This window comes from Hydra vulgaris, chromosome 02 (assembly GCF_038396675.1).
Source record: "Hydra vulgaris chromosome 02, alternate assembly HydraT2T_AEP".
NCBI classification, from domain to species: domain Eukaryota; kingdom Metazoa; phylum Cnidaria; class Hydrozoa; order Anthoathecata; family Hydridae; genus Hydra; species Hydra vulgaris.
Window position 1 is genome coordinate 32,976,721 of NC_088921.1, and position 72,089 is coordinate 33,048,809.

At 29.4% G+C, this 72,089-nt stretch overlaps 4 protein-coding genes across 4 annotated transcripts; 1 reads left to right on the top strand and 3 right to left on the bottom strand.

Moving 5' to 3' along the window:
• Nucleotides 1–11,535: 11,535 nt before the first annotated feature.
• On the top strand, nucleotides 11,536–12,624 carry LOC136076013 (zinc finger BED domain-containing protein 4-like). The gene has a single exon (XM_065789473.1). The coding sequence runs from the start codon at nucleotides 11,536–11,538 to the stop codon at nucleotides 12,622–12,624; it is 1,089 nt and encodes a 362-aa protein (XP_065645545.1).
• An 11,757-nt stretch (nucleotides 12,625–24,381) lies between these two features.
• Nucleotides 24,382–26,156, bottom strand: LOC136076014 (piggyBac transposable element-derived protein 3-like). The gene is made up of 2 exons (XM_065789474.1): nucleotides 25,963–26,156; nucleotides 24,382–25,593 (listed from the first exon to the last, which is right to left on the bottom strand). The coding sequence occupies exon 2, from the start codon at nucleotides 25,591–25,593 to the stop codon at nucleotides 24,382–24,384; it is 1,212 nt and encodes a 403-aa protein (XP_065645546.1). The 5' UTR covers nucleotides 25,963–26,156.
• Nucleotides 26,157–62,997: 36,841 nt separating this feature from the next.
• LOC136076015 (uncharacterized) lies at nucleotides 62,998–63,717 on the bottom strand. The gene has a single exon (XM_065789475.1). The coding sequence runs from the start codon at nucleotides 63,715–63,717 to the stop codon at nucleotides 62,998–63,000; it is 720 nt and encodes a 239-aa protein (XP_065645547.1).
• A 3,718-nt stretch (nucleotides 63,718–67,435) lies between these two features.
• LOC136076889 (uncharacterized) lies at nucleotides 67,436–70,416 on the bottom strand. The gene is made up of 6 exons (XM_065790647.1): nucleotides 70,130–70,416; nucleotides 69,796–69,876; nucleotides 68,989–69,680; nucleotides 68,780–68,895; nucleotides 68,352–68,516; nucleotides 67,436–68,105 (listed from the first exon to the last, which is right to left on the bottom strand). Exons 1-3 carry the CDS (start codon nucleotides 70,194–70,196, stop codon nucleotides 69,502–69,504), a joined length of 327 nt encoding a protein of 108 aa, XP_065646719.1. The 5' UTR covers nucleotides 70,197–70,416; the 3' UTR covers nucleotides 67,436–68,105; nucleotides 68,352–68,516; nucleotides 68,780–68,895; nucleotides 68,989–69,501.
• Nucleotides 70,417–72,089: the final 1,673 nt, after the last annotated feature.

A 72,089-nucleotide genomic window follows, 5' to 3' on the forward strand; every position in this document is an offset into this window, starting at 1 on the left:
TATATATATATATATATATATATATATATATATATATATATATATATATATATATATATATATGTTTATATATATATATCAGAGGCGATTCTAGACACTTTTCCACAGCGTTGAATGTGTTTGGGGAACATTGAGTTTTAAGGCCACCTAAGATTTTTGTTTGCTTTGCCATATTAAAACTCTAAAGCTTTATTGAAAACAACCAATAAAAAAAAAATAAAAAATAAAATAAAACAAAAAAAATAAATGAAGCTCATCATTGGGCCCTCGAGACTCATAAATGCAATAAAATGGTCAATCAATAGTCAAAATCAAAGTCACAGCTAGAAAAAACTTTTAAACATTGATTTCAAAAGATCCAACTTATCATGATTCGGATCATTTAAAAACAATTGTATTTATCAGTCAATACAACTCAGGACAGGCCATCTCACAGTAATTTTGAATAACTCTAGAACAAACCCGTGGACACAGTCAATGTTTTAAGGTAAAATAAGGCAAATAGAATCAACTATGAACTAGTCAAAAAAGACCAAACTGGTTGAGCCATAATTTTTAAAACAAAGATCTATTGCAAAAGAAAAGAAACTCTTTGAACTACAATAGAGAGTTGTTTATTGGAAAGGTTTGGAAGACCATGTTCATTCTTGGAAGAAAAATTTTTTTTTTCATCAAGCTTTGAATTAATTGAGCAGAAGTATTTTTTTAAACGAGTCTTGGTGTAATAATTTATATCATAATAACTTTATTATATTAAAAGAAATTAAAAGAAGTTGATGAAAAATCCAGCTAGTGACCAAAAACCTCAAAACTGCTGAAAATTCAACGGCCCAAAACACTAGAGGGTAATTCCACATCAAATCACCCAGTCCATTGAACCATGTGTCTTCTTTTTGAGTTATATTTTGACAAATTATTTCTAAGTACATAAAAGTATTGCATGCAAAACTTCAGCTAAAAATGTTGAGCAGTTGACAAGATACTGCAATTTTAATATTCCCAAAATGACCCAGTTTCCATAACATTCTGAAAAAAACATTTTTCTTAAAAAAACAGGAAATAAAAATGGCAAAATTATGAAAATAAACATATATAATGTTTTTTTGTCGCTGAATTCAATAAATGCACTTAAAATGCTGAAATATAAAAGGAACATGCTTAGAAGTTAATAAAACAACTAGTTTCATTAAACCAACTTTTAGGCCTGATATCTCAAAACACCCCCGTCAAACTTTTTTTTGTTGTTGCTGTTAATATTTTCAACTGCTTAGAATCTTACTTGGCACAAAAAATCTAACTGGAAAAACTACTGAAACAAATGAATGAGATGTGTTACATTTTCAAGAAATTCCCAAAAAATATTTGTAAATAAAATTAAAATAAGTTAATCGTAATTTAAAAAGTTACTTAAATATACAAGATTTTTAAAGGTATTAAAGATGTAAGTTATTTTGACTCTGTTTGTAATAGTTCACAATATTGTTCCCATTTTACTGGTACTTCTTCTATTTCAGCATTTTCAAACACATAGTTTCTACCGCAACTAGAGCAAACATGTGGAACAAATAGTTTTTTAAATATGTTTGGTGTTGAAATAAAACAGTAGTCGTCTCTTTCAGGTTAGTTAAAATAGATTGATCGACCTCTTGGGTGAAGAAACTTAAATTTAGCATCAACTTCTTCTAGGTTGGTTTCAGTTACAATGCCGATCCACCACGTATCATCATAGACTACAGCTACATAACCTCATAAAGTGACAGTAGCAATTTGAAATAAATCTTGTTTCTTTTTAAGATTGTGGAATATTGTATATTAGTGCCCGTACTACACCTCTTTGCCCCAACCCTGTTATCTCCAAGATGTATAAATTGATGAAAGCTACGATTACCAGGTAGAGTTGTTACACAAGTGTACCTTTCTTTTTGCTCTTCACGTTGCAATTGTAAGTCCAATCCCTTTATGTAAATGAAGTTAACAACCTTGATTTTCTTAATGCAAAATTCATACATAGCTTCTGATGTGAGAATTTGTTTTTAAACATTCTTGTGCTGTTTACCTTTTTACAGTACTGCCAATCCCATTGCATGGTGATTTTCCGTGGGATGTGGCAAAAAAGTTCCATTCAACTTTAAGGGCAAATTTGCTTTCTAGTTGGCATAGATTGTAAAAGCTTTTACAATTTTTGTACTGTCCTGCGCAACCATCAGTGATTAAATGTAATTTGGACAGATTAGAAAATTTTATTTTTAATATTGGTATGATTAGTTGGAATATTTTGTACACATAAATTACATCATGTGTAATGTTGTCTGATATAAGACAGTAAGAAATATGTTTCACTACACCTTTATCATCTTTATAGTATATCACTAATGTATGTAAAGAACATTGTTAGGTGTTCCAATGATAGCTTTGTATTTCATCTTGGACTACAAAAGCATAATTTTCAGCAAAGTCGCTAATAATGATAATGTTTGATTGATCCATATTTTGTTTTAGTTGGTTAAGGTACTGTGATTGAGAGAGAGCAATAAAAGAACGAGCTTGTAGCTTTTCAAAGCAAGATACTAATGAATCAACAAATGTTGGAACATTTGCTGTTAAACTCAATAGTGTTGCACGATCAGTAGTTTGCCATTGCTTGTAGTGTATTTCAAAATCATCTTCGTATTCTCCAAAAGTTTCATACAAATATTTGGTAAGGGGTTCTTTACCAGAACAATTATCACACTGTGAAAGCATGCATTCTTTGTTTTCTACTGAACAAACGGTTTTCGAAAGTAAATCCTTATACTTTAGTCCAATATTTAAGGCATCTACTAGCAATGTAGCATTTTGGTGATAATAACAAACACAAACAGAATGTGTACCGAGTGCACCTGGCAAAATGTACCACTTTGGTCTAAGTGAAGTAAATTTTGAGTAACTAATTTGTATTTCTGGATTTTTTTCTTTGTATAATACATATAGTTCCTTTAAACAACACAAAAGCAATTTTTTTTTGTTTATGGACGCTCTTTTGAATGCTAACATAATCTTTTTTTCCACACATAGTTCTACATAAATCACTCGAGTCATAAAAGACTTTACCTTTATACAACGGAGAGATAACAATCCTTTTAAATTAAAAATTTGTCTAGCCATTTTTGCTTGGTATTCTGTAACTGCAAAGTTATTTTGTACTTCTAATATTGACCAACTTGGGGGTGCCAGTGTTAAAAGTTGAACAATAGACCTTTGGTCAGAACAGAATTTTTTCTTTTATCAAGCTCATAATTTCATCAAAATTTTCAGCCTTCTCTTTCATGTTATTTGTTTCATACACAGTTTTGAGGGAACATTGAATTGACTTTCAGATTTTCTAGTAACGTTACTTACCATTTCATTGATGCGCGCAACTTTTCGCTTTCCTTCTGAGAGTATATGCTTTGATGACTTTGAATGAGATTTTAGAGGAGATATATTAAAATTTTCAAGTTCTTCATTGATCTCCTGACTTTTTGATTTGAATGATGATTTTAGAAAATCCTCATCTTGTTCACCCTGACTTTGCGTCTCTTTCTTAAGATCTACTTTTCTGGCAATCTTTTGCTTACAAGGTTTGCAAAGTATCTTCTCAGGAGCAATATTTAAACTACTTCTCATCATGATTTGTGATTCATTTATTGTAACTACTTTGAGATTTTCTACAAGTAATTGAATTGTATAAAGTTTAAATGCACAATTGTTTAAAACATTGTTTATGTTTGGGAAAACACAAATTAAAAAAGTATATATATTAAAATATTTAAATTCTACTTCTACTTACTTGTGATTTTCTTTGTATGTTTATGGAATGGATCACAGCATGTCTACTGTCATATAGAATAAATTTTCAAATATTTTGTAGTATGTCTTTCACATAACATTATTAAGTTTGATAGTTCAATGTTATTGATATAATTATATTTTCTTCATTGTTTTGATCTTCATTGTTTTGTTCACAAGTTTCAATAACATCTTGTTGACCTTTGCATGCATCTGATGTCATTAAGCCAATAGAACACATCTTATAATAAATTATATAATATGAATGTATTTCCTAAAAAAAAGAAAATTCTTCTTTCCTACTTAACTTTCAGTTCAAAAGAAAAAAATTTTAATATAGAAATAGTTCAAACCATTTCAGAATTCCTGTTGCATAATTTTTTATACTGATAGCTATTGTTAATTTTCTTTATATATATATTTATATATATACAATCTCTCTCTATATATGAAATTGTTAATTTGTAAAAATTTATTAAAATTTTACCAATAAATGCTGTTCTATAACCGAACCTTTTATAAACTAGTTATTATAAGCTTATACAAAATATAGTTGTCAAAATTTTTTTGAAACAAATGCACATCAACATCAAACTTAATCAGTTTTTATATAAAAACAATCGTTTTTAAATAAAGACTGATTAAAATGTTTTTTACAGTTGGTAAGATCAAATAAATAAGTTATCATATAATTAAAACTTCCTTAATTATAACAAAGATTTTTTTTTTTTTTTAGGAGTCTAAAAACCAAATTTAATGTTTTACAGAACTCTGTTTGCAAGTTTTTTAAAATAATTTATTGAAAATTTGATATATCTTTGAAATTAAAGTTCCATATATTTCAGTTGTTTTTCCAGTTAGATTTTTTGTGCCTAGTAAGATTATAAGCAGCTGAAAATATTAACAGCAAAAAAAAAAAAAAAATTTGACGAGGGTGTTTTGAGATATCGGGCCCCAAAGTTGGTTTATAGAAACTACCCTTTAATTAACTTTTAAGCTTGTTCCTTTATTATTTCAGCACTTTAAGTACTTTTATTAAATTCAGCGTCAAAAAAACATATATGTTTATTTTCATAATTTTGCAACTTTTATTTCCTGTTTTTTTAAGAAAAATAATTTTTCTGAATGTTATAAAAACTGTGTCATTTTAGGAAACCTGGTCAATATTAAAATTGCAGTATCTTGTGAACTGCTCGACATTTTTAGCTGAAATTTTATATGTCAACCCTAACCCTAACACTGAACCTCATGAATTAAAATATTCAGTTTATTTTCTAAATGCTAATTAACAATAAATGTATCCAATATTCAACTACAATAAAGATTACAAATAAGTATTTCTTGAATCAAGAGTATAAATAATGTTGTCAATAAGAATTAATATTTTTTGTTGTGAAAAACCATCTACAAGTTTGCGGACGACAAGCAAACACCCGTGATTATTATGTGGCATTATAATTGATGTATTATTATATGTAGTGTGAACGTGTATTTTTTAGGAATGTAGATAAAGGTACTACAGGAACGGTTTTAGCATTTGTAGTCTTGTAATAATCTTTTCGCTGTATATACATATAGGGCTAGCCTTATACATAACAGTATTATCTTTATTATCCAAGTAATACTCAGTACCTTTTATACCTAATGTCTTGTCCTGTTCCTGATCAGATTAGATGCGTAAGAAAAAAAATTCAAATTGTTTGAATACTATAATGTTATATATCATTAGAAAGAGGATTATTAAAGTATTTTAAAGGTGAAAAATTATCAAAATCAAACAATTGGGTTAAAAGTTATGACGGTTTAAGTAGCGATTTTTCTATATATGGATTTGTTGAAGAAACTGTGGTCAAAATAATGTTTTTCTTCACTTAAATTGTCATAACTTTGCCAATTCTTATCGAAATACAAATATTTTGGTGTCAAAAGATAGGTGTAAGAGTGGGTTACAACTTTATGTTAAACTCTTACCACCGGGTGTATCGGATGGACAGAAGGGGGAACCAAACCACCACCTCGCCCGTATAAAACTGAACACTTTTTTCAGAAATTTTTTTTTTAAAGACATAAGCAATATAAATACACAAAAAAATTGTTTTAAATTTATAGTAAACCACCAAAATACACAAGAGCTGAACGCTAGCAATAGAGATGGGTGTGGTGGCGATTGGTGTATCACACCCTAGGATCAAAAACGACTTGATTTTATAAATATTTAAATCTTTACTAAAGTGAGTAAAATTAGTACGCAACATAAAATTATGTTATGCAATCTTACGTATATAAGTGGTGTTTCTATTACGAAGGGGCGTATGTCCACCACCTGCTTACTACCCCCCCCCCCACCTCTCCACCCAACCTTAAAAAAAAAATTATTATTTTTAAAATTTGAACAATTAATTTAAAAAATAAATTCAAAAATTGGAAGAAAATTGGAAATAAATTAAAAAATAAATTCATATTAGACAACAACCAAATATGGGAGGTGAATGTAAAACTCACAGTAGATATGTTGATGATGTTTTAGTACTATAATATCAAAAAATGTTTCAATTCTTGAAATATCTGATTGAATATTTAAAGTACAACAACAAAGAAGTAAAAAACATATTCCACTAGATTAAAAGATACATTAGTGGTGCATCTATGGTCATAAGAGAGTGGAGTATAAGGGAGGGAGTATCCAAATATGTCATAAGAAAGGGGCATTCTAATGCCCCTTCCACTTCTTACCCAAAATTATTATTTAATTGGATATATATTACAAAAAAAATTATACAACTACTAGTGTGGGGCTATAAGTCAATTGACTGTAAAAAACATGTAATCTTTCTAACCAAGTATAGCAAAAACCTATAATAAAGTCTTTCATGTGATTATTACATTAACAGAAGTAAGGACCATACAGTATAGTTAACGAGCTAGCCATTTTGTTTGGTTAACAAACAAATTTCCTGTTTCAAAATAAGTATTAAATAAAATAATAAAAAATAACAATAATAATATTTATCTTTTTCAAAGATAATACAATATATTTTTGTCTTGGCTTTTAGTAAATGATTAAAATAATTAATTCCAAAAATGAAACTGTTTTAACCATTTTTAACGATAGACACCACGTGAAGGTAAACCAGAGCCGTCTATCAAAAAATTTAACAAGTCACAACACTTGCTGTATTATGTAGGCAAGTCGCAACACTTGCTATGTAACTTAGGTAAGTCACAACACTTGCTATATAACTTAGGTTAGTCACAACATTTGCTATATAACTTAGGCAAGTCACAACACTTGCTATATTATTTAGGCAAGTCACAACACTTGCTATATAACTTAGGCAAGTCACAACACTTACTATATAACTTAGGTTAGTCACAACATTTGCTATATAACTTAGGCAAGTCACAACACTTGCTATATTATTTAGGCAAGTCACAACACTTGCTATATAATTTATGCAAGTCACAACACTTGCTGTATTATTTAAGCAAGTCACAACACTTGCTATATAATTTATGCAAGTCACAACACTTGCTTTATTATTTATGCAAGTCTCATCATTTGCAATACATTTTTGGCGAGTCACAACACATGCAGTGTTATTAAATTAATTAACTTGTAACTCACCGGAAACAACATCAGCAGCAAGCTGGATCTTTTTCATGCAATAGTCAACAGCTTCATTATCAGTTTCATCATCTTTCCAATAAGAAATTGTGTAAATAAAGTCATTTTTTCTTTCATTAACTTTTTTTACTCTGTCGCGATATAAAACACTTTTGCATGTCTTTGGATCGTACCACTCATGTTCTAGTTTCTTCACAACAATTCTATCTGACATGACATCTTCTAAATCAAATAGTTGGTCATTGGATAAGTGCTTATAGGAATTAATAATCTTGTCAAAATTTAGTTTAGATAGGTCACGCTCTAACTTTCTTTTTTCTTTTTCATCCATTTTTTGCGCTTGATTTTTTGTCTTTTGCAAATCTCCTACTTTGCATCGATAGAGTCGATTTGTAAATCTGTTTTTACGTGCTCCATTAATTGACCATTTAACAATCTTTTCTCTTAAACTTAAATGTAGAGTTTCTAGATAGTCGACAGTCCTATTCTTTTTTGATCTAAGTTTGCAAGAGATACAAACCAGCTGGATTGGATTTGCATGTTTTAATTGTTTGTACAACATTTTTCACAACCTGCTCTGATGTAACAAAAAATTTTTTCATCCAGGGACTAGTAAGAAGCTTTCCAAATACTGTAAGTACACACATTTGTTTGATTGCGGTTGCACTACAAAATACTGTTCGAAGAGTTTCTTGTAAACTTTTACACTTTACTGTTTCAATTGTAAGATATTCTTTAAATTTACTGTGATGCTTCATTAAAATAAAGCAAGTATGGAAAGAATATGAAGTCTGTTTCCACAATACCTAGGAATGATACCTCGTGGTAAATCATTATTATCTAAAAAATTTACAAAACCTTGTGGATCGCATTTTACATCTTTAAATCTCATTTTATTTATAGCTAAAATAATCAAGGTTGCCATGCAGACATTTCCGAACAATTTGCATTTCTCATTTTTTAGAGACTTTAATGCTGTACGACATGAAATGGCAATTGTATCAAGAGGTTTTTTATTTAAATCTTAATGCAAAGATGATAAATATTGTCTTCCCAGTTTGAGTAGGCAGAGGTGGCACTAAAAACGAAAGCATAATACAAAAACAAAAATTGAAAATATTTTTTTATATAAACTCATGCGGCAAAGTTGATATATATATAGCCTTACAAATCGCAACAGATAAAGAAAAAAAAAGCATAATAATAATAATAATAAATACTTAAATCAGTTTTTCAAAAAGAGAAAATATGTCATTAACAACTGGAACAGATGAAATATGCACTAAAATAAAGAAATAGGCATAATAAACTAAAATCAAATCCGTGTAAAAATTTTCCAATTACAAGTTCACTTTAAACACCTTACCAATTCGTTCAGATGACGATGGCACTAAAAAATAAACATAAAATACAACATCGTCTTAAAATTAATTGGTTGTTAAAAAGGAATGATATGTAAACCTTACCAGTATTAACAGAAGCAGATAAAACTAAAAAAGAAAAATACGTAACATAATCTTGCAATCATAAATGTAAATTATTTGTCAATGCTTAAATTCTCATTGAATATAAATAAAATAAATTCTTATTGAAAGTATATTACCAACTGGAACAGATGCAAATGGCACTAAAATAAAAAATAAAATCTTGTATTTATTTTGTAATAACAATCATGTTGAAAGGTTTAGATTATACCTTACCAACTTGTTTCGATGATAATGGCGCTAAAAAATAAAAATATAAAATACTATAGCATAGACTTATATGATAAAAAAAAGTTATATGAAAAAGTTTATATGAAAAAATTAAATAATGTAGCACAACCTCAAAATAATTTAGAAATTAAAATCATATATGAAAACAAAAATATAAAAACCTTACCCATTATAACCAATGAAGTTGATAATAAAAAATAAAAAATGCAATACACAACATAACTGTGCAATTATTTAGTAATTGAAACCATACTTAAAATTATTTGCAATTAACATTAAATATATACATACATATATATATATATATATATATATATATATATATATATATATAAAACATATATATACATATATTTATATATATATATATATATATATATATATATACATATATATATATATATATATATATATATATATATATATATAAACTAGAGATGGAAAACGAACCGAACGAACCGAACTAACCGAACTAGAACCTTATCTACGACAGAACCGAACCGAACCCGATCTTTAGTTGTTACTAACCCGAACCGAACCCGAACTTTAAAACTGTTGTGAACGAACCGAATCAAACCAATTGTTCTTGCCCTAACCAAGCTAAATAGAGGCTTGAAAAAGTGAAAATTTTGTAATTCGCACATCACTACAATACATAACATGCTACATTACCTAATGTGTAACATACATAACATAATTCATTACCTAATGTATAACATACCACGAGTTTAGAATTATTTTGTTCTATCTTTCATATTAAGTGTTGGAAGAAAATGAGTTAGTAATTTTAGTAATTAATAATTACTTTTAAAATATATTTTAATTTTTAAATTTCTTCTAAATAATTTGTTTAAATCAAAATTATTTAAAGCATAAGTTATTATTTCTTTAAAAACTAGCTAAAATTTTAAGTAATTTTTACTTTTAGAAAAAAATGAAAAATTTTCTCCCAACGTTTAAAATGGGAAATAGAACAAAATAATTCTAACCTCGCGATAAGTCTACAATTCATAACATTACCAACCAAAATGGAAATGTTGTTTCTAAACATTTGCAATATTGAGGTGTTGTTAATGCTCTGAGTTTTTATTTATATCTTAGTAATTAATGATTGCAATAATTACATAATATTGTATTAATAATGAGTAACAGTAAATTAACTCGTAAATGGACTAAAAAGTGTTGAAGAATTTGATAACAGACGGAGCGGCTCGCTTAGTACCTGCATCATGGGCAAAGAGTGAATGTTGGACACGCTTCCGTTGCGTTGAAGTTGGGGATGAGGTTTGTAGCTATACTTACTGCATATAAAATTATTTAGTTTTATAAATATTTCAATAAATCAATAATCACCTGCATCTCTCAGGCATTGCATATTGCACACAATGCCAAACTGAGCAGCATTCAGGTTTGATAATTAATTGAATATCAAATGCTAAATAGAGTCAATTGACCTTAGTTATAATACACTTTATTTGATTTTTGTATAACCGTGAGTAATCATGTTATGATCAACAGGTTGTCAAGGAGTTTGCCGTTTGTAAGCAGTGTGGTTTATGGTTGTCAGTGCCAATTTGTCATACTACAACTTTACAAAGACATAATACATCACACATCAATAAGATCAGTTCAGAACCTGGACAATTAAAAATGACAAGCTTTTTACCTAAAAAGACAGAGGTTAATAAATATAGTTAGCGGATCTTGCTTTTCCCTATTTACTGTTTTAACTTTTCACTTGCTACCATTGATAGCAAAATATATTTGTTACAAGTTGTTAGCAAAATTTTAGAAATACAATGTTTTTTGTAGTACAAAAAAAAAAGGCCATTATGTATTGCTATGTGTTTAATGTCTATTGTTTATTGCTTTATACTTTACAGGTTCCTAAACACATTTGTGAATATGCTCAACGTGCAGCCCTTTACATGATTGCAAAAGACATTCAGCCATTCTCGTGTGTTCAGGATGATGGGTTCCGTCACTTTGCTCAAACAATGATTGATATTGGATCGAAGTATGGATCAGTGAAACTTGAGGATATTATGTGTGATCGAACAACGCTGTCTAAGACACTACTACCAAAGTTTTACAACGAATGTGTTCGAAAGCTGAAAGACGAACTTGCTGGGGTTACTCATATCGCAATAACAACTGATCACTGGACCGATGACATTCTAAAATACTCTTATCAAACTTTTACAGCACATTACATTAACAGCAGTTATTGCCTTATAAGTAAATGTGTTGGATTGTTTGAGTTTAGTGAGTCTGGCATTGAAGACTGGCATTGCCGTAAAAGCAAAGACAACTGAAATACTTAAAAAACTTTTCCCTCAGACTATAAAAAGTGACAATTTGGTATTTGTGACTGATAATGGGAGTAATATGAAGTCGGCTTATCGCAACGATGTTAGACTTAGTTGTGCAGGTCATAATCTTAATTTAGCTGTTGAAAAAGCTTTGAAATCCCCTGGTGCTAATTTAGTTCATGAAATGATCAAGACTTCAAAGGAAATGATGGGCTACTTTAAACATAGTGGGAAGAACCAGGAACTAAATCACACTCTCAAACAGGATGTTGCGACTCGTTGGAACAGTCAATTTTTTCTTTTGCAATCACTGTCATGCCAGTTAGATCATGTTAAGTCAATTCTTGCTGATTCAAAGCAGTTTGACAAACTTGAGCAACTGAACAACGTTAATGAAAAATTGTTGCATGACGTCGTAGAGTTTTTGCATCTCTTTCACAAGGCAACTGTACAATTGTCACATGTGCCGACGTCCCCTGATGTATGGCCAATGCTTTTTTATCTTCGATCAGTCTGTAAGATCAATGGTTCAGACAGCGACAGTATGCGTGATTTGAAGGCAGTTTTTCTGTCCAGTTTGAATAAAAAGTATGTTATTCATCCTTTGCACAAGCTATCAACACTTATTGTTCCTTCTTACAAATACTTGTCTTTTGTCAACACAGACGATCGCAATTTTGTTTATTCAGAAATGCGTAGTATGGTGGACAAAATTATTTCTTCTTCACCAAATCAGGTGATACGAAAGGACTCAGGCAATACAGATATAGACAGCATTAGTGAATGCACTCATTCAGATCAGCTGCCTCCTGCAAAGAAGAATAAAGCTGATCTTGAATCGTATGATTTGCTGGCAGACTTAAAAACAGTTGCCACTCCATTGTCTAACGCCGAAAGTAATGACACAAGACATGAACTTGACATATACTTGGCACTGCCCGTGACAGCGTGTGATGCATTGCAATTCTGGAAAGACAATGACCGTGAACATAAGCTTCCGACGATGGCATTGATTGGTAGAAAGTTGTTCGCTATTCCTGCTACAAGTACTGCCAGTGAAAGAGTGTTTTCAGTGTGTGGGGTGACGATGAGTAAGCGCAGGGGTCACCTAAACCCAGAAACATTGGAAATACTGATATTTCTCAAATACAACATGCAGCCCTGATTACTAGACTGACAGTAGGCTACTTAAGCTACCGTTATCTGTGTTCAGAAAGTTACTGCTTTAATGTTTTGTGCAATTTAACTGCAGCTATTAGCAACTTTATATATATATATATATATTTACATATATATATACATAATTATATAAATATTTATATATATATATATATATATATATATATATATATATATATATATATATATATATATATATATGTATATAAATTTATTCACCAATTATCGAAGTAAGGTTTGCTAAAGATAAAGAAAACAAATTTGTTGGAATGTGAATGGAAAATTTTTCAACTTTAAAATACATTTGTTTCGAGTTATAATATCTATATAATGATGTATTAACAAAGTATTCACTTTAAAATATTGAAACCTACAAAACTTACATATTTGTTTGCCATGTTCACCTAAATACCAATTCTAAATTAAAACATTTACTTGAAGTTTATATTTGTAATGATGTATCAATTAGTTATATGGTGAAAAATATAGTAGTCTATGAAACTTACGTATCTGCTGACCGTACTCACCTAAATACCAATTTTAAACCAAAATACTTATTCAAAGCTAACGAGGAATACTAACACAGCATACAAATACTTTTAAATGATATAGTAACTAAAACAATTTAACGAACCTAATCAGATGAAGTAAAACCTAAAAGTGGCAGTTTAAACATTATTTACTAAGTGAATTAAAATGTTCAGTTAATTTTCTAAATGCTGAAAAACAATATCTGTATCCAATATTCAAATACAATTAATTTTATTAATAGGTATTTCAACGATCAAGAATAAAAAAAAATTTTGTCAATTAAATATTGGATTTTTCAGTTGTGCCGTCAAAACCGACCACAATAATGTGGAAGACCAGGAAACATTGATGATTATTACATGGCATTATAAATGATATATTTTTACATATAGAGTAGACGTGTAATTTTTGAAAATGCAAAAAAAAGGTTTATATGACAATACACATTTTTAGTGTTTATGAATTTATTAACGATTTAACAATCGCACCTTGAGTGAGATCAGTAGAATGTTTAATTTCACTTTAAACGATCAATATAATGCAGAAATCTGGATTAAATGCATTTCAGCCTCTTCTCGAGGGTTTTTTTTGTCAGAAATTTGTTAATAATTACTACAGGAGCCGTTTTAGCTCTGAAAGTCTTGTAATTATACTTTTAATAAGTATATACAGGGTAAGCTTTATTGATAACAGCATTAGCTACTTTATACAAGTAACACTTAGTACCTTTTAAACCTAACGTCTATTTCTGTTCCTGATCATATAGGTTAAAATCTAAAAGAAGCAAGTGTAACATTATTCACTAAGTAAATTAAATGTTCAGGTTATTTTTTTAATGCTGAATATCAATATCTGTATAAATATTTAATTACAATGATTGTTACTATAATAGTGTTTCTACAATCAAGAATATAAACAATCGTTGTCAATTTAGAATTATATTTTTTTGTTGTGCCGTCAAACCCGACTACAAGTTTGCGGGCAACCAGCAAACATCGATGATTATTTTATAGAATTAAAATTGATATATATAGATATACAGAGAGTACGGGAAATTTATAGGAATAAAAAATAAAGATACATATGAATAATATGAATCTCTGGTGTTTAGGTATTATTTAACAATATAACATTGGCACTTTGAGTAGCATCAGTAGGATGTTCAAATTGACTTTAGACGATCCAGATAATGCTGAAGTCTGGATTAGATGCTTTTCATTCTCTTCTGGAGAGGTTTTTGTCAGAAATTAATTAATAAGTACTACAGGAACCGTTGTTGCACTAGCAGTGCTAAGCTTGTATTTATATTTTCGCTGTCTATATATAGATTATTTATGTATTATTTAACGATATAACATTAGCACTTTGAGTAGGATCAGTAGGATAATATCATTAACTTTAGTCAGAATAGATAATGCTGAAGACTAGATTAGATGCTTTTTAGCCTCTTGTCAAAAAATTTTTTGTCAGAATTTTATAATTAAGTACAACAGGAACCGTTTTAGTACTAGCAGTCTTGTAATCTTGTCGCTGCTTATATATAGGGTAAGCCTTATCGATAACAGTATTAGTTACAATATACAAGTTACACTTAGTATTGTTTATACCTAATGTCTTCTCTTGTTCCTGATCAGATGAATTAATATCTAAAAGTTGCAATTTTATTATTATGCACTAAGTGAAATAATATGTTCAGTTAGTTTTCTAAATGACGATTAATTATATCTGTATTTTTATTCAATTACAATGAATATTACTAATTAGTTTTTCTACATTCAAGAAGAAAAGCAATTGTTGTCAGTTATGAATTAAATTTTTCTGTTGAGCCGTCAAAACCGACTACAGTTTTACGGACGTTTAGCAAACATCGATGATTATTACGTGACATTATCATTAATATATTTTTATAAATAGTGTGAATGTGTTTTTTTTTGGAATGTAAAAATCTACAATAGGAACCGTTTAAGCACTAGCGGTCTTGTGATTAACTTTTCGCTTATTATATAGGGTAAGCCTTATGGATATTAGCAATAGCTTCATTATACAAGTAACACTCAGTACCTTTTTAACCTTATGTCCCCTCCTGTTCCCCATCAGATAAATTAAAATCTAAAAATGGCAATTTTAACCATATTAACGAAGTAAATTACAATGTTTAGTTAATTTTCTTAATGCTGATAAACAATACCTGTATCTAATAATTAATTACAATAAATAATACTAATAAGTATTTTTGCAATCAAGTATATAAACAACTGTTGTCAATTAAGAATTAGATTTTTCTGTTGTGCCGTCAAAACCGACTACAAATTTGCGGACGACCAGCAAAGAACCATGATTAGTATTTAGCATTATAATTGGTATATCTTTATATGTAGTGTGCACGTGTGTTTTATATTAATGCAAAGTAAAAGGTTTTGTGACTAAAATATATTCTTAGTTTTTGTGTTTCATTTAACGATATAAAAATAACGTTATGAATTTGATTAGTAGGATGCTAAAATTGATTTAAGACGATCCAGATAAAGCAGAAGCCGGTATTAGATGCTCTTCAGCCTCTGCTCGAGGGGTTTGTTTAAAAGAAATTTTTTACTAAGTACTATAGTAACCATTTTAGCACAAGCACTGTAGTAATTATCTTTTTGCTGTTTATATATAGCTTAAGCCTTATGGATTACATTATTAGCTACATTATACAAGTAACACTCATTATCTTTTATACCTAATGTCTTCTCCTGTTCCTCATCGGGTAAATCAATTTCTAAAAAACGGTATTTTAACATTATTCAGTGAATGAACTAAAATGTTTAGTAAATTTTCTTAAGCTTAATAACAATATCTGTACCAATATTCAATTGCAATAAATATAACCAATAAGTATTTCTACAATGAGAAAATAAACGGTAGTTGACAGTTAAAAATTAGATTTTTTTGTAGTGCCGCTAAAACCGACTACAAGTTTACGAACAAATAACAAACATCGATGATCATTATAAGGTAATATAATTGATATGTTTTTATATATAGTGTGTACGTGTTTTTTATTTAGAATGTATATGAAGGTACTACAGAAACTGTGTTAGCATTAGTAGTCTTGTAATTATCTTTTTGCTGTATATATATACTGGCAAGCCTTATAGATAACAGTATTATCTTAATTATCCAAGTAATACGCAGTACCTGTTATGCTTAATGTCTTCTCCTGTTCCTGATCAGATAAAGTAAAATCTAAAAGTGGCAGTTTTAACATTGTTTACTTAGTGAATTAAAATGTTCAATTAATTTTCTAAATGCTGAAAAACAATATCTGTATTCAATATTTAATTACAATGAATATTATTAATAAGTATTTCAACAGTTAAAAATGTAAACGATTGTTGTCAATTAAACATTAGATTTTTCTGTTGTGCCGTCAAAACCAACTACAAGGTTGTGGAAGACACATTGATGATTATTACCTGGCATTATAATTGATATACTTTTATATAGAGTGTGTACGTGTAATTTTTGAAAATGCAAAAAAAAGGTTTATATGACAATATATATTTTTAGTGTTTATGAGTTTATTAACAATTTAACAATGGCACCTTGAGTGAGATCAGTAGAATGTTTAATTTCACTCTAAACGATCAATATAATGCAGAAGTCTGGATTAGATGTATTTCAGCCTCTTCTCGAGGGTTTTTTTTGTCAGAAATTTGTTAATAATTACTACAGGAGCCGTTTTAGCTCTGAAAGTCTTGTAATTATATTTTTAATAAGTATATACAGGGTAAGCTTTATTGATAACAGCATTAGCTACATTATACAAGTAACACTTAGTACCTTTTAAACCTAACGTCTTTTTCTGTTCCTGATCATATAGGTTAAAATCTAAAAGAAGCAAGTGTAACATTATTCACTAAGTAAATTAAATGTTCAGGTTAATTGTTAAATGCTGATTATCGATATTTGTATGAATATTTAATTACAATGATTATTACTATAAAAGTATTTCCACATTCAAGAATATAAACAATCGTTTTCAATTGAGAATTATATTTTTTGGTTGTGCCGTCAAACCCGACTCAGAATTCCGGACCACCAGCATACATCGACTATTATTACGTATCATTATAATTGATATATTTACACATATAGAGTGTACGTGAAATTATTAGGAATATAAAAATAAAGTTATATTTGACCAATATGAAACTTTAGTGTATATGTAGTATTTAACAATATAACATTGGCACTTTGAGTAGCATCAGTAGGATGTTCAAATTGACTTTAGACGATCCAGATAATGCTGAAGCCTGGATTAGATGCTTTTCATTCTCTTCTCGAGAGTTTTTTTTTGTCAGAAATTAATTAATAAGTACTACAGAAACCGTTTTAGCACTAGCAGTGCTAGGCTTGTATTTATATTTTTGCTGTCTATATATAGATTATTTATGTATTATTTAATGATATAACATTGGCACTTTGAGTGGGATCAGTAGGATGTTCTCATTAACTTAAGTCAGAATAGACTAGATTACTAAGAAGACTAGATTAGATGAAGACTAGATTAGATGCTTTTCAGAGCCGAAGACTAGATTAGATGCTTTTCAGCCTCTATTTAAAAATTTTTTTTGGCAGTATTTTATAATTAAGTGCTACAGGAACCGTTTTAGCTCTAGCAGTCTTGTTATTATCTTTTCGCTGTTTATATATAGGGTAAGCCTTATGGATAACAGCATTAGTTACAATATTCAAGTTACACTTAGTTCTTTTTATACTTAAGGTCTTCTCCTGTTCCTGATCAGATAAATTAAAAGTGGCATATTTTATTAATTTTCACTGAGTGAATAAAATTGTTCAGTTAATTTTCTGATTGATGTTTAAGATTATTTGTATTCATTAATCAATTACAATGAATATTACTAATAATTTTTTCTTTTATCGGTAATAAAAACAGTGGTTGTCACATAAGAATTGAGTTTTTCTGTTGTGCCGTCAAAACCGATTACAAGTTTGCGGACGACAATCAATCATTGATGAATATTACGTAGCATTATAATTGATATATTTTTATATGTTGTGTGCACGTGTATTATGTGGTAATGCTAAAATAACGTTCTATGACTAATATTTAATCTTAGTATTTAAGATTTGGTAAACATATATAGGATCAGTGGGATGTTCAATTTTATTTTAGACGATCCACATGCATTAGTCTGGATTAAATGCTTTTCAGCCTCTGCTCTACAAGGTTTTTTGACAGAAATTTATTAAAAAGTTCTACAGAGACCGTTTAGCACTAGCATTCTTGTAATTATCATTTTGCTGTTTATATATATAGGGTAAGCCTTATGGATAACAGCATTAGCCACATTTTAATAGTGACACTCAGTACCTTTTATACCTAATGTTTTCTTTTGTTCGTCAACTGATAATTTAAAATCTGAAATGGCAATTTTAACAATATTCATGATGTTGATTCAAATGTTTTGTTAGTTTTTTAAATTCTAATTAACAATATCTGTATTCAATATTTAATTACAATAAATATTACTAATAAATATTTCTGCAATCAAGAATGCAAACAATTTTTGTCAAATAAGAGTTAGATTTTTCTGTTGCCCCGTAAAAACCGACTGCAAGTTAGCGGACGAATAACAAACCTCGATGATTATTATGTAGCATTATAATTGTTATATTTTTAAATATAGTTTGTACGTGTATTTTTTGTGAATGTAAGTATACGTACACAGTAACCATTTTAGCACTAGCGGTCTTTTAGTTATATTTTTGCTGTTTATATACAGGGTAAGCCTTACGGATAAATGCATTAGCCACATTACAATAGAACCACTCAGTACCTTTGTTACCTCATGTCTCCTCCTGTTTCTCATAGGATGAATCAATATGTAAAAGTGACAAATTTTAACATTATTTACGAAGTGATATAAATGTTTAATTACTTTTTCTAAATCCCTTTTACCAATATCTGTATTTAATATTTAATTACAATGAATATTACTAATAAGTATTTTTAGAATGATGAATATAAATTATTTTAGTCAATTAAAAATTTGATTTTTTTGTTGTGTCGTTGAACCCATCCACACGCTTTCAGACGATTTGCAAATATTGATGATATGTGGCATTATATTCGATACATTTTTATATATAATGTGTTCATGTAATTTTTAGGAATGTAAAAGAAGGTACTACAGGAACCTATTTAGTATTAGTAGTCCTGTGAATATCTTTTTGCCGTAATATAGGGTTAGCTTTTTGGATAACAGCATTAGTTACATTATACGAGTAACACTCAGTACCTTTTTTATCTAGTGTGCTCTCCTGTTCCTTATTTGTAAATAAAATCTTAAAGTTGCAATTTTATCGTTATTTACAAAGTGAAATGAAATGTTTAGTTAATTTTCTATTTGCTGATTAACAATATATGTATTTAATATTCAAATACAATGAACGTAGAAATACTAATAAGTATTTTTACAATTAAGAATATAAAGAATTGTTGTTAATCAAGAATTGGATTTTTCCGTTGTTCCGTGAAAAGCTACTATAAGTTTGCGAACGTCCAGCAAACATCGTTGATTATTACGTAGCATTATTATTAATATCTTTTTATATATAGTTTGCTGGTTTATTTTTTCAGAATGTAAAGAATAGGTATATATGGCTAATATAAATCTCTAGTGTTTATGTATTATTTAACGATATAACATTGGCACTTTGAGTAGGATCAACAGGATGTTTTAGACGTTTTTAGATGTTTTTAGAATTGTCTTTAGACGATCCAGGTAATGCTTAAGTCTATATTAGATGCATTTCGGCCGCTCTTCGAAAAGTTTTTTTGCTAGAATTTTAATAACAAGCACTACAGAAACCGTTTTAGCACTAGCATTATAGTAATTATCTTATTGCTGTTTATATATAGGGTAAGACTTATGGATAATAGCATTAGCTACATTATATTAGTAACACTCAGTACCTGTTATACCAAATGTCTTTTTCTGTACCTGATCAGCTAAATTAAAATCTCAAAGTGGAAATTTTAACAATTTTCATAAAAAGAATTAAAATGTTTAGTTAATTTCTAAATGCTGATTAACAATATTTGTATTTAATAATTAATTGAAATGAATATTTCTAATGAGTTTTCTGCAATCAAGAATACAAACAATTGTAGTAAATTATAAATTGTATTTTTCTGTTGTGCCGTCAAAACCGACTACAAGTTTTTGGACGACCAGCAAACATCGATGATTATGATATGGCATTATAATTGATATATTTTTGTAGAAAGTGTACGTGTAGTTTTTGAAAATGCAAAACAACTGTTTATGTGACTAATATATATTTTTAATGTTTATGTTTTATTTAACAATATCAAATTAGCACTATAAGTAGGATCAGTTGGATGTTCAAATTGACATAAGACGATCCAGATTATCCTGAAGCCTATGTTTGATACTTTTAGGCCTCTTAACAAAAGGTTTTGGAATGTCGAAAAAAGGTTTATAATAGGGTACATTATCGAAATTGCAAATTTTGAAAATTTTAAATTAAAACGGTTCGAATTACATCTTTTTTTCGAAATCTATATAAACTTTATGAAATTAATGGAACTAACGACATTTTGGCAATAAAAAAGGAGTTTTGAAATGTAAAATTCATATTGAAATAAAAAATTGGACATTAAAAAGTGAAATTAATTTCCAAAGAAAAATGAGATTTTTGAAATGTGAAATGTAACTTTAAAAATAAAATTGTATTTCGAAAATTGAACTTAATTTCAAAACAAAAATCAGAATTTCGAATGCACCTAAATAATATATACATAAATATATATATATATATATATATATATATATATATATATATATATATATATATATATATATATATACACATATATATATAGATATATATATATATATATATAGATATATATATATATATACATATATATATATATATATATATATATATATATATATATATACACATATATATATAGATATATATATATATATATATAGATATATATATATATACATATATATATATATATATATATATATATATATATATATATATATATATATATATATATATATATATATATATATATATATATATATATATATATATATATATATAGAAATGTTTTTTATTATTTGTTTTCTTAAATTAAAACTCACTGCTTCAATAAGCTCGGCGCCAGCCGGTTCCGTAGCTCCGTTATATATTAAACCGGTTGAACTAAATAAGCATTCTGATGGCACCGATGTCGCTGGAACTGAAAATATTACCCGTGCAATTTGTGTCAAAACCAGGAACCATTTTTGATTAGCTTGGATAAATTCGATAGGATTATTTTCGTAGCTCTGAAAGTATTACACACTGTAATCGTTTATTGCTTTTTCAAGTTTATTATTGTTTTCAACCAAATGACTTATCTGTTACAAGTTTTTAAGTTGATTGGCTTTCGTCTTTTGTTGTTAACGAAAGTAGTTGTATTTGCAAACGGTGGCGTTGACGATTGCTGAAATGTTTTTTATGGTATTATCAGTTGAGCTGTTTGATGAGTTTAAAGTGTTATTTAAACAATTTTTTTCAATTGTTATATCGATATCTCCGGATTCGTTTTAGATGCATTTCATATAATGTTTTTGTAAACGTTTTTGCCTTTGTAATGCATTCTTTTCTATCGATATCATTTTTTACAAATTCAAATTTACGAAATTTGAAATCAAGAAAAGTAGCTGCTAAGAAAAAATCATTAGGAAAAATGTATTTAAATCGCCCTTTTAGAGTCCTTAATAAATCCTTTTGAAAAGTCTTAACTAGTTCTGTAAAAATAAGTTGCGATTCAAGTAAGCTATTTAGTAGAGAAATATAATGTTGGAAAAATATAATGAAGAAATATAATGTTGGAAACAGATATGTTACTGTAACATTTCTTTCCGCTAAAAAGTTTTGTTAGTTCTTTAATTGGGTGTAACAAACCACATAAATCCTCCAGTACCTTAAATTCATTAGCAGAGGCAAGATAGTCTTTAATATTTTGGTATTCGATGCTTATCATATCCAACGACGTTTTATTAGTTAATATAGATTCAATCACATGGAATTGGCTATTCCAGCGAATAGCTATACCCTGTACTAACTTTATTTTAGTTTCATATCGAAGTGTTTCTAGAACTTCTCTTAACTTTTTTTGTAACATCTCCGAATGGTTAAATAAACCAACAATGTTTCTACAGGATGAAATTACCTAGGGGATTTCCAATTTACCTTCGTTAATTTTTTCAATTTCTTTAACTTCACTTTCTGTAATTTCTTTATTAATTAATTTTCCTTTACCGTCGTAATCTTTTACTTCGTAGCGCTTTGAACCATTTTTAATTTTTTTACTTTTATATCTCGTGTTTAGTAAATCGTTAACCACAAAATTCAAACGATGACCAGCACACGGAATCTTAAGAACATTATCGCCAAATTTATTTACAGCAGAGAAAATGTTTGCACCTGACTCAGTAACTAGTGCAAAAATCTTATTACTGTTTGACTATTCACGCAAAATTTCGTTTAACGTATTAAATAAATATTCAGCTGTTTTCACTTCAGACATAAAACTAAGATCCAGGTTTCAGTCAACCAGAATCATGTTATTGTCAATAAAATGACAAGTCACACCGAGGTAATTGTTTTTACTTAATGATGACCAAACATCACAAGTAATTGTAATGAAATGACATCCCTTTCAATTCTAGCATTACAATTGGTCCTAGATTGTCCGTAATTAATAGAATTAATTTTTTGCTCACCGTATTTATGCATGGGATTTCGTAGCTTCTGTTTAACTCACTAACTAATTTACAAAATCTGGATGATATACTATCGAAATCGGCTGAACAGTACCAACAATAAAGTTCACCAATAACTTGTTTAACTTTTTATGACCAGTCTCTTCAAAACTATTTTCATTACCGCTCTCAATATTGGATATATCGTCATCGTTGAGTAAAATTGTTGACTTTTCAGATATTTTTGAATTAATGCAATGATCAATTATTAAATGGGATTGCTGTTGAACTGGTCGAACTGTTGTAAGTTAGAATCTTATAACATACGCTGCATTTTGTTTGATTCTTTTGGTCTTATTCGAGATATGTCCAAACGAAGCTTTCTTAATTCCTTATTCCTTTCTTAACCCTTTAGCGCCCACCAGGGCTTAAAATTTTCAAAAAATTCCAAAAACTTCAAAAAGCAATTGTTTTTTGATCTAGATTATGAATTAAAAAATAAAATTTTAAAATTTCACTAGCAAACCCAATTATGTCATTGTAGCATATCTGCTACAATGGGAATACGAGGAAAAAAATAACAAAAGTTTTCTTAAAATAAAGATTTTGTATTTAAGTATATAAAGAAATAAAGAAATTTGAAAATTGAAACTTTGCTATTGATTTCATTTTACAAATTCTGTTCTTATTAAATAAAACACAATATATCTTATAAGACAGTTAACAACCATTTATACTATAAATATAAACAAATTTTAAATGCCATTAATGGTAGTCATGATAACAATTTCTGTCCTTATTTAAGCATAACCAAACATTGCACTTTTTGCAACGAATATAAGAAAAACCAGTTTTGCATTTCTTACACCGCTGCCGTTTGTCACTATAAGTTGGTAAGTGGTCAAATCCATCCAGACGGATATCTTTTGTAGGATTACTCTGAACAGCAGCAGCTCTTTTGGTTGGTATAGGTATTGCATCAAGAGATGCTCTTCCAGCTTTTCTTTTTACAACAGTTACCAAGCTAGAAGCTACTGCAGCTTGAAAATTTTTTAGAGGCATGAATTTCTTACTGGGGCAAATAATTTTTAAGTCCCGACGATACAAAAACCAGGCATTTGATAATGCAATAAGAAGGGTATGTGCCCATACATATATATACCATCTATGGCATTTTAAATTTGGTTTGTAGAATGAGCACATCATATCCAGTTTGTCAACTCCACCCATATTTTTATTATAAAACTGGACTATATATGGTTGTTTTACCATAATATGTTTGCAGGTTTTTCTATCATAACGCCTTACTGAGTTGATTGGTTCAATACTAGCAAAAGACGAAATTAAAGTAACTACCTTGTTATCTATCCAAGAGACAGCTATGTTTAGATTTGATGTCAGTACGATTAGATTAGATTAGATTTGATGTCAGTACGATAGTCAAACGATCCACGCCCTTGATTTTTTAATTCTTTTTCAGAAGTGAATGGGCATTTGTTAAGGCGCTTAAGGCGAGCTGTTCCAACATACCATATTCTACGCTTTTTTAGCTCATCTAGCAAAGGCAATGAAGAAAAGTAATTGTCAGCAAATATTTTAAAATTATGATTTTCTGGCAAAGTTGAGGTCATTTTAATTACAACAGATGCCCCGACACCATGAGGAGAAACTTCATCTTTCTTTTTTATTTCTTTTCCTTGATATAAATCAAAGTCATACAAATACCCACTGACACCACATCTAGCCCAAAGTTTGAACCCCCATTTATTGGGTTTTTTCGGAAGGTATTGCTTCAAAAATGACCTTCCTTTGAAGGGAACCATTATCTCATCAACTGATTGATTTTCCTCATGAGAAACTTTTAAGAAATTTTCTCGCAGTTTTTCCAACCAAGGTCTTAATTTCCAAGCCCGATCATTTTTCTTTACTTCATCTGTTACGTTTAGATTGTCAACAAAGTGTAAATAGCGGAGGATAGAAAGAAATCTATTCCTTGATAATATTGAACTTACTCCATCATAATTCATAAAGGTTTCCCAATAAGATCTCACAGATGGTAGTTTTACAAGACCCATACGAAAAAAAACACCAATAAAAGACTCTATTTCATTCGATGTGACAGAAATATTTGTACCTGATGACTGGCAACTATATAAACTAGATTGTTCAGCAATAATGTCTATAAGATTGTCATCAACAAACATTTTAAAATATTCGTATGGAGTAGTAGTTTCGTCCGGAATAGGTTCAATAGGTACCTCTTGAAAAGCAATATCACCAATCAAATCATTATCTAGTGTAACCTTTTTCCAAAGTGGTAAACTTGCTTTTTTTTGTTTTTTGTTGTTGACTATTTTGGATTTTTTTGGGAGTGGGGCTGAAGAGTTGGAATAGAGCATATCATCACGTGTACTACTTTCCTGGGTAAGAGACTCCGATATTGGAAAAATAATGTTGTCATTGTTGTCATCATGCACAACCTTAGTATTGCTTACAACTGCAGTTGAAACATCAGATTCAAATTCAGAGTCTGACTCACTAAGATCCTCAAAATCACTTTCACCATCAAGAATAAATGCGAGAGCATCTTCAATATTTAATTTTTTATTTTTATTCATCTAAAGAATAACAATATATGTGCATATATATATATATATATATACATATACATATATACATATATATATATGTATATGTATATATATATATATATATATATATATATATATATATATATATATATATATATATATATATATATATATATATATATATATATATATATATATATATATATATTGATAACAATGTATACTTAAAAAGTCCATAATAGCATATATGATACATATAAATTCAAATAGCATTTTGTGGTAGTTTCAAAAAGAGAAAACTCTCTTAAATACTTCTAAAACTTACATGTATTATTAATTTACAATAAAATAAACAAATAAGCTTCAATATTCATAAAAAAAAAGGTAAAAACTTACTTTGAAAATACCTTGCCTGACAACAATCACCCGATTTTTAAAAAGACGATTTTGATGTGTTTTTATGCCTTGATTATCCAATTATATTAACCTTGCTAAATCGGACCAACAAAAATATGTTGTAAATATGCTACAAAAGGTGTTTTTGAGATCACTGTGTTGACAGGGTGGCCATAAAAGGTTTCTAAAGTTATGTAGCAGATCTGCTACACGGGGCGCTAAAGGGTTAATTTCTTATTCCTTTCTTAATAACAGATTTACTGACATGTTTATTCAAACTAAAAAGCAAGTAGTTTTTTTACTCGTACACATACAACAAATATTAGTAAATTAGTATCTTATGTTATTAGTAAATTTGAAACACATGTCACTTCACTTAGGTTAACGAACGATTGAGGAGAATAATATAACATTAGTTACATTTTAGAGTTATGTAACAAAAAGTTTGTCAAGGTATAAATATAATTGTTTGAAATCGTTGTAAATCTCATCTAAATAACCACTAGAGAGTAATTAACCGTTTACGTTGCAACAACGATTTCATATACTTGCGTTAGAGGCCCTGAGGGAATTGCACATTATAACTTTTAAACATCGTTATTATATCGTTTAGGAAAAGCAAATTTAAAATTAAATAGTGTTTAAACTAATGTTGCTATCAACTTCGACTAAATCGACTAAAAGTCTACTAGTCGAAATTAGTCGACTAGTAGACTTGAATTAATCATTGGATTGCACTAAAAGAATACACTTGCTAAAAAATGATATAAGAGACTTAAATGAAAGCTTATATTTTCTCGAACATTTAATCGACCAAAAAGCGAAAGCTGCTAATGATTCTAAAGAATTTGAAGGCCCACATAATATTACAATTTTAAACGAAAAATGCAGAATCTCCGAAAATAGGTCGCGGCGTAATAACTTAAGGATAGACGGAATTCCTGAAAATATCAATGAAACTTAGAATGTAACTGAACAAAAGGTTCAGAATTTATTATGTGTAAATTTAGGAGTAAAAGGAGTCGAAATTGAAAGAGCGCATCGAGTTGGATTTAGAAAAGAAACCCGATCCCGAACCATTATATTAAAGTTGTTAAGGTTTAAAGATAAATCAAACATTCTAAAAGAAAAGAGAAAACTCAAAGATCTGAATATTAACGTGAATGAAGATTTCTCTCAAGACACGACAAGAATACGAAGGAAGTTATTTTCTGAAGCGAAAGTGAGAAAATTAAATGTAGGAAATGTATTTGTCAGGTATGACAAACTTATTATTTTAAAAAATGTTTATAATAATTCAAAATGATCAACTTGTTTCTCCGCGCAGCGGCCTTGTTCGTCGAGGTTCGTGTTTCGGTGTTATAGAGTTGAGAGAGGGTTATAACCACTTTCATAGCCTTCTCATCTGTAGTGGCCTTCTTGGCCTTGAGGAAGTGAATAACAAAAAAAATATATATAGCTAGAAAACTAATCATTTTTAATCTTAATTTTAAATATTATAATAATAAAAATGGTTAACTAATTAAACGTTTTTGAGGACGTCATAATCAACTCTAACTATTTTGATATTAAGGAAGTATCTAACCTCATGAATGCGTCACAAATGTTATTTTCAACTTTAATTTTAAACATTCGTATATGAACAAAAACTTTGAAAGTTTTCAATCAATGCTCAAAAGATAACTTCTGAGTTTACGGTAATATGCTTAATGGAAACATGGTGCAGAAGTGAAAAAAAAAAAAGCAACTTCAAGTTTGCGGACGTATGGGAAACATCGATGATTATTATGTGGCATTTTAATTAATATCTTTTTATATATAATGTGTACGTAGAATATTTAGGAATGTAAAAAAAAGTACTACAGGAACTGTTTTAGCATAAATAGTCTTTTGATTATCTTTACGCTGTATATATATACAGCCCTATGGACAACAGCATAAGCTACATTATACGAGTAACACTCAGTACCTTTTATACCTAATGTGTAATCCATTTCCTCATTAGATGAATCAAAATCTAAAAGTGGCAATTTTATCATTGTTCACGTTCATTGTTAAAATGCTTAGTTAATTTTCTAAATGCTGATTTACAATATCTCTATTTAATATTCAATTACAATGAATGTAGAAATACTAATAAGTATTTCTACAAACAAGAATATAAATAGTTGTTGTCAATTAAGAACTGGATTTCTCCGTAGTTCCGTCAAAACCTGCTATAAGTTTGCGAACGTCCAGCAAACATCGATGATTATTACGTAAAATGATAGTTCTTTTTTTAAATTCTGATTAACAATATCTGTATTTAATATTCAATTACAATGAATGTAGATATACTAATAAGTATTTCTAAAATCAAGAATATAAATGATTGTTGTCAATTAAAAGTTGGATTTGTCCGTTGTTACGTCGAAACCTACTATAAGTTTGCGAACGACCAACAAACATCGACGATTATTACGTGGCATTATTATTGCCATTTTTTTATATATAGTTTGCACATCTATTTTTTTGAAATGTAAAATAAAGGTATATAAGACTAATATAAATCTCTAGAGTTTGTGTATTATTTAACGATATAACATTGGCACTTTGAGTAGGATCAGTAGGATATTCAAATTGACTATAGACGATCCAGATAATGCTGAAGCCGGGATTAGATGTATTTCGCCTTTTTCTCAAAAGGTTTATTTGTCAGAAATTTATTTATAATTACGACAGGAACCGTTTTAGCACTAGAAGGTTTATTATTATCTTTTCGCTCTTTATATTTAGGGTAAGCCTAACGGATAACGGCATTAGCTTCATTATACTAGTTTACACTAGTACCTTTTCTGCCTAATGTCTTTTCTTGTTTCTGATCAGATGAATTTTAAACAAATAGTGGAAATTTAAACAATATAAACAGAGTAAATTAAAAAAATTAAGTTAATTTTCTTAATGCTGATTATTGATATCTGTATTCATTATTTAATTACAATAAATATTGTTAATAAGTATTTCTGCAATCAAGACTACAAATAATTATTGTAAATTAAGAATTCGATTCTTCTGTTGTGCCTTCAAAACCGACTACAAGTTTGCGGACGACTAGCAAACATCGATGAATATTACGTAGCATTATAATTGATATATTTCCATATCTAGTGTGTACGTATAACTTTTGAAAATGCAAAAAATCAATTTATATGACTAATATATTTTCTTAGTGTTTATGTATTATTTAAAGATATAACATTGGCACTATGAGTAAAATCAGTTTGTTGTTCAAATTGAATTTAGACAATCCAGAAAATGCTGAAGCGTGGGTTTTATTTTTTCCAGCCTCTTTTCAAGAGGTTTTTGTCAGAAATTATTAATAAGTACTACAGAAACTGGTTTAGCATTATCAGTCTTTTATTTATATTTTCGCTATTTAGATATATATTATTTATGTATTAGTTAACGATATATTATTAGCACTTTGAGTAGAATTAGTAGGATTTTTATATTGAGTTTAGTCCATCTAGATAATGCCGAAACCTGAATTCGATATTTTCAGCCTCTTCTCGGGAGATTTTTTTTGTCAAAAATTCAGTTATAAGCTCTACACAAACTGTATTAGCTTTAGTGTTGTCGTAATTATCTTTACGCTGTTTATATATAGTGTAAGCCTTATGGATAACAGCATGAGCTACATTATACAAGTTACACTCAGTACCTTTTATACCTAATGTCTTCTCCTGTTCCTGATCACCTGAATTAAAAATCCTAAAGTGGAAGTTTAAACAATATTGACCAAGTAAATTAAAATGTTAAGTTTATTTTCTAAATGCTAATTAACAACATTTGTATGCAATATTTAAAAAAATCAATATTACTAATAGGTCTTTCTGCAATCAAAAATACAAACAATTGTTGTAAATTAAGAATTGGATTTTTTATTGTGTTGTCAAAACCGACTACAAGTTTGTGGACGATAAGCAAACACCGATGAATATTGCGTACATTATAATTGATATAATTTTTTATATAGTGTGTACGTGTAATTTTTAAAAATGCAAAAAAACAGATTTTGTATGACTAATATATATTTTTATTTTTATTTTTTATTTAACGATATAAAATTGGCACTTTGATTAGGATCGGTAGGATGTTAAAATTGACATCAAACAATCCAGGTAATGCTGATGCATGGATTAGATGCTTTTCAGCCTCTTCTTAAGGTGTTTTTTTTTTCAGAAATTTATTAATAAGTACTACAGAACCGATTTAGCACTAGCAGTCTTGTATTTAAATTTTCGCCGTTTATATATGGATTATTTATGTATTAATTAGCGATATAATATTGGCACTTTGAGTAGAATCAGTAGAATGCTCATATTGACTTTAGACGATCCAGATAATGCTGAGACCTAGATTTCATAGTGTTCAGCCTCTTCTCAAGAGGTTTTTTCGTCAGAAATTTATTAATAAGTACTACAGGAACCGTTTTAGCACTAGCAGTCTTGTATTTATGTTTTCGTTTTTTTAGATGTGGATTATTTATGTATTATAACGATGTAACGTTGGCAGTTTTAGTAAAATCAGTACAATATTCAATTTGACTTTTCACTATCTAGATAAAGCCGAAGCCTAGATTAGATGCTTTTCAGCCTCTTGTTAAGAGGTTTTTTTCAGATATTTATTAACAAATACAACAGTGACTGCTTTAGCACTAGCAGTCTTGTAATTTTCTTTTCGCTGTTTTATAAGGTAAGCCTTATAGACAACAGCATTAGCTACATTATACAAGTAACGCTCATTGCCTTTAATACTTAATATTTTATCTATTTTTATAATATCCTTTCTTTATTTATTGCATAACATCCTCTTCCTCGTTCTAGGTAATATTTGTAAATTGTTATTAACTACTAGGATACCATTCCTATTTATACTCGCCACTTCTTTGTACAAATTCTATTTAATCCTAAGTTTATCCTTATACTTTTATAACTTGCATGATCCGGATAGTAAAGGTTTGACAAAACTTAAGGATGTTTATACTAATAGGTTAACACCCAAAATAGCTAGAAAAAACTGTGAGTTGTATAATCCTAATTAATAGGAATTGTATAGGTATTTTTAGAATATTTTGTCAGCCCTAATAACAGGCTCAATAACTTACTTATAAACTAAAAGTTAATGAATGAATCAGATTTTTTACTCCATTTGCAATTTTTACGATCCTGTTCTGAATAAGGGGCTTCGATTATTATTAATGCGCCACCTGTAAGTTCCTTTTTAAACTGCTCTGCATGGTTTACAGAAATACCCATATTGATTAAAGCTCCAACTAGACCGCCAGCAACTCCAACTGCTACTCCTCCTGATAACCAAACAGCTTTAGGTCCTGAAATGGCAACACCGATCCCTGATAGTACTACAGAAGTTCCAAGTGCCAATAAAGCACCGGGTAATAGCACCTGTAGTATTTCCTTGTGACCCTCCTACCGCTGCTCCTTCTATAGTTTCTTCTTCTGTTGGCATAATACCTTGTTCATCCCTGATTTGTAAAAGTACCCATAATAGCCCTGCTATCTTCGAAAAACAGGATTATACATTATTGCAAAATCCTCTAATGATTGAGAACTCCTTAAGTTAAGTTTGCATCACTACATTTCCTGACTCATAGCTTTATAGCAACTTTACTCACAGCTGGAGAAAAATATACAAAGTAATCTCTCTTCTTCTCACTATATGATAACCTTGGTCTGAAAGTCAAAGCCTATTTTTGGATAGTCTTCTTTTCTTAGTTTATCTTTTCAGTATATAATCTTAGTTTTACTGCCATTAAGCTCAAGACCACACTTCCTCAATTGTGCTTCTAGTTTTTCTCTATTAAGTAGAGGTTAGATTTTACTTTTAAAATGAATAAGGCCATCATCAGCGTAGCCGCAGAAGTCTACCACAGCACAATTTTTTCCTCATCCACCTATTAAAAGATATTCCATTAATAAATTTGCAAGTAGTGGACTAATTACTCCTCCTTGTGATGTACCAGTCTTCCGTATTATTTCTACTTCGTTTATCATGTTTGTTTCAAGCCACCTTCCTACATAAAGAATTATCCACTCTTGTTTAGTATGTTTCTTTAAAGCTTTGATAATTAAATTATGATCAAATAGTTCTCTCATTATCAAATAATATCAAACTCCAAAACCCAATCATACTTCCAGCATCTCTATTTTACACGTTCAAGAACTTGTTGAACTGATTTACCAGGTCTATACCCATAAGAATCTTTATCAAATATTCTTTCCAAATCAGGTTCCAAGTAGATTTTAACGACCATCTGAGCAATTCTATCAGCTATCGTTGGTATCCCGAAAGTTCTATTACCACCACTTTTCTTAGGAATATCTATTACCTTGACAGCAGGAGGAAAGTAACTCCCTGAGGACATTCTATTTCAAATGTTGTAAAGATTATTTTTCACTTCTCTTTCAAATACATCAATCGTTTCGGCATCAATACCAGCTGCTCTTTTGTTTGCTTTTACTTTCAGACATACCTGCATGACCAGCTGCTTCGGAATTTACACGACTTTACTTTATTCATAGAATCCTCCCATTTTTTTTGTTGATCTATTAATATTGTTGAATAAGTCAGTCTCTTTGCTCGGCTTTATTTCAAAAACTTCATTGCTACTACGGACTGATCCGCCTCTGTATATTTCATCGGTACTCTATTTCTTGTAACATATTTGGTCTTGAGACTCTCCCTTTACATCTAAATCAAATTCACGCCGCCTAAAAGCCGGATACCACCTACTCAACAAACAGATTTCCAGTAGGCTACTCCTAATGCGGTAAAAAATTTGGTTTTGATATCATTCTAGTTCCTTTTGACACGTCATCGACGGTTTACTTTCGTTCGTCTCTTTGATTCTCACCTGGTACTTTTTTTTTTAGCACCTTTTCCTAAACGCTCATGACCCTAACTCTTAATGAACGCCATTTAAGGCGATTTGGAACCAGCTTCTACATGCAGGTTCCGAAGTTCCTTCATCTTTTATAAAGCTTTACTATATAAAAAGGTACTATTATTCTTTACATAGCTTCCTCCTTATATATCTGTGACACACTTAGGCCGTAAAACCAACCTTTTGTTGTCTTGCTACTTGCTGCGATTCCTGCAAAAACTTTTTGTATGGAAATACAATAAAGTTTACATACCTCAAAGCTAATTGAGTCAACAAAGGATATATCGTTGCACATATCCATAATGGGGTTAAGCATTAGCACTAAAAGTGGCAGATATGAACCAATTATTATCTAAAAATCACAATGGTGATAAACCCATATCTGTTTTAGATATGGGTTTATCACCATTGACGATTGCCAGTATCCTATAATTATTGCTATAATTTCGCTTCTACTAAGCCTACTCTGATAGCCTGTTTTGTTGCTGTTATTTGTAATCAAACCTGTCCTGTAATCTAATTCTTTTAAAAAGTCATCCACATGACAGTGAGTTTCTGTAAAATTCATTTTCATAAGTCATTGCTATTATTTTGTGAAACGAAGTAACCTATAATCAAGTTCTTTATTACTGTTTAACTAACTTTCTAAAACAAAACTGGCTTTAAACAAATACCAGAATTAATACTAATAGTAGGTTTATAGAATAATTACCTACCTTAAAGTAGGACTATCAAAATTATAGGAAAACGGGTATATATTAAAAATCCGATCCATGCAACAAATCCGCATTAAAAAGAGTTAATACTTTCCAGTAATCAAATCAAACAATTGCGGTAGGTAATCAATGGGTCAGTATAATACTGTCTACTAACCCATTAAGGAATTTCTATAGATTTCTTAAGTATAATTTATTTTCTGCTTATTTATAGAAATAAGTGCATAACGATTGAAATTTCTAACATAGCCTCCATATTGTGAAAAGTAGTTAGTGTAATTAAGACATTGCTATAGGGTTGCTACTTGAGTTAATTATGTTAAAAGATATCGTCAAAAATTTTAAATTATTTGGCCATATTCACTTGAGTGGGCTACTGATTCCTCTCGCATAAGATCCAACGTCGCTAAAAAATTAGAAGTATTATCTAAATCCGGTACCACTGTAGTTTTAATTTATTTTTTTTCGAACACATGACGATTGTGTCCAAATTTAAAATCATCTTTTATATATTTACAACCAATTTCTTCAAGAATTCTTTTAGAAGCAGGATTATCATCCCTTGTAGTAGCCTGGAGTTTTATAAATTCACTTTCACTTTCACTTTGAAATTCTTGTCTTTCCTCGTTATACGTTTGATTTATCTTTTTCTTCGCTTTAAATAATGATTCTCTGTATACCAAGGATGAAGCCCTTACATTTTCGTATCCGACATTTTTAATTGTTTCCCTTCTATGACAGTGTTTATTAAATTAGTACTAATTCGCCAGTATTATCTACACCGGAATTTCCTATAACTTCATACCCTACAACTGCACCAGTTTCTTCATCAGGTACCATAAATGTGCAAAAGGATAACCTTTTTCTCAGCGCATCGACTGTAAATTTACCGTATTCAGGAATTGTTCAGGAGTTCTTGTTGTACATGTAGCGAATTTCTCCATAACTTCAGGATCGGCAAAAGTTACTTGATTGAGCTGTTGAATATTTTCGCTATATTCGCCATAAGTATTTTTAGAAGAACATAACGACCTTGCAATAAATATACCTGTCTTAATGTTATCTTTCCCCCGTGTGAATCTTTTATATCCTCATAACTCACACTAGGCCTACAGTGGAGAAAATAGAGTTAGCCTCTCCTTTATTTTTCGTTCTAGTTTAACAAAAATTGCAGTGAAACAGTTAAGTCTACTTTATTCTTATTTTCTTCTACTATTAAATTACAAATGGAAAAAAAATTAAAAGTATTTAATTTGTGGAGAAAATTGAATTAGCCTCATTTACGTTATATTCAAGGAAATACAAAAAATATTTTGTTTTTACGCTCATTTAATATTTAGTATTGCTTCCTGAATTTTTAATGACTTCAAATATGCGGCTTGACATACTAGCCACAAGATTGTGGATCATTTCAATAGATATTTCATTCCAAGCTTCTCTGGTACGAGTTTTCAGCTCCAAGGTGGATTCAAATTGCTTAACATTTTCATAAATCTTTCTAGGAAGTATTCCCCATAGATTTTCAATTGAGTTAAGATCTGGATTAGGTGCAAGCCATTCCATTACGTGAGTATTTTTTCTAAACCAAGCTTGTGTAAGCTTTAAGTTATGGGTAGCATCATTATCTTGTTGAAAAGTGAAATTTTCATTCCTCAATTACTCACCATGTTTAAGCAAACTTATTTTTAATAAGACAATGGAGTCCTATGAATTCGTTTTTGTTGAAACCCAGTCAAAGTTTCCAAGCAAAGGAAAAAGAAAATACAATTCAGGACTAATAAACACATCTCAGTTATTTAATATTGTTTCTGGAACTAGTACTGGTGGATAATTGACTTTCCCCTTACAAAATCTGATACCTAAGGTAATCCGGAATTTTTTGTCGGATCTTTAGTAGAACTTTATAAGGGACGCTCGAAAAAGACATTTGCTAAACCATCTATTATAAGATAAAGACCAGTTTTGGTTTATGGGGAAGCAAATATGATAGAGCTGCTTATGATGAAATTCTTTTTGACATTTTTGAAGATACTTTATTAAGCCAAAGCCGCTGCCTTGTTTTTATACCAGTTTATTCGTTAGTGAATTCCAAGCCGTTTATTGCAAGTAGTTATTAATAACAAATTCGGAACATATCTTTTTAATATCTATCGCAAAGATGCAATAACTAATGTGCAAATAAAGCCGCATTCTTGTCACGAAAATAATTTATGGTGTATTTAAAGGTTTTATCCAAAGAGCTTTTGCATTATGCAGTAAAGAATACATAAATCATTAATTAAAGTTTCTAGCAGAAATGTTTATGGAAAATGGTTATTTTAATAAAGTACTTCAAAACATTGTCAAAAAATAAATAAAACAAAAAACAATAAGCAAAATAATCAACAAAACAACAACAACAACATCAAAAACCTAGAACCTGATTATATTTCTCTACCAAAGATAACAAAATTAAGTAATCAATTAAAAAAGATATTTAAAAGTACTAGCCTGTACTACTCCAGTTTTTAAATCACCAAAAAACCTTCAACAATTAATAACTCAAAAAACAAGTCTCGACTTCCCTACAACTCTTACCCAGGAGTCTACTAACTGGAGTGTTCGTTTGGAAAGTTATATGTAGGTGAAACAAAACTCAAGATTTTAACTCGCATTTACCAACATCAAAAACATACTTTCGAGGGAAAATGGAAAAATTCGGTCGTAGCGGGGCATTCTAGATTTTGCCATGGTGCCTTTGGCTGGAATAAAAATGACACGGTTGAAGTAGAAGTAGACTATTTCAAGAGTAAAGTGAGAGAGTCCTTGGAAATACAGTTTCACCAGTGTTCTCCAAATAAAAGCTGATTAAATGAAGACGACGGTGATTACGTCACATCGTCGTTTTGGAAACCTTATTTTTCTAATTTAAGACGCAAGAACACATTACATTGAAGTTTTATTAATTGCTTGTTTTTTAACCGTTTTTTACATTACTTCAATAACGAGGGTATATATAACCTCTAGAAATATTGTAATTTAATATAAAGAAATTTATAAGGATAAGTTTACATACTATACCAGATGTTTCAACTTGATTAAATTTTATAAAAACTTATCTAAGATGTTAACTTTTAAAATAGAAACGTAAGATGTAATTTAGAAGCTGAAAGTTGTAATTGAGAAACGTAGGATGTAGTTTAAAACATGAAAGTTGTAAATAAGAAATCGTAAGATGTAATTGAGAAGATAAAAATCGTAAGTTGTAATTGAGAAAAGTTTATAATAGAGGTTATCAGAAAGAAGTTGTTTGTATTTTTAATTTTGTTGCCTTAGTTTACCTTGTAATATTAGGTTGGATCTTAATTTAGCCAAGGTGGCCATATAGGTTGGTTTTCAATAAATAATAATATATTATCAATAAAATAAAAAAGTGATGAAAGAGAGATTTGCGGTTGGCGGTAACTCCATATCTTTTAAGAAAATTTAAATTTCTGCTGCGGACCCAATTGTATGCTGTCTTATATGTGACACCTAAAGTTTGCACCAGAATCACCCAATCGTCATTTCTCTCAGCACATTCAATAACTTTTCTTCTATCATTAGATGAAGATAAAGCATAATGTTTTCTTTCAACTTATTTGGTTGTATGTATTTTATGTCAACAAATTGGACAAGGTGGTTCTGGTTCTTGTTCCAAAAGTGGATGGAAGCAAATTTAATGAAATAAATGGATTCAATTTAATAACAGACTTTTTGTTCATAGGGTATTGACAAATAACACAACGATCTTTAAATTCCATTACTGTATTTCTGTATTGCTGGTGCATACAAATGCTAAATTTGGTATTATTAACTTATTAAAATGCATATTCAAAATATTCTTAATTACGACTTTTGTTTTTCAAGTTACATATTGCGATTTCTTATTTACATATTGGGTTTCTCAATTACATTTTGAAATTTCTTAATTACATGTTGTGTTTCTTAATTACATCTTACTTTTCTTAATTACAACTTTCAAGTTCTCAAAACATCTTAAAAAGGTGTAGAATAAATTTTAAACATGATAACAGTAAATACATTATTGTGATTTTTTTGTGTTTTTATGTATTAAACATGTCGGTGTTAACTTATAGAATAATGTAATTTTTAAAGCTTTTAAAACGCTAAATAATGCGCGAATTCTCAAACCATTTAAACAAACGCTTTAACACATTGCTTGAGTGGTCTGCATAAATAATCTGCTGGGAAAGCAGAAGATTGTATTGCTCAAAATGAGGTTTTCAGGTTTAAAAAAACGCATACCAGACATTATATTAATGTAGTAAGAACCACTAAGGGAGCGCTGCTAAATCGACTGATTTAGGTAAAACATGCAATGAGATACTGCTACATTGACTAAGTTAGGGCAGGAATAAATATGTAGTATATGTAACAGCACTCTTACATTTCTCAAAAATTTTTGATATCTTGTCTGCGTTTTTTTTAAAAATTCAACCTCCTTTTGAGCCATACATACCAATCCGCTGTTGCATTTAAAAAGTTTGTCATTAAAAAAGTTTAAGACTGTGAAATCTGCGCCAAATAATGACAACTTTTTTAACTTTTCTCTACCATCAACAAAGTCTCGAAAGTTGTTTACTAAAATTGTTGTATTTTATTAGTTTATTTAGCTGCTTTAGTCTATTTTCACCTTCAATCCATGATGCTTCACAAATATCACCCTGCCAAGTTTCAGGATTTAACAAATTAGAACAGTTTAATAGATCATTGTACTTTTCATTTATATCGTCGAATAGTAAACGCGTTTTCATTTGTTTTACTAAACTATTATAAAATTTATCTCTAGAAAATACAATTGATGATTTTTTCCCGTTAATTTCAAATGGAATTATTTTACTTTTTAGTTTTAATTATACTATCTGCTTTCTTTTTATATGTTCCTTTGTTTAATTTTAAATGTTGAATTACATTTATTGTTCATCTTATCAATCTATTTGCTCTTGGTAATGAAACATTTCTTTCTTGTAAAGCTGTAGAAAGTATGGAGATTTTTTCTAAAATGTTGAGTGTTAGACCTAAGTCTCTCTAAAAGTTTTCATTTTTCAAATATGACACTGTTACAATTTCTTAATTATGACTAAAGTGAATATACAAGGCCTGATAAGATTTCCAAACTGCTTTAGCGGTCCTAGCGCTACATGCTGCCCACCGAGGGCCAAATTTTCTACCAATTTTGAGTACTTCAATTTCAAGTTCTTTAGATATATTATTTAAAATTCCGTTGATGTTTATTTGAAGTATGATTATAAACATAAAGTTTATCGAGAAAATATCTAAAATTATTTACTTCTTTTATTACACCATCTACCGATAACTAAATGCGATGAGCTAAACTATGGCAAATGCTAATATTTAGAAATTTTTCTAATATTTTTGCTGATACTCCAGCCTTTTTTCCTAACATTACACTAGCACTGTCTGAGCAAAATCCGATAAGATTTTCGTATAAATATTTTTCATTAAAATCATGTTTTTCGAGTACTGATATTATAGTTTCAAAAATTATCATTGATGTTGCTCCTTCTAATTTGACAAGATAAATAAAAACTGATACACTATCTTCGACATCTTGAATTTCGTATTTCAAATAAATTTTTAAAACGGCTTTGTGGGAAATAGTTGCAGCTTCATCAATAATAATTTAAATTTTACAACCAATATTTATTATTTTGTCAAAAATGGTTCTTCTCATTTCTGTAGAGATGAGTTTTGCGACAACTGGGACAATAAATCTTGAATGCAATGAAACTCCCAAATCTACATTATATTTTTTCTGTAAATCTATTAAACTTTTAAAATCACTGAATGGTTTATAATTTTTATAGTGGTCATATATACCATCGGACTTTTGTCATTAATGTTTGACCTTAAACACTTTTTACTCCATATAATAAGATGCCCAGATTTAAAAAAAGAAAAAAAAATTAAAAAATTTTTTTTTTACGGATTTAATAAACCATGTTGGGACCCAAAATACCCCAATTACTATTTCCTTAATAACTTTTAAACCGTATTTACTCATTGAATATAATTTTACAAGAAGTTTTTTATAACTATGAAGAACAAATTGAACTAAAATTAATTAAATTTGTTGAGTACTTTATATTTTATAGATTAAGACCATTTATATCAAAAACTGACTATAGTTACGTTAGTTCTAAGACCAAAATTTCAAAAAATAAAAAGTAAAAAACTTCCATTTTAGTTCAGGTTGTAGATCAAACCTATGCAAATAACTTTGGAAATTTTTAGGTCAATTTGTAAAGTCTATATAATTTTATTTTGGAAACGGTAACTAAAAATAAGTAAAAATCAAAAACTGAGAAAAACGAAAGTAAGAAAGTTAATTAAAAAAAGCAAGCAACAAAACAACATCACACACATAAAAATCAATATGCTTCAGTCATATAGGACTCAGAGTCATTTGTGCTTGTCTGTTCATCAATAAAACCTTTTCTTTTAGCTCTTAAAACTTTGCTTTTTACTCGAATTCCTTGACTTATTGTTAGTTTTTTTTATTCTACATAAATCTCGTTTTGGACCTTTTATGCAAAATGAAGCTCCAGGATTAATGTTTAAAAATTTAAATACATTATGAAGCATATTAAAATTATCATTAAAATGAATAATTGCTGAACAAACACCAATTTTAATTATTTTTTGACTGCAATATTGACTTTTAGGGCATCAAGACCAAATCATCGCATTTAGTGATTCATTGACATTCTGGGTCATTCCATGCAAACATTTAACCAATAAACTCTCAGTACTTAGTTCCATAAAAATTGGCTTTAAAACATCTCTAATAGCAGCAGGCAGTGACAATTTAGGTTCATGATTTACCTTATAGATTATACTTTTGTTATCAGCAGTTATGTATGAATCTAACATTTTGTTGTTAATTTCGTTATAAGCTTTAAGATTTATTGAATCTTTTAAACTTAGTTTAAATGAAAGGTCTGAATTGATATATGACCTTTGCCAATTTCTCGAAATGCCATCACACATCTAGTATTAATGTCAAAACATTTTTGACCACTTTTATTTGATAAAATACTTTCTTTAGAAGATATTATTACTCCATTGACAATAAGTGCAGTAAAGTCTTCTCATTCTTACTTTCCTGTTGTTAAATTTTGTGTACGAAATTCTTTTTGATTACATTCTGGGCAAACTAAATACAAACATATTGTTTCTGCCAAAATATTAAAGTCTATTAGCAAATAAGTTATATTCAAATCTGCTTTCTTCACATTATTATTTTTTAATTTTAAACCACTTGCTGAACATGGAGTTTCAATTATAATGATTTCTGAAGTAGAAATTGGATTCTTTATTGTTTCTGGAGGTGCAACTATAAATTGATTTCCATGATATACTCTTTTTGAAGGTTTATAACCTGACTTTCTTCAACCCATAAAAAAATTTTAATTGTGGTCTCATATTACTAAATTCAAACAAATTAAATGAAGCACGAGGTTAATATCGTTTTGTTCTTGCAAAGTATAGCCAAAAAATGAGTTTAAAAGTTGGCAAACTATACTTGAAAAATGCAGTGATAACATTTTCAAACATTCATTTTAGCAGTTGGTAAAAAAGATCAGAGAAAACTTTTTAATTTTAAAAATACCGTTGCTTGGTGCTTAACTATGGAAAACATTTTCAGCACTTTATTTAGAATTAAAAATATACCAACTTATGCTTTAAATTAAGTTAAAATTATTAAAAAATTTTAAACTAGAATAAATTTTGCATTAAATTGTTTTAAAAAAATCATTTGAATTTTTCTATTTTTAATGGTACAGGACCATTTAATAACGAAATAGATAGTATTGAAAATGTTTATTGTGCTCTTTAAATACTGTTCATTTGCGACATCGAAGTTTTTAGAAATAGAATTTTTTCAGATTATTTTGATATTTTTCCTGCTTTTTATGTGAAAATGATTAATTATGTTCCTTCAATTTTTCCTCATTGATGATTGTAAATTTTCTTTGTTTGATCCGTGAGCTTTTACTGAACATGATTTCCACTCTATTAAAATATGCAAATGTTTAGCACTTTCAGCCTTCAATGATTCTACTTTTGTACACCAACGAATCCCACAATTTAATTGCTAACAATATTAAGCCAATCATATTTAGTTTTAAAATAATTTAGTTGCTTATCATTCCAAAAATGTAAAAAACCGTCATCACCTTGAACTGGTGACGGTTTAAGGTGGTAATCATAACTATCCTTACCTTATTCTGCTTGTTTAAAATTTGAAATGTTTTCAGATTGGAGTTCAGTGTCGTTATCACCTACTTTTTACATTTCATTAAAAATCTATCCAAATAACTCTGCCGTTTCATTCTTAGGGTGAGAAATAATTAATTCTTATGCTTCGAAAACGTATCAAAACTCAAATAAAACAACTGAAGGGCTTATTTTGAAACAATGACAAACCACAAAAACAAATATTTGAGAAAAATTACTTTAAAGTTTTATTTAAATCTATAAAATCAGTGCTTACAGTAAGTTGATTTTATAATTATAGCTCCAATTTTAAGAATTATGCCTTAATATCTTTTGGCTATTGCGTATACTATTTATGATTATAAAAATGATAGTAACTCATTTTTGAAAAAAGTGTGGCTTATCATTGTTTCACAATAAGCCCTTCAATTTTAAGGAGCAATTCAACAGAATACTCAAGAACTTTTTTTCGCTTAGTCAGCGTATGTTTTGAACCAATAGAATTAGAGTTTTTTTGCGAACATTCTTTAAAATGTGGCCGGTTTGTGGCAACTAAATAATTTTTTTGTGGTCAGTTATCTAATTCATAATAATAATTTAATTTAAATAATTATATTATTCATATAAAAAGTTACGAAAAACGACATGGAGTTATATTTAAATATTGAAGTAAGACTTTTGTACCACACACAAAATAAAAGTTACAATTTAATGTAAAATACATATCATATTATCTATTTATTTAACTGAATATCAACCGGTACGGAAAACTTTAAAAATTTTAATAACCGGTATGGCCGTACCGGACCGTACCGGCTGAATATCACCACTGTATGTATATATATATATATATATATATTCACTTTGTTATGTATATATATTTATTTATATATATATATATTTATATATTCATATATATATATATATATATACATATATACATGTATATATATATATATATATACATATTCACTTTGTTATGCATATATATATAGATATATATATATATATATATATATATATACATATATATATACATATATATATATATATATACATATTCACTTTGTTATTTATGTATATATATATATATATATATATATATATATATATATATATATTAGTAGTAGAAAATCACTTAAAGTTGTTAATATATATATATATATATAATATATATATATATATATATATATATATATATATATATATATATATATATATATATATATGTATATATAACAATAAAAAAAAGAATGCAAGACAAAATGTAAATATTTAAACTTAATATATAAAAAACTATAAAATTAATATATAAAAAACTATAAAATCTTTTTTAATTTATTTTTAATTTATACCAGCTGGTATTGCTCAAAGTGCTAAATGTGGACGAATGTGACATTTCCGAACAAAGAGCGGAAACATTTTATTAAAAGTCCGACTTATCCGAGATATATCAGCTAAGTTAACTTAATAATCAAAATCCTTGATTTATTCAGCCAATTCTACTATTATTAGTGTGTTTGTGTGGAAAGTGAAGTTGAGTAAAGGATTTCATAACTTCCTCTATAGAGTTACTTTTCACAACATTTTTAACCGCAGCCAAAATGAAGAAGCCCAGGAATGAAAGCCAAATACTCAGAAAAAAAAAGAAAAAAAAAGACTATTTAAAGTATTTTTTAAGAAGTTTAAAATATTTTTCCAATCATAAAAAGAATTATTTGAAAAGAATTAACTATTTCTTACATAATCTTTAAACTTTAAAAAAATAAACTCAAATAATTTTTTGAGTTTTAAAATATTTCTACAAAAATACGAAATATAAGAACTCTAGAGGTAAACGTATTTAACAAAGAGTTATATTTCAAATAATCTAACAAACTTATTAAATTAGAGTGATTTCCGAGACACTGTGTTAAAAATAGTTAAAAGACAAAATAAATTATTACAATATAATAATTTAACACAACAATTGCTTGCATATTGAATAAAGCATAATACAGAAGCACAAAGTTGCTTATCTAAGACAAAAAAAGGAGTTTTATTACCATTAAATCAAATTATTTTCACTTTGTATTTTGTAGTTCTAGATTTTTCTTGTTGACCTATGATTAATATAGCAAATTTCAAATCATGAAAATTTACTAAATTAAAAAATGGTTGGTAAAAATAAGAATACTTTTTTCAATGCAAAGGCAATATAAAATCCTTTAATCTTTAACTGTTATGAAAAATAATTGTGAAAAAAAATTTATGTTCAAGATGTACAGGGTGACCACAAAGTATCCGCACAGATAAAGAGCTTAATAAAAAGCATGTAGAAAGTATTTGGAACACAAATTTTATTTTAAAACATTTATTGAACTATAACAATTATGATTCAAAGATTGAATTCGAATTTTCCTCCATCAGCAAAATAACAGGCCTGTAGGCGTCTCGGGAATGCTTCGACGGTGGCGAGCAAGTAGGCAGGGTCCAGAGAATCTCAAGCTTTCAGTAGTGATTTTTTTAAACTTTCAATATTTTTATGCGGCTTTTGGCATGCCTTTCCTTCTAGGACGCTCCAGACTGAGAAATCCATCGGGTTAAGATCGGGGCTCGATGGCGGCCATTGAGAAAAGTTGATAAAATCAGGAAAAGTTGCCGCACAAAAATCCTGAACTGTCTTCTTTTTATGGGCTGGAGCTCCATCTTGCATGAACGTCCAAATACGATTTCCAAGTTCTTTTTGAGCCCAAGGAACAATTTCTTTCTTGAGCATATCCAAATAATTGTCACCGTTGACCTTTATACCTTGTGGAACAAATATGAGCGGTGTCTTAACATGAGCCGTTATCCCGGCGAATACCATAACTGAAGCAGGATGAGAACTGCGTGAAACCGAGACATTTGGTTGAGATTTTGCCCAAACTCGATCGTTCTGCTTATTAAGAATGCTTTCCACTGTAAAAATCTTTTCGTCAGTGAACAAGATGTTGCGATAATCAATTCCGTTGAAGTCCAAGAGAACGGTCTTTACGTTTGACTTTAGCTGCTTGAGAAAGAAGTTGCGGCTTGTTCTTCTTGTATGGTTTGAGCTTAAGCTTCTTTTTGATTATCTTTGCCATTGAAGTTCGTTTTATCCCCATTTTCTTTGCGAGACCTCGAGCAGATTGATTGGGGTTCAAACGCAGGCGATCGCGTACCTTTTTCACATTGCTCGCAGTGATCACTGTTCGAGGTCTTCCGGATTTTGGATGATTAGAACTTGTTCCCAACTCGTCAAAGCGTTTAATTGTGTCGTAAATGGTCCGTCTTGGCGCATGTACGTCTTGGCGGTTCTGAATGTAGCTCGCTGAGTAGCCTTTTTTGTGAAACTCGATGATAGATTGACGATAAGGAGAAACGCGCACCATTCTAAAAAAACCAAGTGAACATAGTTTACAAAGTATATAAAGTAAAGTATATAAAGTTTATGACATAATATTAACCAAAAACAACAAATAAATAAGAAAAATACATAAGTGCTTTTATGCTTATATTTTCACAAGATGAAACCGTCTCGTGTGCGGATACTTTGTGGTCACCCTGTAAGAAAATGAGCGAAAATATTTTTTTATTATTGCAAGATCCAAAAACAATTTTATTTTTTTTAACTTGTAAAATAATTAAACAAGATTAACTAATCTATTTCAGAAATAATATTATTAACAAATTGTTTTTTTTTTTTTTAAATTTAAGTTTACAATGTTAGTCGTGTTACATAATTCATAAGCCGTAATACATAAACATAAGTCGTAATACAATTACGCAAATAATACAATTCAGCGTACTAACAATATAAAGCTAGGTTTCCAAAAGAAGATCATAAGAATCTTATCATCGGAACCATAAAAAGTAATATTTATAACGTATATATATAAAATAAAATATGTACATATATATATATATATATATACACACATACACATACATATATATATATATATATATATATATATATATATATATATATATATATATATATATATATATATATATATATATATATGTAAAACATATATATACATATATATACACACACGCATATACACACACATATATTTATATATATATATATATATATATATATATATATATATATATTAGGGATATGACAATTTTGCAACCCTATATCTCCATACTAAATTTAGTGGAGATTTTGTGCAAAAATCAGAAAAATAACAAGCATTTTTACTATATGTCAAAAAAGTTCACCCCCCAATTAAAAAATATTTGTAAATTTTTTTAAAAAAATGTAGTTTTGCAACACATCTTCCACTACTTTATAGAAACCAATAAACATGATAATTAAAATTTGTCTACTGTGTATTTGACAATAAGTATTTAATATTCAGTTTTTCTATGCTATGGCATAATGGCATTAAGTCTTGCATCACTTTCACAGCACGTTCTGCACATATATTTGAACGTTGTGTTGGTATTGGTGTTGGCTCAGCGGACCAAAACCTTTTCAATGCTTTAGGATGCTCATTGCATGCTTCTAATAGATTAACAAAGTCTGCAGGATTGAAGTAGTGACCCCCAAACCATATATCACCCCATGAACCACAGATGAAGTCACATGCTGCTTGAGCTGATTCTGATTCTTGGTATTCTGGTACTAAAATGTAAGCAAGCAGAATAAAAATGGCTCTCGAATTCCACCTTGCTTTGCTTATAGCAGGAAGTGATTTGAAATTAACTTTTGGAAAGTTACCTGTGCTTTTAAACTTTCTATAACATGCTATTAAGTGATTCAGGAAATCCATGTCATCTCTCCAGCGAGTTCGCTTCACTTTCGTCAAAGGATTTCCAATATTACTAAACAATAGCTTCAAGTTCTCGTAATCTTGCTGCAACCTTGTCACAAAAGGGTAATGGAGATATGGTGACATTGTCGATCCTTCAAAAAGATCATTCATGACATGTTTCAAAAGAGTATCTAGAATATGGTGTTGGCATCCAATAAAAACAGGCTTTTCTAGTCCAATGGTTTCAAAATGTTTCTGTAACCGTGTAACTACACCATTTCTTAATCCTGTATTTGTAGATGTTGTGTCAGATACAATCATTTTTATGGCTGGCCACAGCTCATACTCATCTAGCACATGCTTTATCCCATTATATATTGTTTCACTTTTTCCATTCATCATTTCCAGAACAGCAAGCCTAACCTCTCTATTTTCATTTTTCAAAACAACTACTTGATGTTCCATTTTCTTTATTTGTTTTCCATCAAAGTGCAAAGACCACTTTTCATTTTTTAGGTTTTCCATATAATTTGCTTTCAACTTTTCTCCTTCTTTCATAACACCTTTGCAGATACCACTTTGCGTTGAAGTATGAATAGAAATACCACTTTCTGAAAGAGTTTTACAGACTTTATGTGCTTTTTTGGTACTAATCTTAGCAGAAATCACTAAATTTACTGCTGAATTTGTTTTTTTGTTTTTTAGATGATGATGATGGACCTTCAGCTTCAATATCACTGCTGGAACACTGCTCTTCACTTTCTGAAGGTTCTCCTTCACTAGCTGATTCAACAAAATCTTGTCCTTGACTGATGGACATTTGTTTCTTTATCAACACTAATTTTCTTGGATGAATACCTTCAGCATCTTTAATTGTGGTACAATATCCAGCTCTTCCATTTGTTGACTTTTGAAGACAATAAAATTCTTTATCTTCCTGACACAACCATTCACCTTTCTCATCGGTTATGTCAAACAATCGTGTAAAATTTTGAGTTCCGGGTTTTCGACTATCTTTGTCAAGTTTTTTCAATACATTTTCTATTTTTCTTTCTGCTGCCGATTTCCCTTGTTGAATAGGAATATTTAGCTCTCTCCATAGCAATTTAGTTTCTTCAGCCACAATCGCAATTCTCTCCTTTCTACTTTTCACAATTGATGACAAACTTTTAAATCAATCAATGATACGCTGTTCTGTTGGCATCTTATTCATTTAACTAATACTTTTAACAACAGTAGTACATTTTCTGGAATTTTTAGCTTTTTCAAACCTTACTAAATTTGATTCCCAAACTTTCTTATTCTTGTTTGAAGCAACTCTATTTTTGGACATAATGTTCAAAACGCAAGATAACAGTTTGACAAAGTTAAAGAAGACAATTCCGGTTATATACAAAGAACCAATTATAAAATGCTGAAGCACTTCCGCGCGGTCCAAAAGGGTTCAAATCGAAAATTGCAGTTATTAAAAGTTTCAGTTATCTCGTAAAGAAATCTGTAGAATTTATGATGTTTGTGATCACAGTCGTATATTGAGTAAGATTGGGTTCTCTATTATATTTCTAATTTATAACTCACTAAAAAGATAGGAAAAATTATTTTCAGCTTGAGGGGTGATCTTTTTTGACAATTTACATAAAGAAAATATATTTTATGTTTATAAATATAATTTCTCCACTCATGGTTACATGGGGAATAAAAAATTCTTAAATTTTTTTTTTAGTCATACCCCTAATATATATATATATATATATATATATATATATATATATATATATATATATATATATATATACATATATATATACATATATATATATATATATAGATATGTATATATATATATATATATATATATATATATGCATATATACGTAAATATATATACACATATATACATATAAGATTTAACGTATTTACATTATGCAAAGATACAACACATTTTAATATATAATAAGCTGAAGATTTAACAAATACATTTTACATTTATTTTTAGTAGAATTTTAGAATGTTGTCCATAGAGAGAATAAATTTTTTTAACTGAACTTTAAAAACAGGAAGAGTAATAGAAGGATCAAAGTTTGGTAATACTATTTTCTTCCAAAGATGGGGTGCACGATATGAAATACAAAATTGTTTGAACTTAGTTCTACAAAAAGGTTCACTTAAAAAACTAACATTTCTTAATGTGTATTTATTTATTGGTTTAAAAAAAAAGGTCGTTAAAAACAAATGAAGATAAATCGTTTTCCATATAAAAGTAAAACAAGACATTAAATACGTTCAATTTATAAACATCTAAAACCTTCATATAATCAAAAAAATATTTTAAATGTGAAAAGCGATCCGCATAATTAACTACGCGGATTGCATGTTTCTGACGGCGATAAAGATGTTGTAATTAACTTTTATCCGTACTTCCCCAGGCGATGATTGCATAATTTATATAATTGTGTATAAATGAATAATAGAGTTGGGTTAGGTTTTTTTTGTTTAGATAATTTCGGACTTTGTATAAAATGCCAATGTTTTTAGAAATTTTTGTGCTTTTATGATCAGTGTGTTTTCTCCAAGTAATATTCTCATCAAGATAAACACCTAAGAATTTTATAACGGTATCTCTTTTTATTATCGTTTCATCAATATAAATATGAGGCATATTACTTGGTAAAAAACACTTTCATGCGCAGGAGTGAAAGATAATCCATTTTGTTTTGTTAATATTTTAAGTTATTTTATTAGCTTTGAACCAATTAAAAATGATATTGAGTTCTTTGTTTGTAGTTGAAAAGAGTTCATAAACATCAGTTTGGGATAAGAAAAGATTAGTATCATCAGCGAACATTATATTTTTCAATTTGGAAGCATTGTTTAAGTCGTTTACAAATATTAAAAAAAGTAGTGGTCCGAGAATAGAACCTTGTGGAACACCACAGGTTATGCTCAGGGGTTCACTTTGCTGACCATCATTACTATACACAAGTTGTTTTCGATTTGTTAAATAGCTTTTAAACCATTTTAAAATAAAATTGTTTAAACCATGTTTAATTTTTTTGATTAAAATTCGGTGATCGGCCGTATCAAAAGCTTTCGATAAGTCAATAAAAACACCTTGTGTATATTAAGATTTTTCAAAAGATTCAGAGATGTTATGTATAAATTGAATAATGGCATGTTCAGTTGAACTTCCTTTTCTGATACCATACTGATTGTCATGAAATAAGTTGTTGTAATTAAAATAATTGTATACTCTGTTGAAGATAATTCTTTCTAAAATTTTAGAAAATATAGAAAGAACAGAGATAGGACGATAGTTACTGATATTGGATCTGTCGCCTTCTTTATGGATAGGGGTAACCCTGGCAAGTTTTAAACTTTCAGCAAAAATTCATGCTTAAAATTTCATGCAAAAATTCATGAATTCATGCTCTGAAAATTTTAAAAAGAACATTTTTTAATTGTTCGTAGCAATCTATAACAATATTCCCGTTTATTTCATCTGCACCAGGTGCTTTATTTTTTTTTAAGGATTTGAAAGCTTTTTCAAACCCGTCAAATGATATTTCGGCAGATAATTCTTCAGAGCAAATATCTTTATCAATACGTACCAAAAAATCATAAAATGAGGTTTGGGTATTTGGTATTTTTCTTGACAGAGTTGATCCAATTTCAGTGAAATATTTATTGAGTTCATGAGCTATTATTTGTGGTTCATACAAGCTATTGTTATCGACTTTCAGCATTTGTGGCAAAGAGCTTGAGCATGTTTTTTGTTTTCCAGTAATTTCTTTTAATACTTTCCAAGTGCTTTTTGAGTCATTTTTAACTTTATTAATTAATTTTAAATAGTAAGTTTTTTTTAAATTTTTTCGAAAAGATTTTTGTAATCTTTGTAAATTTTTTCACTAGCTGGTGTTTTTGTTTTCAGATATTTAATGTATTGATGGTGTTCTATTGACGTCACGATGTAAACATTACTATTCCGACGCCATCTTGTAGGTCAAACTAACGCATTAGCTTAAGGAGCTTTAACGCAAGGCCAATTACTATTATCTGTTAATGTGGTTCCTATAGAAAAAGATTGTTAAAAAGTTTATTATTTTGATTAAATTTATATAGAATTTAATTCTCTTTCTCATGATGTAATTAATTTTTTTTTGCTTAAACTAAAACTCAATATTAAATAACTTGTTTTCTAAACACTGCCAAACAAGTTAATTAACCTTAGCAACTAAGTAAATTGCAAATAATATAATCTGAAACATTCTCAAACTTAATAAATAACCAAAAAAATAAATACAACTATTTGTGTTAACATTATAAAAACCTTATGTTATGTATTCCTAGGTATTTTATTAAGTTTTTGTTTTGAGTTAATTAACATGACTCATAGTACAGTAAACATAGTTTGGTTGTTTAAGTATGCTCAATAAAGTATTAAATGGTTTTAGTATTTTTAATTGCTCTGTATATAAATAATATGCTGATGTTTATTCTATTGTAGTATCTAAAAGTGTTTAATATTTTTTAACAATAATACAATACAAGCAAGCAAAACCACAAACTTAGAAGAATATGTCATTTTAGAGGCAATCAACACTCATGCAAAAAACGTACAAAAAGTTACAGAAGTTCCAAATGATTACGATTTTACTAAAAACTAAAATACTACAAACTTAAAATTGTTGAAAATTTATGTTAACCTTTAGCTGACATTCCAGAATGTTTTCCATAAAACATAGACTTTATATTTACAATTCCACTCCTCACATGGTTGCTGTTCATAAGTTTTACTTTAAAGTTAAAAGTTGTGTGTTTAAAATATAGCTGCTCTTTACATCAAATTCTGCAGCGAAAAAAGTAGACGCATTTGTTTAAAGTTCGATATGAAGGTCTTCAATAAATAGGAAGTAGAAGATATGAAGCAAATCAAAAAATTTATGAAATAAGTTGTAACATTTCAAGGACTTTTACGTAGAGTACAAGTATATTGTATGTTGATCTTGTGCCACCAAATAAACATTTCTAAAATCATATGAAGGTGTTGCAGTATTATTTATGGCTTGTCCTGCTTAAAGAAATTAAAAAAATTGGAAAAAAGACTATTCATCATTGAATAGAGTTGTATAACCTTATTACAGTAATAAAATGGTATTAATGTATTGTCAGAGCAGCGCGAATCATGTAAAATTGTGGAATGCAGATAAAAATATTGATTATCATTTAAAAAATTGAATTTACTTCATGGATTAGTTAGCAAAGTCTGCATTACAATGTTTACCCAGGTTTTCAATTTTACTACATGGATTAATTTGCAACACTGAAGTTAGCTTGTGTAGTTTTGTCTTATTGAATTCTATGATGCTTCTTAAGCTATTTTTGATGTCTGAAAACAAAAACAGCTCAAGCAAAGTTTTTACTCAAAGTTTAGAATGATGGAAAATCCTAAAAGCAGTCAAAAAAGGGTTAGTTGATTTAAGTCAGCCAAAAAAGAAGATTCTTTCATATTAAAAAGAGTTTAAGTTTTTGTGACTTATTAGTTATTTATGCTTTTATTTTTGTGTTTTCTCAAAGCAAAGTTTTTCAATGAGTACACCTGGAAATATGCTCAAATTTACACAGCATATTTAAAAATATATATATAATCAACTTTTTTTAGTATTGTTTAATTGTGTACAAAATAATTTCATTATTAATGAAAAAAATCTGTTTCAAAAACTCAACAAAAGTGTAGTTTTTTTCTTTCCATAGGAACCATTACAATAATAATAAGCCTATAAGATATTGAGGTGGGAGCGGGTAAACCCCAGAAACTTAAAATTAGAAGTTAATGTCCATGAAATCCTCCACAAAAATGGATCTTCTGCAAGTCGTCTAATTTTTTCCAAAACCAAAATATTATATATTTTTTTATTTCAACAATAGGTGTTTCACTGTATATATTGTTGTCAAAATGGAGGAATATGCTCAAACATTACAGGGTGCTGCTGCAATTCGGTATGTTGCAAAATTACAGCTTGTTAGTGGGGTAGACCCTTATAAATTGAAATTTAGCGAATGGGACACAAATCCTAAATCACTTCCTTCCGTGGAGTATCCAGACATTGTAAACTATTGCGTCTACACAAAAAGTGCTTATACAATGAATGAATTAAAATCTTATAAATCTCTAGATGCATACTACCAGTTCGTCAGCGGTTGGGTTTTTGATTTAACAAGCTATGTTGTGAATAACCGCGTCATTGTTAAAGCCAAGGTAGGAATTAGCAATATCAACAATTTAAGTATACACGTATACATATATGCTTACAATTATATATATATATATATATATATATATATATATATATATATATATATATATATATATATATATATATCATTCATTGTTCAGGTGAGACACTCTCAGAGTATCAGCCGGCCACCACTACAACCTTGGATTATTGCTGAAAAGAATGGAAACATTTTAGCTGCACACTGCAACTGTATGGCAGGTTTAGCTGAAACATGTACTCATGTCAGTGCCACACTCTTTGCAATAGATGCTTCTGTGCGCTTAGAGAAAAGCCGAACTGTTACTGAAGAAGCAGCATACTGGATGCTACCATCAAATGTGAAGAAAGTAACATATTCTAGGCTAAAAGACATTGATTTTACATGGGCAACAACAATGAAAAAGAATCTTGATAATAAGTTATCTCAGACACCTATTAGACAATATTATTTACAGCCTCTTCCGTTTGTAGAACCTCCCAACACTACGGAAATGAACAATCTTTTTCAAAAATTTCATGACACTGGCGCTAAACCAAGTATACTGTCAGAAGTACCTAACTTTTTTGAATCTAACGTTCCTAGGTTATTATCTTCCTTGTACCCCTGGGTTTCTGTAGAACTACGGAAAGACCGAGGCACATCAGCAACACTTGAGGATATAGATGAGTTGTGTACTCAAATTCTAACTAGTAACACGCTGCTTACAACTAAGGAAACGTGTCAACTTTTAGAAGAGCAGACTAGAAGTCAAGCTGCAAGCAACATGTGGTTTAGATTCCGCTCAGGCAGAATAACTTCTTCAAATATGAAAAAAGCATGCATTACTTCGCCCTTAGAACCATCAATAAGCACTGTAAAATCTATATGCTATCCTTCATTACTTAAGTTTAAAACAGCGGCTACAGACTGGGGGTGTCAGCACGAATCAGGAGCTCTAGATTGCTATACTAACTTAATCAAAGACAAGCATACTGAATTAAAAACTTCTAAAAGTGGCCTACATATCGACCACAACAACTCATATTTAGGAGCAACTCCAGATTCATTAGTATCTTGTAATTGCTGTGGCAAAGGAGTATTAGAAATAAAATGCCCATTTTGTCTTCGAGATATAGATATTCAGGGTTGCGTAGACAAAAGGTCATCACTGGAGAATGTTTATGGCAAACTGCATTTGAAAAAATCTCATGCACATTATTACCAGGTTCAAACAAATGTTTGTGTGCAAAGTAAAGTTTTGCGATTACTTTGTTTGGACCAAAGCAAGTTCTCACTTGGAAAGAATATACCCTGATGAGGTTTAACTTAATTTTTAAATTTTATTTTATGTTGTTATTTATATTTTTAAAATAAATGAAACTAATTTAAAGGTCTTCTGGAATGAAATTTTGCTTAAATCGCAACTATTCTTTGAAAAGGCAATCCTACCAGAAATAATTGGAGCCATTCATTCGAGGACGCAACCTTCCTTACTCGAAAAGTTTAATACAACTACATCAGAAGTTGAAGCGGCTTTTTCTTGCACATCAGTAGTTGAAGCAGATATTTTTAGTACATCAGTTGGTGAAGCCACTATTTCTAGTACATCAGTAGTTGAAGCCACTCTTTTCACTACAATGGACCCCGATTGCAACATCGAACTATTCTGATTATGTCAAACGCCCTATGATGATTTGTATAAGTATATTGGATGTGATCATGCAAGCTTCAATTACAAATGGTGTCGCTATGAGTGTATTAAATCTAAGTCTCCACCTAAGGGAGCATGGTTTGTCCCGAGTGTCGTAATTTGCCACAGTATAAAAAGACAGTTGGGTCAACCAAAAGTAAGTGACTTATAAATGACTAGATTAACATAAAAAAATGTATATATTAATATATTTATGTCACCCTTGTTATATTTTTAAATAATATAGTATATTTTACTAACATATTGAAACGGTATGACATAATTTCCGTATTAATCAAAACGTACGATTGATTTGCAACAATTGGTAAGTGCGCAACTCACTGTAACAATTTTGTCTACAGTCGTTATATTGTCTGCCTCGCACATTAAAAAATCAACTGATAAAATTTCCTTTAATATAGTGTATTTGTTTCTTGCTAATCCAATCACTCTTTCTACATTGACTCTCGAATGGGCGATTTTTCTAGTACTTTCGACATCAACAGCTGATAGCTGCTTCTTTCCTCTTGTAAAGGCTGGGATTTTAACCTCAGCACACATAAGACCAACAGAGTCGGCTATGTTAAAACCTCGGTCAGCTAGCATTACATCTCCAGGGTTGAGCTTCTCAAGGAGCCCACATTGTTCGGTGATAAGTTTATCGCTAGTTCTCCCACCCCATCCCTGGGAAATGTAAGAAATAACGCCTTATGGAACAATGCTGATCAAATATTTTACGGTGTTATGACTTTTATAGTTGCTCCATGTTTGTGCTCTGGCCATAAGATTTGAGGGTTTTTCAATAAAAATTTCAAAACAGTCTATAATGACAGCTATCTTAAGCCCAAAGTTTTGTCTAAACGATAATGGCATGGATTGTTGTAATTCTTTTCTTTCCGGCCAGAAAATCAGAGGTTTCATACGAACATATAATATGTGCAAAATATTCTTGAAAGTTTTTGACGCAACGGAATAGGAAATGTCAAACCGAAATGCAAAGTCTTGTAATGGGGTTCCAAGACGCAGCTTCATTAGCACAAGAATCACTTTTTGGAACTTAGTCGCGAAAGCGCTGTTAATGAAATATATGCTTTGACATGCTGAAATAAAGCCAATAACACTTTGCTACTGGGTAAGCCTGTGTAATAAAGAACTTTCTCATCATTGGTAAAAGACTCAATTGTTATTTGAAACGATAAGAGCTTTTCCTTTAAATTAATGTTTTCACTTAGAGTTCGCCTATAATCTTTCGTCAGGAATTCGCTTTCATTATGTTGCGCTTCATCAATCGTAAGGAATTTGATTCCATTACTTTGCTTCTTAGCAACAGAACCTTTCAACAAAAAAGTGCATATTTTAGGTTTTGCAATTGGATCGCTGATTGAAACCTCGCTAGTTGTTTCACTGGCAGCTCCCTCTGCAAATTTATCAAATCCTCTGCGGCAGCATACTGGTTTTTTTTTTCATCTCTATTTTGCGCACGAGAATATCTGAAAATAACATAAACCTGTGAGTTAAGGAATGTCAATGTTGAAGTTAAACAGTCGTCAATAAAGTTGTCGTAAGAAAATGTGGACTAACACTTCGCTTAAAGCGTTACTTTATTTACTTTAAATTAGTATAAAATATTTTTGAAATTGACTGTGTAATTTTTTATAATAACAATGTAATGCTTTACAAAAGTTACGCAACACCATTTTAGTCCACTAACCTATAAAGCGCGTACCTTGCAACTTTTGAGGTTTTGGGGAGAGTGGAGGTGCCTGTTTTTTTATATTGTGGTTGCCTTTCTGATGCAGACAACAATAAACTAGGAACCCAATCTGGGTTGGTAACATTATATAATGCAGATGGTTTACCTATAAATAATAAATATGGCGTAAATATTAAGAACATATATATTGTACATATATAGAACTTTACAAGTAACATAATATGGCAGAATTCTATTAATTTCATACCTGAAATAAAGTGAGCAGTGCATACTTTCGAGAATTTGGTAGGTTCTTTTTGCCTATTAACTGCTGCAATCCATTCACAGCGCCTCTTAGATGACAACTCTTAGGTTTTACTACTATGATGCCTAATAATAGTGGGGAAGCTATGGAAAGACATTTTGCCACGGTCTGCTCTACTTGAGCAACCGTTGACAAAACAAGTACTTGGCATAGTTTTGCTAACAAGGATAAAATAATTTATAGTTTCTATAAAAAAAAAACAATGTTTTTACACATGTTTTAAAACAATCTTTTTTAAATGTATAATGAAAATAAATAAAAAATATTCTATAATTAAAAAATCTTTTAATTTAAACTTTTATTTCACCTATCAAATTCGAATTAGAGAAGTTGTATTTTATATAGTACACAATTCTAAAAGAAGTTGTCATGTATATTATTTTAAACGTGCTAGTCCAGCATTTTTTGTCAATTTGAGCATATTTTTAAGGTGTATTTGAAAATTGATTTCTTAAAATCCAGATAACTTAAAACGTTCAGAATCATGTTTGTTTATAGTATCAACAAAAGGTTATGTTGTTAAGTCATTATTGAGATTAATTATTAAGTTCCAGTTGTTTGCATTCATCGTTGAATTCAATGAAATTATTAAAAATCTGCACATGTCCAACACACTTTACTTTCAGTGGTATATAGAATTGCACATAAGGCCCACAACTAACAACATCTTTAAATAAAAAAGAGTCACCTCTTCTGAGAAAATCATTGCACGTTTATCAATGAAATAAAAAAGATCTTCTAAACATTATTGTTTGAATGGATACATATATTCCTTGAAAATGTTTTAATACTTACAGATTTACTATAGATTTACTAATAGAAGTCATTGAAATGTTGCAACTTATTTCAAAAAAAATTTTAATTTGATTTGTGCCTTTTCCTACATATCTTAAAGCTAATGTAGATCTTCCAATGAATTTCGTCTACTATATATACTTTTATTTCCAGGAGAATTCAATGTAAAGAACGGTTAATTAAAAACACTGCTTTTAAGCAAGCTTTTAAAGTCAAAGTTTAACTTATGAACAGCACTCATGTGATAAGTTAAATAGTCAATAAAAAATCAATGTTTTATGAAAAACATTCTTGACATGACAGCAAAAAGATACGCATATATTTTCAACAACTCAAAGGTTATAATAAAATTATAATCATTTGGATCCTTTGCAACTTGTTTACGTTTTTTGCACGAGTGTTGATTGCCTCTTAAATGACACATTCTTCTAAGTTTGTGGTTTTGCTTGATGCCAATTATTATTGTTACTAATTACTATTAAATACTTTTAACATACTACAGCTATTAAATAAGTAATTTATATACATAGCATTTTAAAATAATAATACAATTTAATAAACTTATTTAACATGCTTAAACAACCAAAATGTTTTCGCTGTTTCTGAGTTATGCTAGTTACTAATTGATAAAAATATATATATAAAAAAGAATTGTATGTGTTATAATACTTAACAGAAGATCTTCAAAATGTAAAACACAAATAATTTAGTCTATTTTTGAATGGTTTGAAGTACTTTATGTTCAGTTTACTTAATTGCACATTACTTAAAACACACTTTCGAAAACAAGTTATTTAATAGAGTTTTATTTTAAGCAAAAATAAATTAATTATATCGTGAGATATAATTAATTTATTTTTAGAGAATCAAATTCTACATAAATTTACTCAAAAATAACCTTTAAAAATTTATCCACTACAAGATATGTTATCTAAATAGTTGTAATTAAATACGTTATGTCAATAAACGTTCGCTTTGTTTACTTTACTTGCCATACAGTATGGCGGCCGCGAATTTTAACGTCACGTGATAGAATACCATCAATAGCTTTTGTTTTGTTTTCGATGATTTTTTGAATCCTTTGGTAATCCAGGGTTTATTAAAGTGTTTTGTGTAACTGTAATGTAACTGCAACAATTGGGAAATTAGATTCGTAAATAGAGGTGAATGTTTCAAAGAATTTTTTATAAAGGTCGTTTGCGTTTTCATTAAAATTTAAGTGTTTCCAATGTAATAATGAAAGCTGATTTTTGAAAGACTCAATATTTGATCGTTTAAAAAAACGTTTTTTTATAACTTTATTTAATTTTTGTTGTGGTTGGTTAGTGTTTATGGTGAGAAAAATAGGAAAGTGGTCTGAAACATCTGTTTTTAAGATGCCCAATTTTATATCACTGTTGAAGAAGTCTGTAGAAATAATATTATCGAGCAAGGTTGCTGAATTTTTTGTTACTCTAGTTGGACGATTTATTAAAGGAATTGCTCCAGATTCAAAAATTGCATCATAAAAATTTCTAACTTTGTTATCGTCATTGTAGTCAAAACAATTCATATTAAAATCACCAATTAGAAAGTTTTTTTTCTTTTCGTTGTTACCATTCGCAATAACTTTTTGCTGTAAAAACATGCTCAAGTTCTCGCTCACGCCATCTGGCGGTCGATAACAACAGCTAATTAAAATGTTTTTTGTTCGTTCTTTAATAATCTGAATTGTTAATATTTCTCCATCGCCGTCAGAAACGCAAAGATCATTTCTACAGCAATGCCTAATATTTTCAAGAACGTTAATTAGAACTCCACCACCACGCTTATTTATTTGCTTTCCAAGAGAAATCATTTCAAAATGAGAAAGATAAAAATTAGAATTTTTATTAGTGTCGTTTGAGGTAGCCCAAGTTTCAGTTAAACAAATAATATTAAAAAAGTATTTAGTTTCCTCAAGTAAATTTTGGAACTTTTCAAAATTACAATTAATGCTTCTGATATTTACGTGTAGAATTCTAATTTAAACGTTGCTTTCTTTTTTAACATTCTTAAATAGAATTCCTTATAATTCACTTGGATAAATCGATAAGAACATTCGATTTTTGTATCATGAAAATAATTAATATCTAGGTCGGAGTTTTCGTGTAATGAAAAAAATTCGTTTCAAAAAAATTAAAGGCAAGAGTTTCAAAGTCACTTTTTAAAGCCATGATTAGTTATAACAAATAAATTAAAAAGGAATTCTTTTTAAGAACGAACACATTTACTTCCGAAATTCTCTAGAAAAATTTTTATTATATTTAATAACTGCATACTTACCTTCGAGTCGCAGCTTTTTGACTTGATCCTACAACTTTTTTCGGTTTTCGATCGTTTCTTTAGCGAAATCCTCATTAACATAAATCACAGTTCCCGCAAGTTTTTGTAGCATTAAGTATTTTTGTTTTGTCTTGAAAATTTAACAACTTTAGGACAATAGCTCTTGGTTTTTTATCTTCTTTAGTATGGCCTATTCTATGAGCTCTTTCTATAACTATATCATTTTTAATTTTTTGTTTTTAGAACATTTTTAATTTTAAGGTTTTAGAACATTTCCTTTACTACATTTTTGCACTCAGCCCAATTTTCATTTGGTTTTTCATATATCCCGTCTATTCTTAAATTACTCCTTCGAGACCGGTTCTCCAGATCTAATGCCTTTTTATTTAAATTGTTAATTTCTTTTTCATAACGCTTCGTGATCTAATTTAATTTTTCCGTGATGCTTATTTCTTGAAAGTTAAGACTTTCTTTAAAATCGCGTAGGTCTTTTTCTATGCTCAAGACTCTCGATTTTATAGCGTCTATTTCTTTTTCAATTTTATCTAATCGCTTTGTGAGTATTTTTAAATTTGCACAAATTATACCAGTAAAATATTTTTCTTGATCTTTTAACAGGCGCTCCGTTTCTTTTCAAGTACTCTTTTTTCGTTCTTCGAGTTTGTTTGTACCCAGCCGGCACATCTAGTTTTAATCTCGGAATTAAAACCCGTTTAGACACGTGTTTGTTACGATCCAGGCGTAAACCAAAAACACGTGGATTTCACGGGTAGTTTTACTGGAGTTTGACACGTGTTTTTTGTGGTTTTAAATACGTGTTTTATAAGGTTTTAAATACGTGTTGCAAGAAGTTATAAACACGTGTTTTATGAGGTTTTAAATACGTATCTAATTTAATTACTTTATTAGGTTATACATATCTTCAAACACGTATAAATTAAATTTTAATATGGAAATTAATTCTTAAACTGGTACAACATAGTCCTAGCTAAAAATACGTAGATTTCTCGTAAGAATAAAGCCCGCAGCGAGTTTATACTAAGGTCATGCAAACTAGTTTTTATTAACTATTTATTAATGATTTATGATATTTTATCAATCAACTTAGATGAACTTTTTAAGCTTTGATTGACTTTGACTAAAACATGTTAATTTCATTATATTTTACTTACTACATTATATTTATAAAGAAATACTAAACTTCATTACAATTTCTAAATTTCTTCCTTCAAATAACAAAATATATATGCCACCTAAACAACTGCAATTAAAAGACAAGGTATATATTGTTTAGCCTCTTGGCAGCATGAGCTCAAAAAAGCTAAAGGTACGTCTTAATGACAAATGGTCAGTATAAATCTTGTTTGGCGCATGGTTACTATACGATACGTTGACTTTTGATTACACTTCCTCTATCATGATCGAATATAAACAGCATAGCAATGCGCTTTTGTATCCTTGCTAACAGTTCCCATTGCATCTTTAACTACATTGTCTTCAAGTTGGATCTCAAATTTGACTAACTCGTCCATTGAGGTAACCTGTTCAAATGTAACATTGGAATCTTTATCTAGAAGCTGTTGTAACAGACATATCCACAGTTTTCTTAATCCTATTTACTTAATTATTTTGCGCTGTAATGTTGCATTATCCATTGGAATTGTTTCGTTTGTATGATTTTTTGGTCGACCTCCTTTATTGTTATATGATTTTGATTGATCGCCTTTATTTAGTTGAGAAAAGCCAAAATTTATAATAGCAAAAATAAGAACATCATATTATATTATTTTGTATAGTACTATCTAAAAAATAAATTTGTTTAACTGTTTGAAAGTACTGGAGTAATGATTTTTAATGGTTAAATTTATTCTTTACTTCTCTATCACCTCCATCACTATCCATTTACTCCTCCCGTAAAATTGTGTTTTTTTATAGTTCTCACTCTAATTTGGAGACTTTATTTTGTAAATAAACCTCACCATTAAAAAACATGAATCACTAATTAAAATATTGAAATAAAAAATAAAAAAATATTCACTTTTTACTGAATCAGAAAGTAGAGATTCATTAGAATTATTTTCATCAGCATTTAAACCATCTTTTCTAATTGGATGTTTATTTAAAAATGTTGATATCTTTAATAGTTGAATTAAATCCATATCCATTGTTACTTTGCTTGTTGAATTTCATATACCCTGGTTTAAAATACATACATTTATATAATTTACATAACAAATAAATAAAAAATAAGTCTTATATAGATAGCAAAAATAAAATGTAAAAAAACAAAAAAAAAAAACTTGCATAAATCTAAAAAAGTTGGGATTGTGTATACAAATCAACAATTGAAATTTTTTGTAATCCCGGTGCACACATTTCACTCGTGCTGAAAGTACCTGAATAGATCTACTTCGTTACTATTCCCTAACAATTGTTAAGAAAAACATTGTCATCATTATCAAAATTCCGAAGTTTTCTATCAAAAATTTTATTGTCAGTATCATGATTATGTGATGCAGGTTCAGCTCCTACAACATAAAATTCACAAAAAGGGAATTCACCATAAATATCAAGGAACTATAGTTAAAAAAATTTTTTTTAGTTTTCATCAAAAAAGTTTTATTTTAAAATTTTTTTCATTGAAAACTAAAAAATATTACCCTTTCCCAGAAATTGCTTCTAGTCTCAACAGCAACTAAATCTCTCATTGGCTTCTTTAAAATTGTAGAAAAACGACTAAAATCCATTCCCATGTATTTTTGCTTATTAAAAGAAACATATTCTGCTTTAAATACAATAAATAAGTAGGAGTACATATATATATATATATATATATATATATATATATATATATATATATATATATATATATATATATATATATATATATATATATATATATACATAAATATACAGGCCCGCCGTGAGCCTCTGCGGCGCCCAGGGTCAAAATTTCCCAAGCGCCCTACTGAACGTGAAAGCTGATCTAATGATCCATAATTCAATACATATAATAAGCCATTTGATAACAAATCAAAGAGGATAAAAGAATATAGAATTTTTTAATTTTAATTATTGAACATTTGAACAGTTTATTTCTAGATAATTGCAATGGTCTTTTGACTTGGTTATACACTCATACATAAAATGATAAAGTCGACACTTGAACATGGTAGAAACAGACCAAAGACAATCATTAAACACTATTGGATGTTAAAAGCAAAAATTTGTCTAGAATACAACAGCTAATGTTGTTTCAACTTCAGAGGAAGTTGATCTTTTGAGTTTTACTCATGGCGAATTTGGAAATCACTTCACCGTAGCACAACTTTTTGGCAAGATCATGCTTAATGGAAATAACCAGAAGATTCGTGAGTCGTTCTTGACTCATTGTAGACCTTAAGGCTGTCTTAACTAGAGCAAGCTTACTAAAAGATCTCACGCCTTCCGCAACAGAAACAGGGATGGTGTTGAAGATGCGCAGCAAAATGCAGGCTGATTCGAAGAGCGGCTGAAGACCTTTCTGGTATATTCCATTCAATAACGTCATGGAAGTGAGAGATTCTTTTGGACCAAAAAGATTGGATCGCTTCAGAGCATCGAGGTGGCGGACCTCTTCGATAAGTTTCTCTTCCTCAACATCGGTCGCGTAGATTTGTGCCAAGACCTTGCATTTCTCCTCCAATTGGATAGGTGCTTCAACACTTTCTTCTGATTCTTCTTCATTTGACATAACAAGAGATTTCAATGACCACAAGAACGAAAACATATTCGTCGTCTTCTCAGCAGCTTGGAATCTATCGCTGACCTGCTGAATAAGAGTATCAAGAGCGGTATTGAATACGCTCACCTCAAACTCTTTTGCTTCGTCTTCATGGAAATGAGCGGTGTTCCTCACCTCTTCGTGAAAGGTCTTCCTTTTTTTCGTCCTTTTCTTCACAAATTCTGATTGAAAACCAAAAGAAGCAAGACCAGATGCCATCAAACGTGCCTCATTAAGGATGCTGGTTCAAGATGATCTCAGTCGATTTAGATCTTCAATAAGAGTCTTAATGAATAATCAATCAACTACGCGAGCCTTGCACTCCAATCAGAAAATATCTCCTTGGACGACGAGATGAAACATCTCGTCGTCCAAGGAGATATTTTCTGATTGGAGTGCAAGGCTCGCGTAGTTGATTGATTGAAGAGTTTTATACCAAAAGGTTGTCATTACGATGAACTCGAATGAATGAACCCACTTCTCCAGAGATTTTACTTCATTCAATTGTCAGCTGTTAGATCAAAATCGCGGAGCTTTTTCAAAGATTCGAGGATTTTCCTGGATCGCTTGACTAACGGCTTCACGGCCTCGATTCGCGCACTCCATCTGGTTTGCGACGTTTGATAAAGGGACAAACCTGTGGTTTCAATCAAGACTTTCCACCGACTAGGGCTTCCACTGAAAAGATTGTAAAGTGACTGGACTCGGCCAAAGAAGTTCTTGACTTCAACCGAAGATTCAGCAGAATGAACACCAGCAAGGTTGAGACTATGAGCGCTGCATGGCATATAGAGAGCTTGAGGATTTTTTTGCAGTATAATCGCCTTTACTCCTTTGTATATACCGAACATGTTCGCTCCATTGTCATATCCTTGACCTCTGCAGTTTTTGAGATCGATTCCATTTTGTTCTAAGACGTCCATAATAAGCTTGGCAATGTCAGCACCTATCTTTTTTTCAATATTCTCGACCCTCAGAAAGCGCTCCTTCACGGTCCATCTTTTGTCAGTACCAAAGTATACAAAGCGGAGAACAAAGGTGATTTGCTTGGTGTGAGAGACGTCCGGAGTCCCTTCCACGAGAATGTAATAGTAGATGGCCATATGAGCTTCGTTGATGATAGCACCGTGAACGATTCCTCCGCACTCTTTGATGAATTCATTTTAAGTGCTCCAGCCCAAGTAATGGGCATTCATTTTGTTACCTTCTTGTTGGCAGCGGGAAACTTCTTCTAAGTGTAGTTTGAGAGTCTTGTTGTGCTTGGCCAAGAGCTCTAGGGTAGCTAGAAAGTTGCCATTGTCGTCTTCTCTAATCATTTTTGATGAACCTAAAAATTATAATAATAAGACAGATTTATTTAAAACAATTAAGAAGCATTTGTTTTATTTTATGATGATTCTATGATGATTTTATATTATGATTTATGAATATTATAACATATATATTTAAAAGAATAAAGAAAGATTTGTTTTATTTAATGATTTCCAAAATATCTAGTTAATCTTATAAATATAAGCTAAATAGATTTAAAGATAGTCGGTATCACAATAGAATAATTGTAAATAGATTTACCTCTGAAACTAAGGTTTCGTGACGCTAAAAAAAGAGTAACATCTAAGATGCATCGTAGAATTTCACGCCACCTGGCTGCTTCATTTCTTATCGAGTTTTCAAGAGCTGCACCTATTCCGCTTTGATTTTCTAAGCTTTCTAGCGCCGTTTTCCATTTTATGTAAAAGTTTCGATGCTGGGCGTTATTCTGGTGATTTTTGACTTTCTCAGGTAGCTTGTGCCAGTTGCAGCTTATTCCATCATTCCATCTTAGAAGGTGCGACTGGTGTCCGATCTTAAAAGATTGTTTGCTTCCAAACAGAGAACACGGAAAGCAAATAAATGATTTCTTAGATACACTCCAGACCAGCCAATCTTGGCATGTCATCTCCCTGTTGAGAGAAGTTTCGTAGAAATTTGATTCAGGAACCTTCTTCTTATTAGAATCTTTCGGGAAAGCTGAAGGATTTCGAGAAAGCCTCTGTAGAAGCACAGAATCTCTTTCCACTTTGGAAAGATGTGCTGCCCACAACGCAGGATCATTGGAAGGAATGGTAGCGATGGGTTCTTCTGTTGGCAACACCTGAGAATAAATTTTAAAAAATCTTATTTTATTAGCTTAAAAGTTTATTAACATCATTTCTTTTAAAGAGGTAGAACTTACCAAAATATTCTCTTCATTCACAGCTACCATTCCGATTTTTGATAGGGGCTCTCCCGAGCTTTCAGAAATGTCAGTGACATCGTTTTCAGTTCCAACCTATAAAAATAAGTTTATATAACATTGAATTAATTAAATGGGAAAATATCCTTTCACGGGGAAAACTATTTACTACTTGAATCGATTGACTTGGCAGGAAAGAGTTTGAAGCAGTAGGACTTTCATCTTCTCCTTTTTTTTGTAACTGTAATACCACAGTCTTGAAAAGTGCGTTTGTTCTTTTCCTCATTCGCAGTTCTTTGAGCAGCATTCTTTCTTACTTGACAACCAGAATCTTTCTTGTTAAAACCGGACATGTTTTAATTCTTTTTGAAACAGCATCCGCCCATAAGCAAAGAACTGTTTGAATTTCATCTTGATTGGGTCTATCAGACTATCACATCGATATCACGTGTTTCAAAATTGTTTCAAATTTGAGAGAATTTAAAAATTAGAGAAATTATTTTAATAAAATTGTTTTAATATTTTATATCTATATCAAACTACTTGGATTTATTCTAATCTCTTTATTTAATAATGTAAAAAATCTTCGTTTTTAATTTAATGAAAATCTCTGTGCACTAAAGTTATTTTAAACATTTACTTCAGCGGGTTGTAAAATTAATCATTAGTATTCACTTTATTTGCGAGTTTCCGCTATATAAAAAGAATCGCTTTATTTAAAACTAATGTTTTGAAACTTTCAAAACATTAGTTTTAAATACAATAAAAAAAGTAATTTAAAATGTAAAAAAAGTAATTTAAATTTAAAATGCTTTAAAACTAAGAAATTAGCATTACTTTCAAATTGAAAGTAATGCTAACTTCTTAGTTTTAAAGCATTGATTACTTTTTTTATTTAAAAAGTCCAATTATGAAGCACTTCATTACAAAGTTGAAAATTTAACCAAAAAATAATTGACCGGCCAAAAAAAGTAATTGACCGTCGTTTATATGTTTTAGCTCGTCAAATTGACCGGCTGCTTTTGATTTCTTATTTTCCACGCTGCTTCCCAGTACTTTATTTTTTTTTTAAATAAACATGAAAAAAAAATTTATTTATATTCGGCTTCGTGCGCCCCTGTCGACCTGGCGCCCGGGACAAAACAACACAGTAGACCCCCCCCCCCTCACGGCGGCCCTGTAAATATATGTATATATATATATATATATATATATATATATATACATATATATATATATATATATATATATATATATATATATATATAATATATATATATATATATATATATATATATATATATGATGCAGGATTATTGTCTTCAAATAAATAAGAATCTTACATCATTTATAAAATAATTTTTTTTTAAATGTTATTATTTAATGTTTTTACATTTTATTTAAAACACTGAATAATAAAAAAATTTGAAAATAAAAAGCAACAAATGTGTTGCTTTTTAATTTCAAATTCTGCTTTCTATACATTAATGAATAAAAAGCAGAATTATTGAAATTTTTATTTAAAAAACAAACATACTATTACATAACAAAACTGTAGCTATTAAAAATATTTGCCTATGCTCTTAATTATACCCAAAAATCTTTCGTACGATGCAAAATAGTAATTATTAAAATGTCGCATACTTTTGTTAATGGTTTTACATTCGTTACGGAAACTTAGTAATTACTACATTTATTTTTAACAAAATCCTAAATTTATTTACAAAAGCGTTTTTACCATTAACAATATAAATATACCCACTAAAAAACTGCATATAAAAAATAAAGTATATACAGTTTATTCTCCTTTGGCAACAATAGCTCTTTTTATACCTTGCTTCAACCTTTCACTCAAAAAGGAGTTCAAAAGCTTTTCTGGTACCTTCCATGTAACTAATGATGCTAGAATGGACGAAAAAATCAGAGGTAAGTCGTGTGTTAATGACAAATGGTCAGTATAATTTTTGTTCGGCACGTGGTTACCATACATAACATTAACTTTTGATTGCACTTCCTCCGTCATAATTGAATCTAAAGTTGTATAGCAATGCGCTTTTGAGTCTTTACTGACAGGTCCCATTGCTTCAAATTTCCTCGTTAACTTTTCTTTAATTAAATTTATCTTTAAGGCGGATCTCTAATTTTATTAAGTCATCCATTGAGGTTACCTGTTCAAATGTAACTTCAATTGAGCCCTTATCTAAATGCTGTTGCAATAGACCAATAGTCATATCCAGAGTTTTTTCAATCTTATTTATTTTCACTTTTAAATGATGTTGTGACATTATTATTTTGCGTTGAAATGTTGCATTATCCATTGAATACGTTTCGTTAATAGGATTTTTCGGTCGACCTACTTTATTGTTAAACTTTTTTGATGACTCACCTTGATCTATTTAATAAAAGACGAAATCGCAAAAATTAGAACATCGTATTATATTTAAAACTTAAATTTAAAATAACAAATGTCATAATATCATATTTTATTATTTGGTATTTGGAAACCAAATCAGAAAAGTTGTCAACAACCCCACTATAAAGAAATGCCTACCTCAGTCTAAATAGGAGACGTTGTCTTGTAAATAATAATTATTTTTAATGTTTTAAATTTTTAAATTAAAGATAAATAAGTACTCACTTTTTGTTGCATCTGCAACTAAAGAATCATCGCAATTATTTTCTTCAGCATTTGAACAGGTAAAAAAATCCTCTCTCATTGTATGTTTCTTTAAAATTGTCGATATCTTTACTGGTTGACTTGAATCCATGTCCATGTTTCTTTGCTTGTTAACAGTTACATACCCTGGTTTAAGATAAATGCACATATATATATATATATATATATATATATATATATATATATATATATATATATATATATATATATATATATAATTTACAAAAATATATATAATTATATAATTTTCAAAAACAATATAAATAATCGAAATAATAACGTGTATATATCTGAAAAAGTTGGGATTTAAAACAATTTGAAATCACACATCTCACCCACGCTGATGCTCACCTGAATATGTTTTAACTATTTTGTTACTATACCCTTACCTTTAATAAAGATAATATTATCTTCTTCATTGTCAGGATCATGATTATACCTTTATTAAAGATAATTTAACTTATTGTATTGTCAGGATCATGATTATAAAATGCAGGTTCAACTCCTAAAAGATAAAATTCACAAGAACGGAATTCAACGTAAATAATAATGTATTATTTTTTAACTCTTTAAAATAAAAAAAATATAAAATACTAACTTTTCCCTGAAAAGGCTACTAGAGCCTCAAGACAACTATTTTCATCAGCAGTCCCAGCTGCAATCAAATCTTCACTCATTGGCTTTTTTAAAATTGTAGAACAATTTACAAGTTGTTTAGAATTCGTTCCAATATATGTTTGATTATTAAAATCTACATAGCCTGGTTTAAAACACAACAAATATGAATAAGTAAATATATATCTATAAACACAGACATACACATCTAAAAATCATAACGAACACATCTCACCTGTACTAATGTACATGTCACAAACCTGCTTTGTTAAGAAACCCTTACCATTGTCTACAAATATAAGGTATCATTTCTGCCATCAGATAAACTACGCAAGACATCTGCTGACTTTGGCTTATGACATAATTTTTATATTGTTGACTCACTTTTGTATTTTTTAAAACAATTAAAAAATAATTGTGGAAACACAGATTTAAGACTTAAAACAACTTACAACATATATATATATATACACAAACACAGGCACATCTAAAATTCCTAATGAACACATCTCATCTGTAATAATGTATATTTCATAACATGCTTTGTTAATATACCCTTACCTTTGACTACAAATAGAGTATCATTTCTGCCATCAGATAGACTATGCAAGACATCTTCTTGCTGGCTTTGACTCATTACATAATTTTTATATTGTTGACTCATTTTTGTATCTTCTAAAATAATTAAACATTTTAACTAATTTAACATTTACATAATTTTTAAATACGAACAATTGATTGACAAATAAGTAAAATTCTTTACAGAAATTATTTTGCAACAAAATATTACTAAATTTTTTTGCTGTCAATGTTGGCAGAGAAAGATCATTTGATGAAGCATAGATAGGATATTGGTGCAGCCTCGCTTCCTCTAATAAAAACATTAATTCTTATCTAACTATTTATATAAACAAGGTGTTAGCCAGGAACAAATTTTATACAGTGTTATCATATTATCGTGAGTTTATATTGTTATTGTTGTAAAAATAATTGGGAATTTACATTGGTCATAGTATTTTGGGAATTTAAAAATAATTTTGAATTCCGCGGTGTCATTAAGCTGGCTTACACCCTGATAAAATGTAGGAACTAAATGATCTTAAATCATAATAGAAATTTTGTACTTTGAAGAAAGTCTTGTTTGCCATGATAAACTTGCGCTGATTCGCCATCCTCGTCGTGCTCTGTCATGTCAGATGAATCATCTTTTGAATAAAATAATAATTTAACCTTAAGAGTTAGCTTAGCTTTTATGCATTGAATAAATATATTAAATGACTTAAACAAATTGAGCAGTAAATAATTTTATATAGACATATTATAGAATTATTTTAGAGAAAAATCTGCAACTAATATAATAAAACGTGTGAAATAATATTTTACAAAATACAAATATTATTATGAAATATTTTGGATAAAGATTTATCACACCAAAGTCTAGTCTACAGCAGATTCAACTGGCACAAAAATGATTCCATTTTGAAGATATTTCATAGCGTACAACTTCTGTGCAACATCGCATCTTTTCATTTTCACTATTTTTCTTTTTTGTTTATCAATGTCGGAACAATAAAGAATACCAAGTTCCCTACTATTAATCGGCTGATCAAAAAATGATTTGAGTTTTAGTGGATGAACTATTTTGCAAATTAAATGTTGGTCTTCACCATTTCCATTAAAAGTTACAGTTTCATAATAGTTGCCAGCCACGTCAATAAAAAACTTCTCTTTTCTGTGATGATATCTTAATTTTGTTAGGATTGTCGTTACATTTAATGACATTTGCAATTGAGTGTTCTTCAATTCTTCTCACTGCTGAAACAACAGGGTTTTTTTTGGCTCCATGCACTAATTGCTTTAAATGTTGTAAATAATTTTCAAATGGAAAGCAAGTAATATTTGCTAAAGAACAAGAGAAGTAATCCACATCATTTACAATATGAATCAAGTTGTGTACATTATAAGTCACAAATATAGGACCACAAAGAACTTTGCTGTTTGAAACGAAAGTTTTAAGAAGTTCATGGGCAAAAGGAAGCAAACTGTTTCTTCTAGTAGAATTTTCAATATGCAAAATTTTGATTGCAATTGTAAATGCCAAAAATAGATCATAAAGATTCTTTGGAATTTCATTTCTTAAAACCACCATACCAGTATACAATAGAAATTGTCTAAATTCGGTAGCTTTCCATCTGTCCAGTTGTAACAAACTGCGAGGGCGCCTTGCAAACTGTGAAGGTGTAGACTCAGATATGTTCAATAAATTTTTTTAAACAGATTCTATGTTCTGAAAACTAAGCCGGACACCTCTGGGGCCAGATTGTAAAAAATATAAGAATCGTTTACAAACACCTAAAAAAATAAGGTGCATTGCATCTAATGGAAAATCTTTAATGATGTCGATTCCAATTAATTTAAGAAGAGGACTATTAAACAATTTGTGACCTGGATAACATCCTTGACGAAATTCAATATCAGTTCTCAATTTTCCACCATTATTTAAATAAACTATTCTATGATTTTCTGATGTTGCCTCTATAGTACATCTTTCACAACCAAGCTTTGCTGTGTGTCCAACTACACATTTAATAAATGCTCGTGCAGGTGCATCACAAATAAATGAACGAACCCGAAATGGCAATTTAATGCCATTTATAGAAATTCCATGCAAGTGCATGTAATTAGCTTCATTAACAAAGTCACCTAAAAACTGATCAATATGAGAAGGTTTATTATTACCACTGTACGAGGCAACCACAAATGGCTGGTCAACTATACCAATAACTTTACATAAAATCGGCCAAAATTGTAAACCTGATAATTTATGTACAGGTAATCCATCAATATTTATATCAACTTCAACAGATCTGATTTTCTTTTTGCTTCTTTGAAAAATTGATAAAATACCTTTCCTTAATCCTAGGTAAACATATTTTCCACCACATTTATCAACAACATCAACATGACGAGGTGTATGTAGTAAAGTGCGAGAGTCTTTTGGAATATCTTCTCTTGGAAAGCGACCACAAATTCTTATCAAGTTTAGCAACTCATTAAAGTACTCTCTTTGAAGTTTACATTTTA

Coding starts and splice junctions, on each gene's coding strand:
- LOC136076013 (XM_065789473.1), top strand. CDS start 11,536: ATGAAGTCGGCTTATCGCAACGATGTTAGACTTAGTTGTGCAGGTCAT.
- LOC136076014 (XM_065789474.1), bottom strand. CDS start 25,593: ATGAATAAAAATAAAAAATTAAATATTGAAGATGCTCTCGCATTTATT.
- LOC136076015 (XM_065789475.1), bottom strand. CDS start 63,717: ATGGCATCTGGTCTTGCTTCTTTTGGTTTTCAATCAGAATTTGTGAAG.
- LOC136076889 (XM_065790647.1), bottom strand. CDS start 70,196: ATGACAGAGCACGACGAGGATGGCGAATCAGCGCAAGTTTATCATGGC. Junction 69,877..70,129: donor CAAACAAGACTTTCTTCAAA/GTACAAAATTTC, acceptor TGTTTTTATTAG/AGGAAGCGAGGCTGCACCAA. Junction 69,681..69,795: donor ATTGACAGCAAAAAAATTTA/GTAATATTTTGT, acceptor TAATTATTTTAG/AAGATACAAAAATGAGTCAA.